The sequence below is a fragment of the Schistocerca serialis genome, chromosome 10 (genome assembly GCF_023864345.2).
Source record: "Schistocerca serialis cubense isolate TAMUIC-IGC-003099 chromosome 10, iqSchSeri2.2, whole genome shotgun sequence".
In the NCBI taxonomy this organism is placed as follows: Eukaryota; Metazoa; Arthropoda; class Insecta; order Orthoptera; family Acrididae; genus Schistocerca; species Schistocerca serialis.
Genome location: NC_064647.1, coordinates 194,386,399 through 194,457,935, shown reverse-complemented (window position 1 = coordinate 194,457,935; position 71,537 = coordinate 194,386,399). Strand labels below are relative to the sequence as shown.

Below are 71,537 nucleotides of genomic sequence, written 5' to 3'. Positions count from 1 at the left end.
CACATATAACCTCAGGGCATGTAAATGATAAGAACACTTATTGCTGCCATGGTCATTATTCAGCGAGAATTTGTGATGAACATTATTTAAGAGGTGATGTTTTAAGTTCATCTTGTAGTCTTTACATATAATGTCAATACGACTGAGAAGCATTCGTTCTTTGTGGTGTTTCATTTGGAGGGTGGAATCATAGTCGAAGTAGAATTCTTCTCTTATTGCTCTTTTGTGTCATCACAGAATCCAAAGAATAATGAAACACTAGAATTCCTTGGCAGGAAAAACTCTTCAAGCTTTTACTTCTGTTTTCCTTGACTTGTGAATGCTCTGTTCAGTTCTAGCCTTGAGTACAGCTGTTTGTGATGCTTGAAAATGTTTTCTGGCATATATCATGCTTTGGAATATATAAGAAAAAGGACCAGCTAGAACATCAAGCATTTTAAAAAGATAAGTACAGTGTGTGTTTCTTATACCTCTTGTTATGATTCTTACTGCATGTTTTTGATGCTTTAATATGCTAGAAAAGATTCTTGGGTTTGTTCCCCAAACAAGAACACCATGGCTTAATACTGAATGAACACGCACAAAATAGGATGTTTAAAGGCAGATGCTGCCACACATACAATTCAGAGTTTTAAGATTATAACATAATGAGGAATTCCTTTTTGTTGTTGTAACAGTGTGCTCTTTCTACTTCAGATTTTTCCTCAGTAATACCCAGAAACTTCGCTTTTGATATACATTCAGTTTCTTCCTTCACTATTTGTAATGCAGTCTCATTCTGATTTTGGACTAATGTGAAACTTATTATATTCATCAATAATCAGTAACAGCTAAATTTGCCTCTGTCTGTAGCTCTTCTGATACTCTGGGTGTGTTTATTAGGTTATTGTCATCTGCAACAATATTTATTTCGCCATGGCATATACATCAAAGGTAGGATTGGTCCTAAGATAAGTCCTTGTGGGACACCTATTTTTAGTTTTTTAGCACTAAATGAATACATTATTAACCATTTTAGATCTTTTGGATATTTATAAATAACTACTTTTTGCACTGTTGCTCAAGTACATTGACCGAATAAAATCGCATCACCAAAAAATAATTAATGAAGAGTAATGAAATTTTGGTAATACATTTGTCTAGATAACATATTAAGTGATTAACATTCAAGGTCACAGGTTAATGTAAGCACAAGGAAACCCATTGCAAATGTGAAATGCTGGCTCATTAATAACCAGGGTAACTGCCAGAATGTTGAATGCAAGCATGCAAACGTACATGTGTTGTGTTTTACAGATGACAAATGTCAGTTTGTGTGATGAAGTTACATGCCAGTTGCAATTGTTACATCAATACCAGGGCAGTTAATGCCGTTATTGGATGACGCTGAAGATGTCCTGCAATGACGTCTCATATGTGCTCGATTGGAGACATGTTTGGTGATGGTAACATGTCGACACACTGTAGTGCATTTTGGGTTACAATAGCGAGATGTGGTCGAACATTATTCTTCTGGAAAACAGCCTCTACACTGCCGCTCATGAATGTCAGAAAAGCACCGGTCTGACATGCAAATCTGCATTCAGGGTGGATGGGATAACCACGAGAATGCTCCTGTTGTCATAAGGAAGTGCGCAATAGACCATAACTCCAAGTGTAAATCCAGTGTGTCTGGGCCACAGACAGGTTGGTTGCAAACCCTCAACAGGCCTCATTCTAACCAACATGGCCATCCCTCACACTGAGATAGAGCAAGCTTTCATCAGAAAACATAACAGACCTCTACCCTAAAGTCCCATGAGCTCTTACTTGACACCACTGACGTCACAAAAGACGGTGGTTTGGTATCAGTGGAGTACATGGTGCAGAGTGTCTGACTCGGAGCTGTCTTTGAAGTAACGGATTTGTTACAGTTCGCTGTCTCACTTTGGTGATAATTGCTGCTGAAATTGCAGCTGCAGATGCAGTACGATGCAGCAGAGCCATACATCAAACTCGATGGTCTTCCCTCTCAGTAGTGCCATGTTGCCGTCCTGAGCCCAGTATTCCTGCGCCTGTACATTCTCGTGACCGTCGCTGCCAGCAGTCGTATACAGTGGCTACATTCGTGCAGAGTCTCTCTGCAGTATCACAGAAGAAACTTTCATCTTCTCGAAGCCCTGTTACACGACCTCGTACAAACTCAGTGAGGTGTTGATAATGGTATCTTTGTCGCCTTAAAGGCATTCTTGACTAACATCAGCTCACCAGTCACGAAGGTAACTAACACAACCATTACAGTGTAAATTTAAAGCAACCTTGGTTTTCAGCGCTACTTTTACGCTACTGGCGCAAAATTTGAATATACATCATCTTTCAGATAGAAACACACCTACTAACTTTCGTTTATGTCGCACAAGTCCTTCTTGGAGTTTCGATTTTTTTTTCATCAGTGTAGAATTGGAACCATTGGTTGGCAATACTTGTTACTCTTGGTGCTTCCAGTTTCTGGAGTTAAATGACTTGGTCAACTGTTGTTGCTGCTGTGGTCTTCAGTCCTGAGACTGGTTTGATGCAGCTCTCCATGCTACTCTATCCTGTGCAAGCTTCTTCATCTCCCAGTACCTACTGCTGGCCTACATCCTTCTGAATCTACTTAGTGTATTCATCTCGTGGTCTCCCTCTACGATTTTTACCCTCCACGCTGCCCTCCAATACTAAATTGGTGATCCCCTGATGCCTCAGAATATGTCCTACCAACCGATCCCTTCTTCTGGTCAAGTTGTGCCACAAACTCCTCTTCTCCCCAATTCTATTCAATATCTCCTCATTAGTTATGTGATCTACCCATCTAATCTTCAGCATTCTTCTGTAGCACCACATTTCGAAAGCTTTTATTCTCTTCTTGTCCAAACTATTTATCGTCCATGTTTCACTTCCATACATGGCTACACTCCATACAAATACTTTCAGAAATGACTTCCTGACACTTAAATCTATACTCGATGTTAACAAATTTCTCTTCTTCAGAAACGCTTTCCTTGCCATTGCCAGTCTACATTTTATATCCTCTCTACTTCGTCCATCATCAGTTATTTTGCTCCCCAAATAGCAAAACTCCTTTACTACTTTAAGTGTCTCATTTCCTAATCTAATTCTCTCAGCATCACCCGACTTGATTCGACTACAATCCATTATCCTCGTTTTGCTTTTGTTGATGTTCATCTTATACCCTCCTTTCAAAACACTATCCACTCCGTTCAACTGCTCTTCCAAGTCCTTTGCTGTCTCTGATCAACTGTATCAAAAACATTTGATAAATCTGAAAAGATATCTGCCTCTTTTTTTCCTTCATCAATGCATCTAAGATATTCTTTGTAAAGTCTATAATCTCATGTTATGTGCTTCTACCTACTCTAAATCCATACTGGAATTTACTGAGAATGTTGAACTTGTTAAAAAGAACATATCAAGCTTCCCTCACAACAGTCCAAATACTTTTCAGAAGTAGCACAATAGCGAAATCGGTCTGTAGTTCCCAGCATATCCAGAGTCGGTTTTCTTGAAGAGTGGCAACATTATTTTTATATCCAGAAAGTCTGGAAAAATTCCAGTTGTTAATGATTCATTGATTCTGTGAGATAGCACTGTTTGGAGACTATGTATACTCCGTTTCAGTACGAAAATGTGGGCATTGTCTACCTATTCTGACTTTTTCGTTTTTAATTTATTTGCTTCGGCTTCTAACACTGGCTCTGTTACTGGTAATAATTGCGTAGTATGCATTGATTATAATGGTTTGTATGAAAGTTATTTTCTTTCCTTTTACCTCATAATTTCAGGTGCGTACCTCAACTGTCACTTGGAATCGTCAACAATGCAATCCTCATTGCTGCCTCGACATGCACGAACCACAATCATTTGTGGACTGGAATATAAGACTAAAGACTGTCGAAGACTGTGACTGAGAGTGGGCCGTCTAGCTGCCACTGGCCACCCTACATCACGGTAGCAGAAGGCACTAATAGTACAGGGCCGCTGGAGACATGAATCAGTGGGCGCTCGTCATTAGATCCACTGTCCCCTATGTGACTGCTATGTGCATTTTCATTGCTAACTGTGAGAGGCTAGTGAGAGTGGTTTCGATGTTTGGTATCACATCCCTTCACACGAACCACCTCTCCATCACTGGTGAGCAAACGAAGATAGGTGACAGAGCTGGATGTAGTTGGCAATGAGGAGACCGATGCCAGAATGAAGACTGGTGCCGAGCTCCTGCCCATACCCCAGCATATGACCTGGTCTTGTCCAGGAATCCCAGACGAAAAATTGGGAAGAGTGCGCACATCCACAACCAGAGGCAGAGCACCAAATGGAGTTGGAGGCATCTCAATACTGCAGAGGGATCTGAGGCAGCATGTGGGACAGACACCAGAAAGAGTGCCCCATTTCCAGGTGATGGCGGCACTCAAGATGGCGGCTAGCGTGAAAAGGCTCGACTTCCATCAGCTCCAGGACTGGTTCCGATAGTCCAGGACACACAGGAGCTGGTGCAGCAAGGGCTGCTGAATCCAGGCAGGCGTGGAACCTGAAAGCACAAAGGCTGTGTCAGGATCACACAATTCATGTGGACGAATTTGATTCTGGTGGTGTCTCAGCAATCCACATGGTCCCTGAAGAAAAAAACATAGAACATCCAAGAAGTCATACAATGATGCCCTACTCATAGCAACTCCATTTGCAGTGCACACTGTAGGAGACCGAATCGTTAGTGTGATACTTTGCTGTCCAACCTGGCGTGTGCAGCAACTGAAGCAAGTTGCTGTGGTGTTGTCCATGTAAGAACTCCTCTGGTGATGGTCTGTTGCATGGCTGGGTGGGGTAGGAAGACAAGGAGAGCAACAGAGCTTGATCCTGTGGCTGGGAAGCATAGATTTTGTCCTTCTGTTGCTTAAATGTTCGTACAGAGCTATCAGCTTCGCCATTGGACTGCAAGTGGAACGATGCATTTGGTGTGTGGATAATGCCGGAGGCAGTGCAAGACTGTCCAAATTCAGTGTCACAAATTGAGGTCCGTTGTCAGTCACAGTTACTTCAGAAAAATGTTGTGGCAAAAGATAGACATCAAGGCCTGAATTGTGGAACGAGTCATAGTAGTGTGCATAGAAACCACAAAGGGAAATTTGCTGAAAGTATCAACGACGATGAGCCAACGTATATTGCAGTAAGGAGCCGTAAAATCCAAGTGCAAATGGTCCCAAGGTGACTGAGATTTGGGCCATTCCAAGACCTGCTGAGATGTGGCTGACTGATGTTCAATACAGTCTCGGCATTGAGGGGTCGCTATTCAATTTGCACATCCACACTGTGCCAAGTACAATGTTGTCGCGTCAAATGCTTGGTGCGAACCATGTCCCAGTCACCATGATGTAACAAATAAAGCATGTCAGGCGTACTTCAACACGTGATTGGTCGTTATCAGTGCAAAGGAAAATGGCACCTTGCTGAACTGCAAGGGCATGCTGACAGGAAAAATATCGGCTAACCACAGTGCTACGAATCTGTCTGGCTGAACATGGATAACCAGTGCGGGTGTAGTGCAATAGAATCCGTAGATCAGGATCTAAGCTGTGGCCTAGGCAATTTTCCAGTGATTAATCAGGAAGCTGAGCAAAACATGCATGCCTTGTGCATCGATGTAGCAACAAGAAGCAGAGGACTCATCGAATGTTGAATCTGGGCCAGCAGGGAGGGCACAAAGAACTTCTGCGTTGGCATGATTATAAATGGGCTGATACACAACCTCACATTGGCAATTTGACTAAAGAAGTGCCCATCATTGCAGCTTTTGCGCTGTATCAGTTGGGACTGACTGAGAAGTGCCAAACAAAGATTGAAGAGGTCTAAGGTCAGTCACCAAGTAACTTTTTCCGCCAAAGAAGTACTCATGAAACTTAGTTACAGCATTTACAATTGCGAGATTCTCCTTTTCAATTTGCGAATAATTACCTTGAGATTTGGTCAACAACTTCGTAGTAAAGGCAATCAGCCTATCAGCTGAACCAAATTTATGAGACAAAACTGCACCAGAGCCATAGGAAGAAGTATCCACAGCCAAGACGACCGGTTTGGCGGGATCGAAAGGAACAAGGCATCGATCACTAACCAAAGCATCTTTCAAATTCTGGAAAGCAGGCTGACATTCATGTAAACGAAAAAAAGGAACATTGTTCCTGCACAACCGATGCAAGGGAGCGATGATCTGTGCGACATTAGTAATAAACCAGATGTAGTATGTGAGCTTCCCTAAAACAGTCTGCAAAAACCAACATTGCATGGAGGCGGAAGGTCATAGATAACATGCAGATGTGATTGCGCTGGGTGAACACCCTGGCTACTAATGACATTGCCTATGTACTCAAGTTCTGTCTGAAAAGAGGCACATTTGTCTGTGTAACATATGAGACCAGCTGCAGACAACAATTTAAATAGAGTACGAAGATCATTAATGTGTTCTTAAGGATTCAGACCTGAGACAACAATGTCTTGTAAATAATTGGAGTTAAAAGGAATTTTTGCAGTCGGCTGATCCAGAAAGGACTGAAAAATGGCAAGTGTGGAGGCACTGCTAAATGGCAATCTCAAAAATTTGAAGAGACCCAGAAGATTATTAATGAAAAAGACCCATTGCAACTACATATCCAAAGGTATTTGCAAATAAGCATCACAAAAGTAATTTTTTGAAAAGTAATGCCCAGCACCCAATTTGTACATCAGTTCTTCCAAGCACAGAGGGATAACTGCCTATGATTGGTTGAGCACCCACAGTTTTTTGAGACTTGGTACGCAGCCAGAGTTTGCTGGATACCTTCTTTAAGATAACGAGAAGGGATGCCCACTGACAGGCTGTAATGGGTGTTACGATTTCACTGTCTTACAAAGCAGTAAGTTTCTAAGCCACCTGCAGGACGAGCCCAACCAAACTGCTACTGTGCATTTTCCTTCATTGTGACATGTGCAACAAAGTCATTGGCTCTGCCTAAAGCCTCAGAAAACAAATCCTGAAATTCTGTACATAACTTAGTAACATTTCTCCAAGGATCAAAATATGTGACAGGAAGTACATTGCCCTGAATACTTAATCCCAACAATTAAAAATATATACGTCAAAACTGTTAGCACTGTCTTGAGAGCAAAGTATTGTCAATGCCACTGTCCTTGTCATGTCTCGAAAGGTTGTAGGAAGGCTACAAGTTCCCACGGCAGTAAAGTATTGCCATTTTATGCCATCAGCATATGGTGTGAGGTACTCATCTGAGATTTCCCATGCAATTCGGAAGTGCTATGGCTTAGGAAAGTCACTAAAACTCCAGTGTCAAGTTGCAAACAAACGGATTGTCCACCAATGGTAAGAGACACAAAATGTTTGTTGTCCTCACGTAGTACTGCAGATGACTTAGGAGATTTCCTGAATGGCCGTTACACAATCGTTTTTCACTAATGACACGGCGGAAAATTGAAAACAGACTACTCACTGTTTGTCACAGATTTACAGGAGGGAGTGGCAGAAGAGGGGTCTTCGTTTTTGTAAGGACACAGACTGTACATGTCCCTGTTCGCCGCAAGAAAACCAAGTCGCTTCATGGGAGAGGCAAGATCGGTGATCATGTGGAGTATTATAGAGAGGGCATGACTGCACAACTTGTGCCAGATGTGACACGAGTTTACGGCCAGGCCACTGTTTGCTAGCAGGCTGTGAAGCCTATTTGTCTTGCCTATCTATAGAACAAAAATGCACTACCTCAAAATTATCTGCTGCGCTTTCGCAAAAATCTTGATAGTTAAGAATCTGCAGAACCTGTTGCAAGGAAGGGTCTGGGTATTTAAGAATCTGCTCTCGAATTTGATAGCTATACTGTGTGCGATGGCATCAGAAGTCATTGCATCATTGTAGTGTTCGTCACAGTTACATTTGAATCTACAATCTCTAGTAAGGCCTTGCATACCAGTCGCCCAATGATGGTACATCTGTCCTTTTTGCTTAAGCAATGTAAAAAAATTTTAACAGGTGGACCCCAGTTGTTCCCTATCCTCCTACTACTTTGTAAGTGCCTCTAATAATTCCTCATATTTTACGCGTTCTGGGCGCAGAGTGGGAAAGAGTTTGGCGCAAAATCAATATACAGTCACTCCTGATGTGGCCAATAAATAAGAATGTTTGTCGTTACTCTATATATGATGACCTGCGATGTGCACGAAGAAGTGTGTGAGGTATTCATTCCAGTCTTTCTTTGTTTCGCCAACTCACCAAATAGCGGCACAGGCACAAGCGGTGTGGTCGGTACATGGAGGTAAAAATAAGAGGAGTTGTCATGACGTCACAAACTTGAAGCAGACCCAATTGAAAATCCGCCATGTTAGCTACCCCAAAACATTCGCTTCTGGTGGTTCGATTCCGTGTAAACGTTAAGTGTTTTGATAAAAAATGCCGGCTTGCGTGGCTTACGGGTGTACTAATCGTTTTGATTGTAGTCTAAAGTTTAAACAAATCACATTCCATTCGTAAGTGGGCTTATTTAAGCGCTATTTTCTTATAAATACTTGAAATCTTGATGCACTGTAAAGTTTTACAGTTTTTATTTTTGTTATTTGACTTTAGATTTACTATCAATACAACGTGAAGAGCTCTCTGGAGGTGAGCAATACACTTGGTTTTCATTGTTTGGTTATTCCCAAGTAACCGAAATATCCTGGCAAGAAATATCCTGGAAATGGGGACTAATGTTTTAAAATCCAATAATTTAATATAAAAATAATGTAACTACATTTAGTTAATTAAATCTTCAGTAAAATGTGTGGAACACCTGTTACAGTGGTTAAATTATAAGTACTTAAAGGGTTACATAATTTGTTAAAACAAAGTTCCCTATCTAAGACCAGGCTTAGATCATTACATTAATCGCTGTGCTGTCGTGTTACCCTGTAAATTGCTGTTATTTGCCACACTGAATGTCATTTGGTAGGTACAATTTAAAAAAAAAAAGCAGATGTGTAAACTACAATGGGCCTGACAATCTTAAATTCAGTTCTTTTCCTTCGTAATTTAACGAATCTTTCACTTTGTTGACATGACAGCTGGCTTGCTTGTATCATCCCTGCATACATCTATGGGACACCAAAGGAAACGAGGTAAGTTTCTTGCAAACTGGAACATTTAAAATTTGCATTTCACTTGAAAATACAACGAATACAAATCAGTGCCTCTAAGCTATAAATAATTGCTTTTGGAGTTCTGGCTTTATCAATTATCGACACAAACACAATGAAAGTGAGTAGAAATGGATTACGAAAGCACGCTTTTCATAGCGCATACTTCTCTTCTCGGTTATTCGAAGTGTATAAACAAAAAGGAATTACAGTACTGAGGCCAATAGTATCATATTTTCGTATCGTATTACTGTATCGAATACGCATTTAGACCAGAAAAACGTTTGAAGTTGCATTCCTTATCCTTTGTTTTTCACTAAAACAGTGTAACATTTACCATATAAAACGAATATCGCGTGCACACGACAGAAATAACGAGCAAGAAGCAATTGTAAACAGTCGTCTGGTAATGTTTTGGGGGATAAAAGATGGCGGCAGGCCCCGCCCATGGGCTTCAAAACGGGAGGATGCTAAGTTCACCGGACTTGGATACGATGTGACGTCATTATGACGTATCACGCTACATCGAAAACGATAGAAACCGTATATCGACTATTCGACTTTTGTGAACTTTCGAGAGGTAGTGACAGGGTAGCGCTGTGCTCTGCGCCATTCGTTTAAATGTGCTTTGCGCTCCTTGCGTTTAAATCGTGTATTGTACTGTGTTTGTGTCCTGTGCGTTGTTTTTCGTTTGCTCGTCTTTAATTATGTGTTCAGCATTCGAGAGACTAATGAGAGAAAATCTGAAAGAGTTCAGCATCGATGACGACGGGCAATTGCGTGGTTATTGAGAATCTCAAGCAGAAATTGATGTACTTCTGACCCAGCTGAAGTGCGTCGGTTATTCGTACTCAGTGCGAAGAAGCACTCAGCAGCAAAATCTTTAGATGCGTCAAGACACTAACCTTTGGTTAAGATTACATTGAGAAATCCACTTCCCCTCATATTTCTTCTCCGGTCGACGATTTTTCTTCAACAATGCCTCATATTTTTCTTTTTAAGTTCGAAATTCAATCATTCTACACACCAGTCATTACTGGACACTAAGGTACCTGTCTCTGCGGTCCGAATGTAAAATTACTTGGAATTATGGTTGATAAGAGACTATCTTGGGGTGGACATATAAATTACTTAGCTAACAAACTTGCACGAGTTCTCTTTCAGCTATGCAAATTAAGAAAAAAAAAGTCAGCAAGAGTATGCTGCTACAATGTAATATGTACTGACAAGACCAATTGTATGAAACCATACTAAAATATTGATAATAAATAAATATTATTTTCGGTGTAAGCGTTCAACACAACAATCACACAATCAAATCTGGTCGGGACATAAGAAGACTTCACTTTTTTACGAAACGTATTGTCTGTGGTGTTTTCAAGGCCACGGTCAGGAATATTTCTATTAATATCCAGCTCTTTTATTTTGGGGAAATACATATACGCTGCCACAGAATCGCACGTGTCAAAACAAACCACTAGCTGACGACAGTTTAGAATCTCGAACGTTCGTAAAAGTCATAGGTGTGTTAATCGACTAAAGCGTATATACGTCATAATGACGTCACAACATATCCAGGTTGGGTGAACTTAGCATCCTCCTTCAAAACGACGTACAGCGTAAGTCTGTAGCGCCATCTCCCCTTATTCTACCTCCATGGGTCGGTAGCATTACCGTTGGTTCCGACGTCGTGCTCGAAGTGCTCTCTGTCATCATGAAGCGAATTATCGCGTCAAACAGTTGCGCCATTTGCTGAATGTGAAAATCAATAACCTGCGTTAGATCAGTGGCAGGCAGCGCAGCAGGCGATTTTGGCTTGGCACTCATTTTGAACTAAGGAAAGGAAAAAAAAAACACCCGAAAAGTAATACAAAACTGCCAAGAATTTTGCAGAGAAACTTTAAAAAAGAATAAACAACAACAGAGACCAGCTTTTACAAGTGCATCGTGTACTGTCAGGCTCCCACTACTGATGCATGAGAGAACTGTCGAAGGCTGACTAAGACTGAAGACTGTCGAAGACTGACTGAGGTTGGGCTGTGTAGCAGCCACTGGCCATCCTCTATTGTGGCAGCTGAAGGCGTGACCTAGCGGGCTTGCACCATTGGAACTTCTGGGTCCCCACTCGACCGCAATCGGCGTCTGTCGGAAATGGGTATTTCTGTACTCAACTGTGAGACGCCGGTGAGGGTGGTATCGACCTATGATACCACAGGCTGAAACCGACCGATGCCTGCGAAGCTCGCCTGAGAAGACAACACCTGCTGAATGAGTCTAGGGGATCAGAAGCTTGTAAACTGCAGTGGAGACCTTATAGCACAAATGTGTGCGCATCAGCAACTCCAGGGTGGCGACAGTTAAACGCAGCACCAGGCGTCATCATCACGAAAACGGCAGTGACAGTAGAACAATGCCTTCAGGGTATGCTGGAACCACAAATGTTTTGGTCAACTTTCTGGAAAATGTACTTCACTGTATAGTTACTCAAACAGCCACAGCAGCAGTGGAGTACCAGGGACCAGAGTCCGCCCTGTTTGTGATGCATTACACGAAATCGACAACACATATGCCTCTGAGAACACATCCACACCTCAGTCATTTCATTGCGCACATGTAGAATTGCACCAGATCACACTTCCTTGACACTGACCAACCCGAATGTACAGCTTGAGGATATGTCTGTGCTGCAGATGGCAGTTTTTCACACCAGCGAACATCTCACCCACACAAGAACTTTTTGCCAGATCGATTTCAAACGTTAAGAATTCTAGGTGCTCAGCACTAGAGAGAGAGAGTAGGGGGTGGGGGCAGAGTGTTAGTGATACGTTTTTGTGCTTGTGTGTTATAAGACTGGCGGTCCTTAGTGTTAGATGTGACCTCTGAGACGTGCATTTTTATCTTTGTCATCACTTATAAGTTCTATGCTTCTTAGTTATCTGTCTTTGTGTAACGTTCTTGTATTTATTTTGTACCTTTAAAGATTGCATGCAATTATTTATGTGCATAGACAAAGATGCCATATTGTCCTGTACCATAATCTTATGTGTCAGTGTGGATAAAGTAAAAATAGTAGTATTTAGTCTACAAAAGAGTGCATCGCAATATTAGTAGAAAAAGGAACATCTCGCATCAATGTCTTCAGTGATATTCTTATACTTTTATGTCAACACGTTTACTCTCTAATGGAATATTTGGTCCATGACAAGTATGAAATAAGGTAAATGGGGCTATTCACTAGCACAATATTAACACTAAAACTTTTCATATATTGAAGTCTTTGAATCCCTATCTGCAGTTCAGAATGGAGTTTTATATTCTCGTGAAAAAATTCATAACATGTTGCTGGTAGATTTTAAACAGGTAATTAAAAATTCCAAAATTTTCAGTACTAAGAGAAAAGATACCTCATTGATCACTGCTATAATTTATTAGAATATCTGAAGTTCAAAACACGTCTGAAAATGTGAAAAATTTATCTGTAACTTCTCACATTTGATATATTACATCACTGAGATAATATACTTGTCTGCATGGAGTTCTTCTTTAGGACAGTTATATAGCTGTGCATGTGCCAGGTATTGATTCGCTCAATGTTTGGGTACTGATGTTGAAAATTCTAAACCTTTGTGACTTATTCTTGTTTCCTGAATATGCAATGTCGCTATCAGCGGTTCATTTGGTGAAATTACGCACCTCATAGAACTATCTTGCCATGTTAATAGAGAAATTATTACTGTCGATAGATATTTTAGATATTTATATTTGTCTATGTCCATTCGCAAATAATTTCGCCAGCCGTCGGGTTTGCCATGTAACTCGCGAAGTAAATTTACCGTCGACTGAAGAGCCACGGTCTATTCAGTTCGTTCCGTCTTCCTCTGGCGCTTTATTAACATCTTTATGACTAGTTGCGAACACAGACCGCAGTAGAATTTCTTGCACAATCAGATACTTTCATGTGTTGAAATATCCTTTGAAAGAGGGTTGCCGCATTCTACTAAAAATTGTTTCGTAGAGCGACATAGGGCGGACCAGCAGTAGACTGAAATTATGTTGTGTAAACGCACGAGATTTTGCGGCCTTTGTTGCAGCACAGACATTTGCGCAGATATATGCGCACACAGATCCTCGCACCTGAACAGGCCTACATAAATACTTATCGATATCATGAGCGTCCATGGCAGCGCAAAGATATTGTGCTACATTTCGTACCTGTAGTATTATCTATACCGATTGTGTTTGGATCGACGTGTTTAAAATTCAGACACTGACAAACAAGGTAATAAATGTTTGTGGATTACTGCTCCGTAATTTAACATTAAATGTGAGCTACGAAATCGCACCAGAAATAATGTAAATGAATTTTGCAAATAAAATATTAGAAATCTGTCACTGCATGGATGACTTGTTGCTACCGAGCAAGTTAGCGTGCTAAACACCCAGAGGAGACTGACCTGTCATATGTGTAAAACTTGTGTAAATGCGCCAGCGATTATGACTACATATGGTTGTTTCCATGGAGGTATACCTCCATGGTTGTTTCACTGAAAATGATATCTATATCATCATTGCGGTCCGGTACTGATAGGACAGTAGTTGTCGCTTAAACGTAGCGTAAGCCTCTCACGAAACGAAGCTAATTAAAGAATTTTAAGAGTTCGAGGTGTTCGCCAATATAACATCGCATTTCTTACACAGTTTTATTTTGCTGGTTGTTTTGAATAGCGTCCGAAATGTGTTCTTCATGGGATTACCTGTCGAGATTTTTGTAGGCCATAGACAGACACAAAGGAAAAGCGAGAACTGATAAAAATTTGCGGGGCACAGTTGGTTAAGTTTATTGATATAAATAAAGTCTGGCCAATCCAGATCTAGTTAATTGAATTGTATTTAGTTTGTCGGTGTCTACCCCGTTTCGAACATGATAGAAGATGTGAAATAAAAGCACGTAAAATGCCTCGTTCAACTTTGGATTTTAAAATTAGGTTGTCTTTCAGTCTTGATTTTCGATAACTTCATTTACGTGGGTGTTCGTTATATGCATTCCAATGTAGGTTTCTACCTTGCAGAATGACTTCAGTTGGTCGGGGCCGTGGAAGAGTGGCGTATACCGCCCCACTGCGACGTCCTGGCCAGCCTGCTAATGCACCAGACTATGTTCAGACTATGAACGCACTAATGTCAGATGTGGACTATGCGGAAAACATGCTGGATTATGTGGAAAAGCAAGTGATTGCAGCATGCTCATCCGTCACTGCAACTGAGTATGTGTACTTTCATTTTGAAGTGAACATGTTTTGTTTATAGAATTTTTTTTTTCCTCTAACTATTACACAGAATGTGGCTTAATCTACATTTTTACCAAAAGCAAGTGTCGGTGCTATCCCTAACAGAATTCAGTGTTCCAAGTTTGAAATCACTTGTTACCATCAGTTCAGTGGTGAGGTGGCACTAAATTGCAAATCTTTGCCCACTCGATCGGCAAGGACAAAAAGCATATGTTCAGATTGTAGGCCCTAGTTGGAGATAGTATTTACAAATTTTGTTTGTTATCAGAAATTTTTATTCCTTACATGAAGGATCAGTGTGTCCATTTTGTTTTTTCTTTAATTTTAATCTTCACGCTCTCCTATCCCTTTGCATTTTAAATTTCTTATTGAACTGGATTAGCACAGATGGGATAAAACTTAATTTAATAGAAGAAAATTTTGAATAGTAAAAATGCTTTGTTATGGTGACACGATACAATTTAATTTATACATATGTTGCATATAACTAACGCAAATTACCCTTGCTTTAAACTTTGAAAACACACAGATCACTGGATGTTTTGTATGGTCAGATATCACAGTAATGTATATGAACAAAACTAATAAACTAGGTAGAAAGCCCTTAAAATCTTGGATGCTCATATTGCTGAAAACTTGAACTGGTAGAATGTTTTTTACAATCGGCCATTTCACCCTGAAAATTTTTGCCGGTTTTGGGCACATACAAACCAGTATGTTAACATATTTTACACATTTTTGACAACCCAAAAATTTCATTAATTTTCTTACGCAGTTGGGAATATTGACCATTGCCTCACACTAAATTTGTATATTCATTAAATTCTCAAAATTTGTTGAATTAAAGCAAAAAAATTGTATTATAGCTGGAACAAGTGGGACACACACTGCTTACATCTGTGCAGCTCATCAAAATGCAAAACTGATAGCTGGCACAAACTTCAGCAAGGTCACCATATCAGAATATGGAAGCACACTTTCCACATAAAAACATTGTGTGTTCAAAATTATGTGCAACCCACCAGATACTCGGTGCTTCACAAATGAATGTGGCTACTGCCCCAATGCCAAGCATTTTTAAAGACGCCCTCATTCCTGCACTTCAAGAGGAAATTATAGAAAACGTATCTTACAAACAGTGGACCGCTGTTGGTTGCTACATGTTTCCAACTGTAACCAAACCAACAGATGTATTTGTGCAGGATTTTTGTACACAGCTAATTCCTTTGTTGCAAAACAGCAATCTGCTTTTTTTCTGAAAAGAAAACTTCACTAATGCAGAATGAAGCTATTATTGTACATGATTTTGCTGAAAATTATTCTTTTGTGCCTCAAGATGGAGCCCAAGGATTCCATTGGAGTGATTCCATGGCCACAATGCATCCATTTGTTGTTTATAATAAGACAAAAAGTGGGAATAATGAAAAAAATATTCCCACCTACAAAGGGTTTGTTTTATATAAGATAGTTTACACATAACACAGAACACACACACATTTTCTAAAAGAGTTAATAAAGCTCGATTTGAAAAAAAAAAAGAAAATTGCTTCAGTGATGGTTCATAGCAGAATACAATTTCGCTAACTTATGTCATCATGCTGAAGATTTTGGAGGCACTGAGGCAGAATGACATTCTTACACTACTTCACATGGAAATGAGTGTGTGCTGGTGTTGGCAGCACAGTAAAAAGGTTTGCAACCAAAGCTAGTCTGCAAAATCCTATCAATAACGAAATATTAACACTCTTCCAATTGTGTGGGTGGGGTTAGTAGTCATGCCATCAATCAAATTTTCTGTTTGTCAAAGGATGAGCATGCAGCAGAAGAAAGGATATTGGCAAAAAGATCTTATGAAGCCATAGCAGTCAGAGGGACTGAGAAATGTCATGGGTTTATTCCTTTGAGCAAAGACAAGGTTAAAGCAAAGTTGTTTCTGATTTTGAAGACTGTGACGTTCATAAAATTCAGGTGGGTTCTGTTGCATATGACATGCCATCTGAACAGATTACATGTAGAGGATTTGTCGCCTGTGCTTATGACAACATATGGTGGACAGGTTGTGTGCTGTCAAAAGATGAAAAAGAAGCAGAAGTAAATATTTTACTTATGCTTCTTGTGGACCAACTCCTCCTTTTTCACATCCAAGAAGACCAGATGAATTGATTGTTCCAAAGAACTTCATAATTTGTAAAGTACACCCTATAATTGCCACTGGAATAATGTACAGACTATCAGATGAAGATATGCTAGAAGTCTCTCAGATTATTCCAGAATGAAATTTTTGCTCTGCAGCGGAGTGTGCGCTGATATGAAACGTCCTGGCAAATTAAAACTGTGTGTCAGACCGAGACTCAAACTTGGGACCTTTGCCTTTCGCGGGCAAGTACTCTACCATCTGAGCTACCCAAGCGCAACTTAGGACCCGCCCTCCCAGCATTAATTCCGCCAGTACCTTGTGTCCTACCTTCCAAACTTCATCTGCCAGGAAGTTTCATATCAGCGCATACTCCACTGCAGAGTGAAAATTTCATTCTGGAAACAGGATTGTTAGTTGTGGTTGGGTAGCTCAGATGGTAGAACACTTGCCCGCGAAAGACAAAGGTCCCCAGTTTGAGTCTCGGTCTGGCACACACTTTTAATCTGCGAGGAAGTCTCACAGATTATATTGCAAAAGAATGTGTTGTTACATCTGTAATCTGTCTGTCACTATTGTTTTAGAGGACAAGATAATGTCATATAATGGAATAATGCAATATATAATCTTAGTCTAATAAGATAGTAATTGGATCATTATAAGGTTTTTCTTTTTGAAGATGAATACAAAATTTCTCACTGGAAGTCACTGAAACAACTCACTGTTAAACAGTAACTGCTGCACCAATGTATAATTACTAATATTAATTAATATGAATGTATTTGTAAAATACAGGCACAGTTAAGTAAATTACTTGTAGTCTTTCTTGAGCATGTAGTGTTTTGTTGCATGTTCAAATATTTTCATAATTAACCTGGGAAGACCAATACAGACAGTAAATTCTAATAATGTAATATATTGTCATTAAATGAAAAATAACAATCATTCAACTGCCATGTAAGGTTTCCATTACAACTTAGTAATAAGTGTGCAGCCCTACCAACTATGTGCTGGATTCTGTGCTTACCAGTACGATAAAATTCATTTTAATGTTGTTGTGACTTGGCAAGACAGCCAAGTCACTATGAGGTGAAGCCGAAAGGCACGCACTTAAGCTCACGCAGGCTGGCGCGAGGTCTGGAACAGTTAAGGGAATTAATAGTAGCAAATAAAGTACGTAGTTGATGTAATACTTAACTTTAATCCATAATTGGAGAACATCGCTCTTTATGATACATAATTAATAATCTCAATATAAACTGGTAATGGCGCCTTGCTAGGTCGTAGCAAATGACGTAGCTGAAGGCTATGCTAACTATCGTCTCAGCAAATGAGAGCGTATTTGTCAGTGAACTTTCCTAGCAAAGTTGGCTGTACAACTGGGGAGAGTGCTAGGAAGTCTCTCTAGATCTGCCGTGTGGCGGCGCTCGGTCTGCAATCACTGACAGTGGCCACACGCGGGTCCGACGTATACTACCGGACTGTGGCCGATTTAAAGGCTACCACCTAGCAAGCGTGGTGTCTGGCAGTTGTATACACCACAAATGTTCCCACTGGAATACACACATTTACAAATAGTGTGTAAGTAACATATTTTTTTTTTTCAAAAGAAAAAAATTCCAGTTTTGAGATTCTAAGAATTTAAAAGAGATTGGTTTTGGAAAATTCAACTCTTTTATGATTGTAACAAAATAGTGTATATTTTTTAAACCTTATAAGAAACTGAATAAATTGGTACAAATTGCAGGCCTTGAATTCAAGAAGTTTTGGAGATAAGCCATTTTAGGATTCCAAAAAGTGATCAAAATTGCATAACTTTTGAAACTTCAAAAATTAGTATCTGAAACAAATTGCAAAAAAAAAGTTCTTCATGTAAACAACTCCTGCCATTGATTACAAAAATATATCAAAATTTGTGATGTAAAGAACCAGACTATTGGTTGATTTTCGCATGGACTGACCCATGCATCATTTATAACAACAAAACACAGTGCATACACAAGCTTCTGCCAAGAAGCAAAATGTGTCAAAGCCTGAGCAATACTTCATAACAACAAAATGCTTTCGATGCGGGGCCTTGTTTCGATGAGCATGACATCACACTTGTTTACATTTCCAACAGGTCATGGAAAATATTGCAAATGGTGGTTTAAGGAGTGGTACTTTCAAAGTAAATTTCTTTTTATGCAAGATGAATTAAGTTACATGTGAGAATGCACGATGAATTTCTTAAATCACAGAGCATTATACTCTCATTCAAAACTTAACACTGAGGACCAGTCACTTGGAAAAATTTCGGGTCCAGAAGGGCAGCCATTTATGCCATTATTTAAAATGTTACTGGAACATTTGTGTTTGATGTATCTCGGTTGTGTGTGTGTTTTTTTTTTTTTTGTTTTTGTTTTTTTATGACAAATTATCCAATAACGATGGGAAAAGGTATAATTATCCTAAAAAGAAAACACAAAGAAAAGTGTGAAATGAGTTCTTAAGCAATTTCACATGTAATTGGCTTTTCAAAGGAAAAGTCGAAGCGCTCAACAGAAAGTGTATTCAGTCAGGTAGCCCATGTTTTGCGCAGAGCAGTGAAATTTATGATTATGCTTGTTAGAAATATTCAGCTGCTGCAATTTAAGCTGTGTTCTTAGGTTCCTGATTAACCACACCCTCAAAAAAAAAAAAAAAAAAAAAAAATTTTTTTTTGATGGCCAATGTTATATATGAAAGCTTCTCTTGTAGCTATACTGTATGTACATTAATTTAAACTATTAACTTTTCCTATTGGTGTGTTTGCATTTCTCAACAATGATGTTGCTATTGGCTGAATGCATTACATGTCCTGTGGTCTGAATATATGCAGTAATTTTCTGGCAAGAGGTGACGTGAACTGTGATTGGTTGACCAAAGTGCACCGCAGTCTCAATTTCAGTTCTTTGGAAGCAATCATGCTGTGTTTGGTGGAATTCATGTTTATACTTTTGTAATATGAAAATATGAAGTGTAAATGTTCTCGCAGATCAAAGATCTTTCCAAAATGTGTTGTCTTTCTCTGGTCAACTTTCCTAAAGTGCCGAGAAGTTCTGTAGCCTTGTATAAAACCTGACCACTCAAAGGACTGATAAGTTTCACAACTCCAAGGGAATGTGTATCTACATCTATTCTCCGCTAGCCACCAAGCAGTGTGTGGCGGAGAGCACTATTCGCGCCAAAGTCATAATCCCCCACCCCGTCCCCCTCCCTCCTGTTCCACTCGCAGATCGCGTGAGGGGGAAAAACGACAGTCTGAATGCCTCAATATGAGCCCTAATTTCCCTTACCTTTGAATGGTGATCATTGCACAATTTGAAAGTTGGTGGTACTAATATAGGCTCTACATCCTCGGCGAAGATCGGATTTTGGAATTTAGTGAGCAGCCCCTTCTGTTTAGCGCGTCGTCTATCTGCAGATGTGTCCCACTTCAAACTTTCTATGAGATTTGTAATGCTCTCATGATGGCTAAATGTACCAGTCATGAATCTTGACACTCTTCTTTGGACCTTCTCAATCTCTTGAATCACACCCAAGTGGTAAGGGTCCCATAAAGATGAACAATACTCTAAGACTGGACGAACTAAAGTATTGTAAGCGATTTCCTTCATTGAAGGGCTGCATCACTTCAGGATTCTACCAATAAACCGCAATCTAGAGTTCGCCTTACCCATTACTTGTGTAATCTGATTGTTCCATTTGAGATCATTTTGAATAGTCTTACCCATATAGTTGACGGATGTTACCGCTTCTAAAGACTGGGCATTTATTTTGTACTGGTACATTAATGGGGATTTTCGCCTTGTTATATGCAGTAGGTTACACTTACTAATATTGTCACGGTTGTAGTGCATTTGACTGGAGAAAAAGTGTATTTTTAGCTAGGAAAAATTGGGAAATTTTTTTTCCTGTCCACGTATACACCCTGTGTGAAACTAGTAGTGCAGAGGCCAGGACCTCAGTCCTGTTCCAACTCCTCTCTCATGTTGTTCGTTGTACTCATCATTGTTTGGTTCCTGATATTGCTACATCTAGGCTCTTGATTTGGTTCACTCTCCGGACTTGTCATTCTGCCATGTTGTGTTTGTTGTCCATACATTGTTGTTGTGTTTCAGTGGAACTCAGCAACTTACCGTCAACACCATTAGCCGGTCAGCCAGTGTCTCCTGGTCGTGTCCGATTCCAGTACTATACTTTAGGTGTAAACTGAGTGGACGATACCTTTAAAAGACATGATGTGACAGCATTGTGTACATGTCCTCCAACTGCTTTGTGACATGTATACATGCAAGCAGCACATCCATATGAATACGCAAGTTGTAACTCGATGGTTGGCACATACAGAACATCTTACTGTGTGCCAGAGTGGGCATGAAAATAACCAGTTGCGTGTCAGTAGCCAAAGTTGCCACAGTGCTCGGAGGATATTGACTAGATGCCGTGGAATCAGCTTTGAGCTTTCTCAGCTTTCCTGAAATGACGTTCGCTTGTTAAATTGGGATTAAAACCTTTCACCACTGCCTGGTCTGTACCAGGACTGATGGGGGACACATTCGCTGCTACCAAGTCTTTATTTTTTGTGGAACCTGAAACTATCAAAGACAAGTTTGGCAAAGTGATCTTTCTGAGTAAGATGCGGTTGGATTCCTGTTGATCGAAACTACTTCTGCCACCCCGTCTGTAGCCCTTTGTGCCTGTGACCATCTTGGTGATATCCTGTTTTCCATTACTCCTAGCCAGTCCCCGGATATGGTTCATGGTGTCATTTTTCATAGGGACCTCAGCCTGCAAACTGATGAACTCCGGGCCATTCTGGAACAGTGGGTTGTTCACTTTGTTCTGCATGTGCAGAAAATCTGAAAGGACAATCACATTGTTACTGGCACATTTATTCTGACATTTGAGGAGGTTACCCTCTTGGAGTAAGTCAAAGTTATTGTTTTTTTAGGTATGATGTGAAGCTGTACCTCCAGCCACCCATGAGGTGCTTTCCAAGCCATACATCCAGCCACCCATGAGATGCTTTCGGTGTTTGCGTTTCTTCCTGTGCAGCGAACCCTGTATGTGATGAGTGTAGACACCTACCTCATGAGGGGAGCACCTGTGTTCCATGACCATGTATATTAGTTGTCATGACCATCACTCTCCATAGTCGCCAGATTGCCCAGTTTATAAGAAGAAAAAGGAGATACAGTAGTGTGAGGCCCTTCAGAAATATGACGGTCTTCACCCTGTGTGTAAGACATCTAACTTTGCCTGTGTTATGTCCTTCTCCTTGCTCTGTAACCCAGTCCCGTCCCTTTTTTCTTTTCCCATCCCCTGTGATGCCTGTGTCCTACCTTCTGGGTGTTGCTCTCCATACCCAGCTGGGGAAGTGCCACTGTCTTCTCAACACCTGCAGGGTACGAGGCACCCTACTGGACATGCCATGCCGTCCCCCCCCCCCCCCCCCTCCCCGGTCCCGGTCCCCAGCCCAGCATCTTGCAGACTCAAGGCCTCCTGCCACAAGTTGACTTCAGGACCCACATTCTGTGTACCCCAAGGTTGCTTCCTCTCTCTCCACTGATTCTCTCAATCCTTTCTCGCCTCACAAAGACCAGGTTACCCTGCTGGCCTTTTCATTTCACTGGTCATGTTTACACCCTCTTTGTCAGGTTGTATTGATGAAGTCGTGCTGCTGAAATTGCCATCCCCTACTTGAAGGCCCCTTTCGCTGCTGGCCAGTCCTGTGTTGGAGCACGGACATTGCCTCCGCCATCTGTAATGGCTGTCGAGTCTTGCAATGCCTTAAGCAGCACCTGTTCCTTACCGATCTTGTTACCTTTAAACAACTTTGTGCCCAAGGCAGTTACGCAATGAAACAGAGCAAGCAGGTTGGTTGGGAGCACTTCATCTCCACCCTAGGTTCTTCTGTCACTTCGCACGGGTGTGGGATATGCCCTGCACCCTCCAAGGTTGCCAATTGCCGTCTTCCATTGTAGGCCTTCCCATCTTGGGTGGCCTTTGTACAGAGATCTGTTAGTTCCCACAGAACACAGCCCATTTTGTGATGACTTGGTGTCAGGTTCCTTCCGGCCACTGTCTTCTTCCAGAAACAGTGGGCTTAAGCATCCCATTCATGTATTACCCCTTGTTAGGTGGAATCTTATGGTGAACCTTCTACTGTGTGAGAACTCCTTCTGGCCCTATCTCTTCCCACGAGTCAGCCTCTGTCCTTGATTGCATCCGTAACTGGTTGATTCAGCATCTCAAACCTCAACAAAGGCAGTATTTCCACTGGATGTTCAACTGGATTTGGCTCCAAGGTGTTTTTCCCTCACAGTGTAGGGACAGTATTGTGGTTCCTGTCCTTAAGCCCGTTAAGGATCTGTCGCCTCTCAGTAGCTACTGACCATTCAGCCTGACTGTTGTCCCCTTAAAGTTATTTGAACGAATGGTTACTTGTTGGCTCTGTTGGGTCCTCGAATCTTTTAGACCATTTGTCTCCTTACCAGTGCCACTTTTGGGAGGGACGGTCTCTGTTCGATCATCTACTTCGGTTGGAAACCACAGTTGGGTGGGTCTTTCCTCAGTGCCGCCATCTTGATGCTATTTTCTTCTATCTTTGTAAATCCTATGACAGGATTTGGCACCCTCACATCCTACTTACACCCTATGTACGGGATTTTTTGGGCTCGCTACATTTTTCACTCGCCACTTCCTGTCCCACTGGTCATTCCAAGTTCGGGTTGGCACCTTTCTCAGCTCACCACGGACCCAGGAGAATGGTGTTCCACAGGGCTCCGTATAAAGTGTCCTTCTGTTCCTCATATATGGTAATGGACTGGTGGCCTCTGTCAAACCACTGGTCACTCCTGCTCTGTATGTGTATGATTTCTGTATCTAATCCAGTTCCCAGTCGGTGGACTCTGTGGAGCTACCCCAGGCATGTTTCTGTGGGGTCTTTCTCATGGTTTTCAGTTCTATGCTGTAAATCACTGGTGATTATTTCTTTTGCCGTTCTATGGTCCACCATGATCTGGAGCTCTACCTTGACATCCAACATCTGACTGTGGTCCCCCATTTTTAGTTTCTTGGGTCTTCTTTTTGACAACAAGCTTACTTAGTTGCCTCATATCTGCATTCTGAAGATTGGCTGTTTCCGTAAACTCAATGTCCTGCACTTGCTTGCCCACACCTCTTGGGCCACAGATTGTTAGACTCTTCTCTGTCTTTATAGGACCTTAGTTCTGTCCCATCTGGAATATGGTTGTCAAGTTTATGGCTCAGCTGCCTCTTCCACACTGCTCTTCTTGGACCCGGTCAACCATTGTGGTATCTGTTTGGCCCCTAGTGTCTTTCGCAGTAGCCCTGTTGATAGTCTTCTGGTAGAGCCGTGCAGTGTGGGTATTTGCCCCACTTGAGATAAACATGAATAAAAGTGGATGACTGCATAATAGAAACACTTGAAATAACACTTTGTAACATTGTTTTATTGCAGCCAAGCTACCCCTTATAATATTGAACTTAATATCTCCTCAATTTGAGCAGCATGCTTGTAAATCCGTCCGAACAGACCTTGGGAGGCCCAGCGTTACCGACCGGCCGCTGTGTCATCCTCTGCCCAAAGGTGTCACTGGATGCAGATACGGAGGCCCATGTGGTTAGCACACCGCTCACCTGGCAGTATGTCAGTTTACGCGACTGGAGCCGCTACGACTCAGTCAAGTAGCCTCAGCTTGCCTCATAAGGACTGAGCGCACCCCGCTTGCCAACAGCAGTCGGCAGACCAGGTGGTCGCCCATTCAAGTGCTAGCCCAGCCCGACAGCACTTAACTTCGGTGATCTGATGGGAACCAGTGTTACCACTGCGGCAAGGTCGTTGGCATGCTTGTAAATACCGATACAAAAATAATACTTTCTTCTCCATGAATGGAGGAGAAGTAGGGTAACCAGAAAGAAAAATTATAGCCTAATCATAAAGAAAGAGTTCGGTGACAGAAGCTAAGGTATCTAGGTACCTCTATTGTGTTTTGTCAGCTACTCTGAGAATGTTATGTTATAGAAGCGTACTGTGTTCATCCCTGTGGGTTTTGACAATTTCACTATCATATTGTCATTGAATGCACCTTCCAGTATCTGAGTAAACTGGTAGGCTCCTCAAAGTTTTTTTGTAAAACACATTTTCATAGCTTTCCACTTGGTGTATTGAAATTGTTTTGACCAAGAAGAGCCAGAGTGAGTTTTTGGTTTTTCCCTGCACTTATACTAGAGAAAAGTCATTGAGTGATGCAGAAATCTGAATCTTCCTTATTTTTAAAGTCTCGGACTCTTGTCCATCTTACTCGGATACGTTTTAACTCAGTAGTAAGTCCATATATATCTGAGCTATTGTCATGGACTGACAAGTCTGATTCTGATAAATAATCAGTTGGCTGTTTGACCAGTTTTCTTTTTTGGCATTTATGTAGTGGAAGCTAGCATATGTTGTGTTTCTATAACACACTCCTTTCATTGTCACATCTTTCCTTCTCACTAACAAGCTTTTCTTTTTCCATGGGTTCTTCTTTTATTAGTTATTTACTGGTTGTCAATGTTAGAAGTACAGATTTAATTACGTTGATCAACATTTCCTAATAACCTTCATTTTAGGCAGTGGGATTATATCTTTAGGTCCCAGATCATAATAAAGTTCCTCCAAAACTGCTGGCTCTGTCACATTACTTTCAGTGTCAAGACCTTCACATTCAATTAGTATGCCATCTTCGTTGCATTCGTCTTCTGGTAGCTCCTGGTCAGTAACTTCTTATAGCAGAAAGTCAGCTTCTGTAAAGATTTTGCAGTCTGTTGATTTGAAACCTTGAGCAGCAGTTAGTGGTCCCAGCTTTTTCAAAGGCAATTTTAAAAGTTGCTGCAGTGCTGTAAATGTCAAAGATATTACCTGGGCTAGAAACATCCCATGAATCAGCAGCAGCAGCACAATAACCCTTGAATGCACAAAAAAAGACAATATAATGATTATGTATCGTGTTTTGTGGCTGCTGTGTGCTGGCAATGTGAATAGATGGACATCTTTAGACTTTGCCAAAGTAACTACAGCCTACAGTCTTCTATTCGAAACATGTTGTTGAGAACTGGTAAGATTAGGTGTGCTTCACAAAGTGTTTCAACCATTTGATGAACATTGGGGCATTCATATACCCATTATGTGAGGGCGCCATGTCACATACTGTTGGACCACCTGGAAGCAATTGGCAGTTCTGTCTTTCTATTGCATAGTTAAAATAAGGTGGAATGTAGTGTCCATGTGCATCCGTGCCCATCTTCAGGTGCAACAGTTTGGCCATTTTCCTTTTTCCTTTGGGAATAACATGCAAAGAAAGTTTGTTCGGGTCTATCTGGACACCAGTTTCATCCCTATTTGCACTACAAATGTTGCAGAAATGGAAAGTGCTATTGACAAGTGACCAGTTGTGTATGTCAGGATGTGGCTGAGGTGGAAGTGGGGTCTAAAAAAGAACAAGTGTTAATTTTTCAACTCCGGTCGGCAAACTGCCTCCCGTTTATTGAGAAAACATTTACTGATTGACCTAGCAGGGGTACATTATGTGAGTTTAGCGGCCCTAAGGCGCAAACAGATTGAGCTGGGGCTCGAAAAGTGCACAGAGGCAACCACCCAATGCGTCTGATCTCGTTGGGGGCCTGTTAGTAAAAGAGGGCGATCCACACGCCTCGTCGGCGCAGCTCGGCGCTGACACGTGGTCTCCTGGACCTTTCTGATTGGCTGCTGTAGGAGCTCTGCCTAGGCAAGCGACACTCCCCTAAGCGTCACCCCGTCAGCAGAAAGGTTGTTTGTTCGTCGAGCACGTGAACAAGCCTTGGGATAGCGGCACATACTGGAAAAATCTGATGTGTCGCCAACCCAGGGCCTGTGCATGGCTTTGTGAAGATCCATTGCCATCCATAGCTCACGCATTTAAAAAAAAATTCCCTTTTCTTTTATTGAAAATAAAGGACTCCCGTACTCAATCTGTCAGCACCTGTACATCTCCTTCCCCTTCTGTGAGATCGAGGTTTTATGGTGAAAATTAGTTGTTGCTCGTTGATAAAAGAAAACAATTTGCTCCCTTGGTCGAATGTGTTAATATTTGCAAAAATGGGGGTGGGATGAATCTAAGTTTTACAAAAACATTTTGTTTACTGGAGTGGTTTTACAACAACATAAAAAGAAAGTCCCTTAAAAAAAAAAAAAAAAAAAAAAAAAAAAAAGCCGATATTTTACAGGAAGATAGTTGTGAGTTTGGTGATAAAAATCATAAAACATTTAGAGACATTGATCTTATCACACATAATTCAATACGATAATTTCCCATCATCATTACTGTATCAGAATGCAAATATTAGCACAAAAAGTTAAAAGTACGTCAAAAGTTTCATAACATTGGAATGAAGTATTACAGATTCTGTTAAAGATATATACTTGCAACGCTACACTCGGTGTAGCAGAAGTGTAGATACTGGCCGAACTGAATCAGCACTAATCTTTTGAAGGGTACAGGCGCCTCTAGAAATGTGTAATTGTTTGTGTTGTTTGGCAAACGTTAAACTCGTTGCTACATAGTGGAATCAGTTTCAGAATATAAACTAAAATATGAAGGTAGTAATTGTAACAGATTAGATAAAACATTGAAATTCTCAAATTGAGAGGTAGTTTCTATGTCCAATAGCTTCAAAATAATAATTAAAGACTTATTGAAACACTAACAACCTAGAAAATTGCTTCATATACAGATAATAGAAAGTTAAAACATGTTCATAATGTAACATAAAAGGCATTTGCTTCTGTGTAGGGACACTGATTGCAGTTGGTTAAACACAATAGAGTTAAAGTTCTAACTGTTGATGGTATATCTTCCACATATAATATAGACAGTCATTGAAAAATAAACAGAGTGAGAATCTTTGGGTCAGATGTGGCACTGTGATGGGGTGGCCCATGTGCCACTGATGAAGAGCGAGGCAGCACAGGGTGCCGCGCAGCGTTGGATACACTGTCGTTCCCTCAGGTGGGGACGGCGGGAAGGAGGGACAGGGTGGCAGCTGCTTATTGTGTAGGCAGGTACTGAAACCCCCCCCCCCCCCCCCCCAGGGATTGTATCAGTAAAGTTTGCAGGGGTGGGCTTCAGTAGCAAATAAACTAAGGTTTCCCTCATTCAGTGGTCGTCTCTAGTATCTTTACCCAAAATATTAATAGTCAGGGGCTCATGTTAGGCAATAAACAGATTCTAATAATACTTAAAAAGTTTATTTTTGTGGAAACATACGTTTTTTAAATGGAACAATGGCTATTGACTTTAAAAAAACTAAAAGTGTGGTAAATTAGAATGTCACTGGCATTTATTGCAGGATTCTAGTGTGAGTAGCTTACGAGATACCACATTTTGAAATTTTTCTACACTGACGCTTCTTAGTGCCATTCAGCCTGCATAGTTGATAGGTACAATGTTATGTTTGCTTACAGTGTGCTTGTGTGTTCCTTGAGTGCATTGCAACTTTCTAGTCAGTGTGTGACAGTCCAAGCACTAAGCCTTGAGTGGATGATGGGATTTACCAACACAGAAAAAGCCAACATACTCGTGGTATATTGTATGGAGAGTTCTTGTGTGGTGTATGTGGCATCCCAATAGATGGCAATTATTTATCAACCTCTTCAACCAAGTGGTAGTGTAACACCTAGACAACATAACAGAAGGAAACAAGTGTCTACAGAAGAGGGGAAAATTAATGTTATTGCTTCTGTTGCGGTTGATCTGGACTTAAGGTCCCATACAATCGCACGAGGAAGTGGCATGAGTCAGGCAAGTGTCCTACGCATCCTCCATCGACATAGGCTCCATCCCTATCACATCTCTCTTTTATCAAGAGCTACATGGAAACGGTTATGAGAATTGTGTTAACTCCCGTACATGGGCATGAAGACAGGATACTCCAGATGGTATCATGTAGTTTGTTTAGTGGTGAAGCTGCATGTACCAATCATGTGCAGGTAAGCCAACGAAACATGCACTATTGGTCTGTTGACAACCTCCATTGGCTTAGTCAGGTGGAACATCAGTGTCCATGAAATTTAAATATGTGGTGTGGGATACTGAACCATCAGCTCATAGACTGTTTCTCATAGATGGAAACACTGAATGCATACAAGTATCACAGCCCCTTAACAGACCATCTTCCATCTATGCTAGAAGACATTCCTCTGCGGACTAGAAGGAATGTGTGGTACCAATGTGATGGCTGTCTCCAACCCACAGTGCATGAAGTACTACAGCATGTCTGCATGAATTGTTTCCTAATCGTTGGATTGGACGCAGAGGACCTGTACCTTCGCCGGACCATTCTTGGGATATGATGCCTGTAGACTTTCTTGTGAGGAGAGCTGAAAGACATTGTCTACAAGAACATACCAACTACATCCAATGAAATGCAATGAAGTATTACTGCAGCCTGCTCAGACATATCCAGTGAAAGGCTAGCAAGTATGCGGCAGTCATTCCGTACCAGACCGGAAGCATTTATTGGTGCTGCCGGTGGTCATTTTGAACAGAACCTGTGATAGTCAGTTATCTGGCCAGATTCCACATAACTAGTGTACACACTTGTGATGGTCTTTTAGTGTGTGCTACTACAGATTTTGTAAAAGTTTCAGTGTGGAAACTTTTCAAAATATGATATTTGGTGAACAAATTGCACAAGAATCCTGCAACAAACATTTCTGACATTCTAGCTTACCCTACTTTTAGTTTGTTAATGTTGATAGGCATTGTTCCATTTAAGAAAGTGTAAGTTTGTACAAAAATACACTTTCTAAGTATTATTAAAATGTGATGATGATTGTTAACAATATGTGACTATTAATTCATTCTGTGAAAACCACACTTTGATAGCATGTTTCATTTCCAAAATATTTGCAGTGCAAGTTTTAGGTGTTTCACCCTATGTATTTGGTTGTATGTTTTCAAGGTAGAACCCCAAAATATCAAAGTATTGATTAAAGTGAACAGTATTAAAACCCTTGGCACTAGCAATGGTGGTTTTTCGTGGAACTCACAGATACAGCCTATTCCTCTTCATAAATTCGTGGTTAAACTTTGTACCAGCATGTTGAGATTGAACACAAAATCAGTAATTATTTTGTTTTCTCTACATATTTACTTAAAAAAACCCCTTAGATTTCAGAGTGAGGCCAAAGAAATCTGCAGTTCAGAGCAACTCAGTGACTCACCATGCCTTCTCTTGATCTGTGTAAAGCTTGCTCAAAAACCTCCCAGGTTTGAAGCCTACCTCTTCCTTCAATTGGCCCCTTAGTGTACTCTTGTGAAAGCCAATTTGAATGGCTGCCTTACAAATAGGGGTCTGCTGCAATTAATTTGTGTGATTCATTGAGCTCTAAATTCTGTTTTTCTTTTTTTAGAGTCTAGACCATAAAATAAAACAGAAATGTATAAAAAATTAAAATTAATATAATATAAAAAAACGGAATTGAAATAATTATGGAATTTAAATTTCTTCACAACTTAAAACTTCGTGGGTAGGTGTTCACTACTGGTTACCTTTTAAAAGAGAATAAGTTGCACAAAACACATTCTAAGTGTAAATGTTAATAAAAAATTACAGTTTTGGTTTGGGTGGGGCAAATTGCTGGACTTTAAGAGCTGGGGCATTTATCCTAAAACACCTGTAGGGATTTGCCCTATTTTGACATTTTCTGAAAAATAAGCCATGTTGATTTTGGGGGTCAAGTGGAACAATGAGTTCCACACACAAGTGAAGCTTGAATGCGGCATGTAATTTGTTGTTTCTTCTTTAGCAATGCTGCATTGTACGGTGTTCAAGTAATGCATATGATAAGTTACATACAAGTAATAAAAAACAAACTTACCTCATTTTCTCATCTCTGGAGTGACATGTTAAGTGATGAACTTTCATGGAAGAATAAGACTATGTTGTCATCTGGTGGTCAGCTCCTGAATCAGTGGTGGTCACTGCAAAAGCTAGGTGCACATCTTTACCCACGTTGGGCTTCACTTCCACCTAGTCCACATTGAATCACAGATTATTGTGTTCCATAAGTCTCACAATGAAGAAGAGCCTTCAGGGAGGAGGAGCAAGGCAAATTATACATTAATTGACTGTTCTGTAAGTATAGTGACAACCAGTTAAGACGTGTGTGTGTGTGTGTGTGTGTGTGTGTGTGTGTGTGTGTTTGTGTGTTTGTGTGTTTGTGTGTTTGTGTGTGTGTGGTGAGGGGATTTAGAAGCAATTTCCATAATCATAAACTTGGGTAAATTAGCACTCGTCATAATTGGCACTTACGATACTTATAGAAGTATATCTGCGTAGGTACTCCCTAAACTATTATACAGTGCGTGGAGGAGAGTACGTTGTACTACTGCTAGTCATTCTCTTTCGTATTCCACTAACATCTGGAGTGAGGGAAAAATGACTATCTTTGTTTCCATAGGAGCCCTTATTCTTCTTATCTTGTCTTCTTGCTGCTGCTGCTGCTGCTACTACTACTACTACTACTACTACTTCTACTTCTACTAATACTACTACTAACAACAACAACAATAATAATAATAATAATTATTATAATAATTATAATAATTTCCTTTCCTGTTCTATTTGCAAATAAAGTGAGAAAAAAACAACTGTTTATGTGTCTGAGTATGAGTCATAATTTCTCATATCTTATCTATGTGAACCTTGTGCGAAATGTATGTTGGTGCCAGTAGAATCGTTTTACAGTCAGCTTCAAATTCCTGTTCTCTATATTTTCTCAGTTGTGTTTTCGAAAAGAATATTGCCTTCCCTACAGTGATTCCCATTTGAGTTCCTGAAGCATCTGTGTAAGACTTGTGTTGTTCAAATCTACTGGTAACAAATTTAGAAGACTGCCTCTGAAGTGCTTCGATGCCTTTCTTTAATCTGACCTGGTACGGATCCCAAACACTCGAGCAGTACTCAAAAGTAGGTCACACCAGTATCTTGTATGTGGGCTTCTTTACAGATGAACAACACTTTCCCAAAATTCTCTCAATAAATTGAAGTCGACCATTCGCCTGTCCTACCACAATCCCCATAAGCCCATACTGTTTCGTATTGCTTTGCAGTGTTACATCCAGATATTTAAACAACATGACTGTGTTAAGCAGGACATACTACTGCTGTATCAGAACATTATGGGTTTGTTTTTCCCACTCATCCACATTAACTTACATTTTTCTACATTTTGAGTTAGCTGTCATTCATCTTGGACATCTTGTATACTCCTATGGTCACTCAACTTCAACACATTACTGTACACCACAGTATCATCAGCAAACAACTACAAATTGCTGCCCACCATGTCTGCCAGATCACTGTGTGTGTAGAAAATAACAGCAGTCCTATCACACTTTCCTGGGGTTCTTGTTGATACCCTTGTCTCAGATGAACACTTATAGTTGAGGACAACATACTGAGTTCTAGTACTTAAGAAGTCTTTGAACCACTCACATGTCTGGGAACCTACTCCACATACTCGTACCTCTGTTAACAGTCAGCACTGGGGTACCATGTCAAATGCTTGCCAGACATCCAGAAATAATGAGTTTGCCTCTGCCCTTCATCCATAGTCAATTCGTGGTGTCAAGAAAATTTAGTATATTCGAGCTGAGAATATGTTAAAGGATTCTGCAGCAAACTGATGTTAGGAATATTGGCCTGAAATTTTGTAGTTCCATTCTTTTATCCTTCTTATATACCGGAGTTGCCTGCACTTTTTTTCCAATCACTTGGGACTTTGCAGCAGATGGGATATTCACAATGAATGTAAGCTAAGTAAGGGGCCAATGCTGTAGAGTACTATTCGTAAAACTGGATTGGGATTCCATTCAAACCTGGTGACTTACGTGTTTTAAACTCTTTCAGTTGTTTCTCTAAGCCAGGAATACTTATTACTGTGGCGTCCACATGAGAGTCTGTTCAGTGGTCAAACGATGAGCTGTTTGTATGATTCTCCTGTGTACACGATATCTCAAACATGGAATTTAGAACTTAGGGTTTCATTCTGCTATCTTCACTGCCACACCAGATTTGTCAATGACTGACTGAATGGAGGTGTAAGACCTCCTTAATTATTTTACATAGGACCAGAATTTTCTCGTGTTCTCAGCCAGATCGTTCAGTCAGGTATGACACGTGTTGTATGCTTTGTGCATAGACCTTTTCACAGACACGACACTCTACTAATGTTTGCCTTTAGTCATTTGCAGATTCTCTTTTGAACCGAGAGTGCAACACCTTTTGCTTCCTCAGCATTTTCCGAATTTCAGTATTAAACCATGGTACCCACCATTTTATGTCCTTAATCCTCTTACTAGGCACACAGTTCTCCAGATCATGACTTACAGTCTGTTTAAACTTTGCCTATAATTCTTGTGACTCTATTTTACTGAAACTAAATGATATCAGTTCACTGTCTAAGTGAAATGCTGACAACTGCTTCTCTGCTCTTTCTAGCAGAACAGTCCTAGCCTTCTTGACTGATTTAAACTTTCAGAACAATAGTTCTATAAGCACATAACTAATCCCCGCCTCTATACTGACACTGTTTATGAAGTCCGGCCTATTTGTAGCTACAAGATTTAAGATATTTCCATGCGGACTAGCTGCTGAAGACACATTTTCAAAAAATGTGTTCATAAGTAGTTCCCAATACTGTCTCTTGTGTACACCCCACCACCTACAGTGAATCCATCTATCTCCCAGTCTATATTCAGTATGTTATCACCTTTAATTGGTTCTGCATGATCTAGGTATTTATGTTCTACTGACCATAGACTTTCTGTTAATGACTCTACAGCTATCACAGCTGGGTGGTCAGTAAAATTATCCAACAGTTAATTCGGTTTCCCTAGCCTGTTATATGAGGGTAATTCCAAAAGTAAGGTCTCCTAATTTTTAATAAGTACATAGACCTGTTTATTTCTACAATGGTTTACATCAGTTTACAGCTTGAACATTTAGCTACTTTTCGACATAATCACTGTGGTGTCACCGCCAGACACCACACTTGCTAGGTGGTAGCCTTTATATCGGCCGCGGTCCATTAGTATACGCCGGACCCGCGTGTCGCCACTGTCAGTGATAGCAGACCGAGCGCCACCACACGGCAGGTCTAGAGAGACTTACTAGCACTCGCCCCAGTTGTACAGCCGACTTTGCTAGCGAAGCTACACTGACCGATACGCTCTCATTTGCCGAGACGATAGTTAGCATAGCCTTCAGCTACGTCATTTGCTACGACCTAGCAAGGCGCCATAGCAGTTGATAATTAATATTATGAAGCATGTACCCTAACGAGAGATGTTCTACAATTGTGGATTAAAGTTAAGTATTACATCATCTACGTACTTTATTTGCAATTTTCAAGATAATGTCCTGTTCCAGACCTCACGCCAGTCAGCGTGTAATTAAACGCGTGCATTTCGGCCTCCTCTAGAAACAGTGTTGGCTCTTCTGCCAACACTACAATCACCATTTCTGTTGATGCGTTTTTGCGGATTCTGTAGCAGTTATTGTATGCCCATGTCATACCAGCTCGCACCATGCTGTTCAGAAAGTTATGAACCTCATCTTTCACCTTGTTGTCGGAGTTGAATCGCTGGGGCCACAGTTAACGCTGACAGGTACTGTGAGACTCTGAAAAAAACTCAAACAGGCAATTCAGAACCAGAGAAGAGGAATGTTGAGCAAGGACGTGCACATTCTCCATGACAATACTCGCCCACACATCGCTTGCAAACCATTGCTTTCCTGCAATAGTTTCAGTGGAACATAATCACCCACCCACCCTATAGTCCTGACTTGGCGCTCAGTTCCCTAGGTTAAAAGAACATTTGGCCGGAAAGCGATTCATCTCCGACGGCGAGGTGAAAGAAGAGGTTCATAACTTTCTGAACAGCATGGCGGCAAGCTGGTATGACATGGGCATACAAAAATTGCCACAGTGTCTACAAAAATGCATTGACAGAAATGGTGATTATGTTGAAAAATAGCTAAATTTTCAAGCTTTAAACTGATGTAAACCATTGTAGAAATAAACAGGTCTATGTACTTATAAAAATTATAGGAGACCTTACTTTTGGGATTACCCTCGTATGTGGCCGTATAACTTCACTGCCACGCTCAACTTTGACCTAAATACGTTTGTCAGCTGCCATGAATGCTCCACATCCTGTGTAAATTTCTCAGAGCATTCTACTTCTGGGTTCAACCAGCTCTGTCACAAGCCTAATATGAGGGTGAGAACTTTCTTGGAGGGCAGTAAATTCGGGAACTTTATTAAGAATACTTAGACAATTTACTGCTAAAATTATGACAGTTAAAGTGTGTGTACTCTGAATGTGGTCGGACTTTACTTCCTGGGTATCGACTGGCGAGCACTTATCAAGAGTACCTCAGACTACCGTGTAGCCTAAATACCGACGTGTGCACTCCACAAGTACTCTGTTACCCAAGTAGCTGCTTCCTTTGTGTAGTACGCCACTGAAATATCAAAGGAAGTCTTACAAATCCCTACCCGATAATGCAGGTCTAGAAATCTGGAGCCAAGACTGTCACTAGCCAAGACTGTCACAGAGTTGACAACCTTTGGCAGAGACCCTCCACTTGGCTCCAAACCAAAGGACCCTGATCAACTCCGGGAGCAATGTTGCGAATTGCATGTTCTGATTGTGCGCAAGGCCAGCATCCTTCACCACAACCACCACTACCCCAGCCGCCACTCCGCCGCCTCACCGCCGCCACTCCGCTGCCACCAGCCACCTGTATGAACTGAGGATAGCCTCACAACCCGTGTGACAGTGTCATAAATACCAACGTGAGCCCCAGCTTGCAGACGACTGCACCCTGTGCGCCTGAGAGCTGCCTCCACATCTCAAATAAGCACCCTCAGCAGACATACTGAGTGCACATCAGCTGTCTTTCTAGGCCTGAATACTATTTTTATTTTCCAAAGAGGTTCCGTAACACACCTAACATTGGAGCTCCTGATAACTAGTAACACCCCTCCCACAAATGCCTGCTCGGATTTTTCTGAAGGAATGGCCACCTGATCACTCACAGGACACACAGATAGGGTGAGATGCACAGTCTCCACGTACACCCTGTGGCTCGAGTGATGCACCCTTTTGTGAGTGAGGGCAGATCCACATCATCAGGTACCCTAGGATGTGCCTCGGCAGCATAGCCCTTGGGCAAAACAAATGACACCTGATGTCTCCTATGTGACGCACTAGATTATCCGTGACCGCTACACCTGACGCAGCAGGCTAAAGGTGGGTGACTGTAGCCAAGTTCCAAGTCTCTAAACTTAATAAAGTGTTAAAAAAAAAAAAAAAAAAAAAAATCTTTCTCCCTCCACAAATTCCCATTTGAGTTTACGTAGCATTTCTGTAATAATCATGCGTAGCTCAAACCTAGTTTACCGGCATGCCTCTGAATTGCTTTGATTCTTCATATAATCTGACTTGGTGGGTATCCCATCCATTCGAGCAGCACTCCAGAATGAGTCGTACAAATGCTGTGTGTACGGTTTCCTTTATAGATCAGTTAACTTTCCTAGGATTTTTCCAGGGAACTGATTTTGACAATTTGCCTTTCGAAGAATTCTCTCAATAAGCTGAAGTCAGCCATTCCCCTTCCCTACATCAGACCTTATGTAGATGTACCACTTCATGTTGCTTTGAAGTGTTGCTCCGCGATATGCGATTGACACGATTATGTCAAGCAGTGCAACCCTAATACTGCATTTGAACATTATAGGATTGTTTCTTATACTTATCCTTGTGAATTTGATTTTATCCACATTTATATCAAGCTGACATTCACCAGTTCTATCGAAGTCGTCCTGTAGCCCTCTATAGTCATTTTTCATACACTGTAGTGTCATCAGCAAATGGCCGCAAATTGCTAGTCACCCTATGCGTCAGACTGTTTATGTATATAGGAAACAAGACCAGTTGTATCACACTTCCCTGAGGCACAGCATGACGAATCCTTTGAGTCAGGCTGCTGACAATACCTTGGCATCCAAAGAACATCATTGTCCAGAAAATGCTGGGTTCTACTATTAAAAAAGACACACACTTGCTGCAATGTGCCACAGTATCAAGACAGTTCCCAGAAATCAACAGTTGGAAGCTAGCATGGAGACAGACGTTCAGGTAACAAACTCCCACTATGAACTGCATGTAGTTACTACACAGTGAAAGTTGTGCTGTATTACACATATTACAAACTGTTTGCTGTTATGGATACTCGTTGTTAGACTCAATGTTTTTTGAAGTGGTGACATGTGGCATGTGGATGTGCAGTATCTACTCGTATTCTGTGGTGCAAATGGATTCATATGCTTACTGACAACTACTATGCAGTCTCGAGGCTCATGTAAACTGAAGCTGCCACAATGCCCTAAGAAAAGGCAAACTACTGTGCGGAAATGGATATGGAGAATTGTGTGTGCTATGAAATGAAATGTTTAGTTGCTACCATTTAGAATGGAAAGTAACTTTCCAAAACCAAACTGCAGATAAGACTCAAGAAAAAATTGTAGATGTTTGGTGAATTGTCTTTGCCAACAAAAAGATTCCTTAGTTCTATGTGCACTATTTTTCATTTTGTGGTGCAAGGTCCTTGGTAAGAGTGAACTGTCTGGCTACTACTCATTGCTAATCAGTTGTGTGTGATGGTAACAATGTTTTAGAGACTTTGTTAGGTACAGGAATGATATCATTGTGTACTGTGATATAGAAATGGGTAATCCTCTCCTGCTGTGGACAGAATTTAAGCTGACTTTTCAGTGTGTTTAGTAAGGTACACTTCAAAGGGCACACTGAGTCCTACATTGGGTTACAGTCTCATTGGGTTGCCTGGTCCAGATCGGTTTCCCAATGATCATTTACACACACTCAAGCTGGCCTCTATCAGAAACTGGGTATTTTGTGTTCACTACCCATCTGTTTTTTAGATGCACATTGAAATACTTTAGGTGCACAATATCCCTTAGTGCTTTTTTTCTTTCTGTTTTTCCAGCTAATTGTTTTCCTTGTTTCAGAGAGGTTGTGGACACGATATACAACATTAGCATACGAGACCGTAACTTTGGAAGAGTTGGCGGAGCTGTTCTGGCCAGGCTGACTGGGACGGAACTGGAAGGCTTCAGAAAGGCTGTGCTGAACAGGTTGCAGTCTGACTATGAAGGTATAAATGTTACTTCATTTTGGAACTCATTGTGTGGTTGCTTGTATGGTCCATTTAGTTACTTTCACTCCCATTAATTCACAAGTCTGATTCTGAACGACGGAGAAAAATTGTGATTAAGATGCAAATTTTTACGCAGGAAAAGTTTACAAAATTTTTATGTACCATAATCTGTAAATAAAAACAATATAAAAAGGATATATTGCTGCTCACCATATAGAAGAGGTGTCTATTGGCAGACTGCACATCGAAAAGAGACTGCTAAATATTGTTAACTATTGAACAAAATTCTCAATCGGTCGTAGACAAAACAAAACATACACCCATTCCCAGATGCAGCATGTGCGCGCGCACGCGCACACACACACACACACACACACACACACACACACACACACACACACACACACACACGGTCACTGTCATCCCTGGACACTAAAGCACAACTGTGTCTGAGATGAACAGTGATCTATGCTGGGGTGGACAGTGGGGGTACAGATGAGGTATGTGATGGGGGAAGGAGGGATGCTGCCTGTCAGAGTGAACACGGACATGGTGGCACCAAGATGGGGGGCCTCCTAGATGCAGCATTGGGAACCTGTGCTCCAGGTGGGATGGGGAGAGGTTGGGGAAGGGGGAGTAGAGAAGAGAAAAGGACTATGCAGGTGCACTAGTAGGATAGAAGGTTGTAGGGAATAGGGCTGTGGCTAAAAGGCAGCTGGATCACACAGTTGCCGACCATGCCACCCAATACTGTGTGCTTAACTTGGACAACTGCTTCAAAGCCTGTGCCTTCTGGATTCTTCCTGGCATATCAGCTTTTTTGAAAAATGCAAGTGAGAACTCTGCCTGGAACATATTGTTTGTTCTTGTACCAGCCCTGGCTCAATCTTCACTAGTTCCTGTCCACCATCTGCCTATCCTCTTCCCTGCCCCCACTCCATCCGTACACCTACATGCCTTGTATTCCATGCATCACACGTTTCCAGTTATCTAATCTCTTCCCCCTTCTCCCAGCATAGCTTGCCGATGCTGCACCTAGCAGCCATATCCTGTCCCACCACATTCCTGCATACTCACACTGGCAGAACTAGCATCTTCCCCTATGTCTATCCTGCCACCCTTCATGCAAAACGCCTTTTCTGTGCCCCACTATCCACCCCAGAAAATATTGTCACTCTTATCAGATGCAGTTGCTGACCTGTACAGTGTCCTCAATATCTTGCAGGTGTCAGTTGTGATCAGGACAGTGTTCTGTGTAGTTGCGAGTGAATTATGTCGGAGCTAAGTGAATTCGAACAAAGGCAAATTGTTGGTGCTCGTGTGGTGTAACCGAGGTAGCCTAATTGTTTGGTGTTTCCTGAGGCACCGTGTCGTACATATAGAACATGTGCAGGGAAACTGGAAGATCATCATCCACTAAATCACAACAAGGAAGAAAGTGTGTGTTGACTGATTGGGACAGGTGCTCATTGAAGAGGATTGTTATGAAAAATAAGAGGACAACAGCTGCAAAAGTTGCTACAGGTTTGAGTGTCACGCTCATGAACAGATTTCAGTGTCACGCTCACGAACCCTTGTCACCACCAAACAACATGAAGGGAGCTCCGTAAGCAGGGAATTGCAGTTAGAGCCGGAATTCCAAAACCACTCATCATTGATGAAAATACTAACAGGAAAAAATGATGCCGAAGCCATAGAACTGTACTAAGGAGCAATGGATGACTGTCGTTTGGTGGCAAGAGTCTTATTTCACACTGTTTCCAGCTTCTGGCCAAGTATATGTTCTAAGAGTCATACCTGGCTGGGATTTGGTGACAATTTGGGCAGTCATACCACATCATTCTATGGGCTCAGTGGTTACTCTCCAGGACTGCATTACTACTGAAGATTACGTGACAACAGGGCTGATGTTCACAGAGCTTGCACAGTCCAGGAGTGGTTTTGTGAGCACAAGGGTGAGTTGTCGCGTCACCCCGGGCCACCACAGCCACCAGATTTCAGTATTACTGATCCTTTGATGTTGGCCTTGGAGAGAAGGATGGGTGTTTGTTATCCACCTCCACCATCATTATGTGAAATTGCCACAGTTTGCAGCCTTCCAAGAAGGGTCGTCTAGCAGATGCGCAAAACTATAGACCTATATCTCTGACATCGATCTGTTGTAGAATTTTAGAACATGTTTTTTGCTCGCGTATCATGGATTCCGGAAACAGCGATCATGTGAGACCCAACTCACGTTATTTGTTCATGAGACCCAGAAAATATTAGATACAGGCTCCCAGGTAGATGCCATTTTCCTTGACTTTTGGAAGGTGTTCGATACAGTTCCGCACTGTCGCCTGATAAACAAAGTAAGAGCCCACGGAATATCAGACCAGCTGTGTGGCTGGATTGAAGAGTTTTTAGCAAACAGAACACAGTATGTTCTCAATGGAGAGACGTCTACAGACATTAAAGTAACCTCTGGCATGCCACAGGGGAGTGTTATGGGACCATTGCTTTTCACAATATATATAAATGACCTAGTAGATAGTGTTGGAAGTTCCATGCGGCTTTTCGCGGATGATGCTATAGTATACAGAGAAGTTGCAGCATTAGAATATTGCAGCGAAATTCAGGAAGATCTGCAGTGGATAGGCACTTGGTGCAGGGAGTGGCAACTGATACTTAACATAGACAAATGTAATGTATTGCGAATACATAGAAAGAAGGATCCTTTATTGTGTGATTATATGATAGCGGAACAAACGCTGGTAGCAGTTACTTCTGTAAAATATCTGGGAGTATGCGTACGGAACGATTTGAAGTGGAATGATCATATAAAATTAATTGTTGGTAAGGCGGGTACCAGGTTGAGATTCATTGAGAGAGTCCTTAGAAAATGTAGTCCATCAACAAAGGAGGTGGCTTACAAAACACTCGTTCAACCTATACTTGAGTATTGCTCATCAGTGTGGGATCCGTACCAGGTCGGGATGACGGAGGAGATAGAGAAGGTCCAAAGAAGAGCGGTGCGTTTTGTCACAGGGTTATTTGGTAAGCGTGGTAGCGTTACGGAGATGTTTAGTAAACTCAAGTGGCAGATTCTGCAAGAGAGGCGCTCTGCTTCGCAGTGTAGCTTGCTGTCGAGGTTTCGAAATGCTGTGTTTCTGGATGAGGTATTGAATATATTGCTTTCCCCTACTTATACCTCCCATGGAGATCATGAATGTAAAATTAGAGAGATTCGAGCACGCACGGAGGCTTTCCGGCAGTCGTTCTTCCTGCGAACCATATGCGACTGGAACAAGAAAGGGAGTTAATGACAGTGGCATGTAATGTGCCCTCCGCCACACACCGTTGGGTGGCTTGCGGAGTATGGATGTAGATGTAGAAGAATGGTATAAGAGTCCGTTGAAAATGACACAGGACCTGTATTTATCTGTTCTGAGATGACTGGAAGCTGTTTTGAATGCCAATGATTTTCCTAGGCATGTTAACATGTTGAGCTTTTGGTGTTTCCATATGTTTGTCAACCTTTTTTTTCCCTACATCTGGTAAAGGACTTAGTCCAATAGCTAATAATATCTGGTAGTCTTCCCCCTCCCCCACCCCCTCGAGGTGGCTGTCTGCTTATCGGCACTTTCTTTCTGGGGTCTGTATCAAATTTTCCATTGATTGGTGGTTTGTATCAAATTTCCATTGTTTGGGGTTTTTAAGTATGAGTGTATACTTCTTGTGATCGCCAATCTGAAGACTGGTTTGATGCAGCTCTGCATGCTGCTCCATCCTGTGCGAGCCTCTCCATTTCCCAACAACAACTGCAGCCTACATCCATTTTGAAGAAAAATCAGGATAATCACTCTTATGTTTGCAAGAGAGCATTGCTCTTTGTGAGGAACACCATAATTAGGTTATTTCCCATGTGTTTTTCATGGCACATGCTGTCAAGTCAACCTTGCATATATAAATGAAACCAATTTGTTCAGTGTAAATCCACCAGGAAGTGATACAGAAGTGATTTCAAAGCATGAGTAAAAGTAAACATGGTCCTGAAATTCTTGATTATCACAGGGAATGAACTTTTTGTGGCACCGACATTGTTTACATATGTCTTTCACACTGCCAGGAAGTCGTTATTGGCTTCAGATAATGTGCCAGTTTTAAGTTTACTGGAAGTTTCTAATGTCTTGAGTGATATTACTAAAATGTAAATTTTGATTTCACGTAAAACAATTGTGATTTCAAGTTGATGTAATGAATACCCCACAAAATGATGACTGAAGAAACATCACCTTTATTTAACTCCTGTATGAGGACGGAGTTCAAAATTGTCAGCATGATAATTAGTAGCATTTAATAATGTATTGTGATATACAGTGTGTCACAGATACTGTTAAATTTCTGCAATGCTGTGTGAGGCTCAATGCACCATGAACTCTATTGTGCTCCATTAAAATGGCACTTGTGTAGCTATGTAGTCTGTAACACATGTGGTTGAAGGTCAGTTGGTAGAAAACAATTTTTGTGTAATATATGTTGTTTATGTTACATAAATGGAAAAGCAGGCATTATTTAATTTGTCAATAAGTTATTTTCTTGATAACAATTAAATGCGTAATGTTATGTACTAATTCTGCTAGATGTTCACAAAAAACGATGTCCTTGCATATACCAATTCCCAGAGGTGTGCTAAATCATTCAAAAGAATATATAAATACACAGACTCATTGCCATAATTATGAACAGCAGCAAAGATATCAAAATTTGGATAGAATTCGGATTGTAAGACCAAAGTCAGCTTAGTAGAGGAGGCCATTGTATGAACAAGCTACATTATTATAACAAGATGGGCTTTAACAGTAGTAGGTATGGGAAAGATATTGGCGAGAGGAAAAGCCGTACAATCATAATATTGTGCAAAGCCTGACTGTTTGTGTCATTACTGAGCAACCAGTGAGAAAAATGTCACTGCAGTTCAGTGGCTACTGAACTGGACAGGGGTCGGTGCAACTATGCCGGTACAGTACTAAATATGGGCCAAAAGAGAAAGACCTCTGTGAGTGTGGAGTTGTTCTTCTAAGCAAGTGCCAAAACTTGCATGGAGGAAAAGTTACCACTGTCATTTCCCAATGAGCTAGAGACTTGAAACTTTGAACATAGCTCAGAACTGAATGACAGCTCAATATTAACACACATCTTTATCTGATGCGTGGCAGAGGATAATTTGTGCACTAATGCCATGTTGGTCTGCAAGAACAACAATTGGAGGTAAGCCTCTGTGTGCTTGAATCATTATAATTTTTTACTTTCTTGGTCTTTTTGGGAGATATAAATAGGAGGAAGTTATGTGTTGGTTGACTCATGAAGAGAAAAGGAAATAAACCTGAAATTTACCTTATGTCTCTGTTGTAATGTCATAAAAATGTTTGAAATCAATTGAAAAATTTCACACATGCTGTACTAAAAAGCAGAAAATAATTATTGAAATAGAAATAAATTTTAATATACTACATTTTTAAATCAGACTAGAAAGAATAAAATAATTTCTCCTTCCCCAGACGGATTCCTAATCCTGTACAGAATATTTTTGATTGTGAAATTTTAAAAACTATGAAAATACTTGTCAGGCTTAAAACGGTGTATTGTGTGTGCCCCATGTTTTTTGTTTCAAGCATTTTCATTGCTGTTAAAGATTAACAATCACAGATTTTCTGAGCTATTTGTATGGGGCTAGGAGAAATTGTTGTATACTTTTTAATCAGATTTAAAAATATAAGGGGTGGTCAAAAAGTTTCTGCTGGAGGGCGTTGCTGCAACATAGCATGATTGTGATGCGGGTGTATAAGAATAGACGTGTAGGGAAGGGATTATTGTGGCATTTGTGTCTTTCCGATGTGAGTGCGGTAAATGTGGAAATGTAAACTATGGCTAAGTTATTACCAAAAGTGTCCAAACACGACCAGTGTGCTGTTGTTATTTTGTTGGCTGCTGATGGACAAACACTGGTAAGAATCTGTTGGAGATAGAAGAATGTGTATAGGATAGCATGTGCCTCGAAAACAACTGTTGTGGAATGGCGAACCAAGTTCTGTGCTGGTTGTGATTTGACTCAAGATGTTGATCAAGCTAGGAGGCTAGCATGATTCATTCTGGATCAACTCAAGTGGGACACTCAACCACCCACCCTATAGTCCTGATCTTTCCCCATGTAGTTATCGTGCCTTCAGTCTCCTAAAAATGGCCTCAGAGGCTTACCAATTTCTGTCAGATGAGGATGTGCAGCATGCAATTAACAATTTCTTCACACATCAGGACACAGTGTGTAAAACACATATCTTCAACCAGGTGCATCGATGGGTCAGTGTTTGAGGTGATTTTTCCTGATCGACATACCAGTCCTAGACTGTCTGACTTCCGAACAGAAATTTTTTGATTGCCCCTTATGAAAACTGATTTTTATTTAAATAATTATTGTCTCTCGAGTTGTAAATTTGTTATAGTATTTCACAATGCACACTGTTCTCATTGTGTGTGGCTGATTAGTGCTGGGGCCTTGTGATAGCAAGTCAGTTAAGGCAGGAAATCCAGTAACATAAATGACAATCTGAATGGATCATTGTTACTACTTTCAGTGGTGGGTTAATGATCTGTCTGTTTCACTTGCTTCTGTCTCTCTTAATGTTTGCACATGCTTCGTTTCGGTATTCTTTACATTTTTAGGAAAAAAAAAAAAATTAGAACACACTCAGCAAAGCTGTCATCAAACTAAATATCACTGGAACACCACAATGCTTTGCCAGGCAAAATCCTAATGAAGGTGGTATGTTATTACATTCTTCAGTTTTTTGAACTGGTTGACCCAGCCAGTTGTAAGGTACCTACAGTTTAACTTGGACTAGCACTGTGCAACACTCTATTTATCACAGTAACAAATATTGCCAGTCATGAGACAAGTCATAAGTAATGGATAAAAATCGTAGGAGTGACTTGGGATCAAACTCTGGACCTTCGGATCTGTAATCTGGCACTGCAGAACTGAGCCACCATACCACACATACTCATTTAAGTTTCCACTTGATCAAAATAAGCATTTAAGTTATGTGACAGCATATTATTTTTGACTTGACATGTATGGGGACATAGCAACAATATGTATCACCTCAGTGACCAATACAGTCTAATATTCTGTTTTAAGCTGATAAGAGTTCTTTGTGTGTGTTGTTTTCTCTAAGAGCATCTTCTTGACAGTGTTAAACTGCTGCTGGGTGTGAATCAAAAGATGATCCCTTGGTGTGCCAGTTCCTGGGCCATTCCCATCAAAGTGGTCTGATTTTGGAAAAAGGCCACCTTGTACAACTTGCACTCTCTTAAGCAAAGTATGGATAATTTGAAGCAATGTCAGCTGAAAAATACTCGAAAAAATTTGAAGTTCAGTTTCTTGTAACTCCGAAAGAAACTGAGGGATAAACCTGCGTGTAATAAGTTGCCAGTTCAATGACCAAGAATATAAAATTTTATTCTGCTACTGTTCTCCAATAGTTAACAGATTGAGGACAAAATTGATGATTTTTAGAAAAATGTCAAAAATGGATTTTTTGGCCCACTTTTACAGAAAAGTCTTCTCCAAATGCTTTTGTATCATTTTCATTAGACAGACTGTCCTAAAACATCTAAAAACTAGATTTGGTTCTGCAATGTGAACATATAAAGCCTTGCAGAATAAAATTTCCACTTTGCAGTGGAGTGTCCACTGATACGAAACTTCCTGGCAGGTTAAAACTGTGTGCCGGACTGAGACTCGAATTCGTTACCTTGCATTTTGAGAGTATGCCCTGAGTTTGAGTCTCGGTCCGGAACACAGTTTTAACCTGACAGAAAGCTTCATATAAAGCCTTGAAAAACACATGGTGGAGGTGCATTGAAAGTGGACCCATATTTTGATGGTACTCGAATTGAATCCGACATTTTATCATATGCCCCACAATTGTTCAGTACTCTGTGTGGAAGATAATATCAATAGTCCTGATAACTAGAAAGTGAGCTTGAGTCAGGAAAACCCACATATAAGTCTCTCTTTTCTTTTTTGTAGACATCTCTACAGCATCCAGATCTGCAAAATTATTTTTGTAAAGAATGAAATGTAATAAGGGATCCAATGAAAAGAACAGTTTTCACTTTTTTAATGGCTCTAATAATCTGACATAAAAAAATTTGAAAAGAGGATTTTTTTGGGTTCTGTCTTATCAAAATTTCCTCTCAAACATTCAATGACATAATTTGGTGGGCAGTATAGTTTTCCTAATAACGTTCTACAGGAAATTAATGAAAAATTCAAGTAACTAAGTAAACATAAGCTTAGAAAAGAGACCTCTTCTAGTGTTGGTCTGGCACTTCTAGAAATGTGTCATCAGGCTTCGTATCCTGTATAAAGAAACCTTTATCAGGCTTGGGAACGTGTAGAAAAGAAACACACCTATGGCTGCTGTTGTGCTGCTATTGGATATGGTCCCTATGGCAAAGGGGTGCCCGTTTTCTCACTTTAAAAGGAATCAGTAACGGTCCCCCCCTCTCCCCCTACCACTACCCCTCCCCCCCTCCCTATCCGTCCCCATACCTCTCCCACCACCCCTCCCCCCCCCTCTCCCCGTCTCCAATCTCCTCCCTTTCCCCACTCCCCATCCCCCTCTCCATGAACCACGCCAATATAGTTACAGAGTCTTTCACCAGTGTGCCACATAAACTGCAGATTATGCTAATATAAAATATGCTTTAACTCAAACTGGATTTAAACTAGCATATCACTAGCATTACACAGTAAAAGGACATACTAATAATTCTCTACAACATGAACCCACTCCGAAAATGTCAGGAACACTGCCTTTTTTGAAGTTTTTAGAGTTATTCGGATGATTTCTCATTTCCTAGTCATAGACTTTTGTTATTGCCTTCCCCACATCACACAATTGTAGAACATTAAAAAAAGATGTCAGATTTAAATTGAGTACCAGGAGAATTTAATTAAAAAACAGTGACTTTTAAAAAATTTTCAGTGTATACAGTCTATTTTCATATATTATCAGTTTAAACCATATGTGGTATTTCAAATAGCATTTGACTGTTCAAAAATAAATCTACACATAATACACATACTACTGATGGTGAATCAGTGTACACAAAAATTCATAACAGTTTTATATCAATTGAGCTGTCACATGAAGCTTTGAGATCAGGCATGAAGTACTGATCAGCTACTGTGGTAGAAATAACTCACAGAAGTAATAAGTTTCATAAAAGCACTTTATAGAGATGCTCTTTTTCAATTTAGTACAATACCTGAAATTAAAAGAAACCTATTGTAACACTTATTGTAACAGTTGATAGTTCGCTGTTGTTGGCAGCAGTCGAAAACAAGATTTCAGAATCATGAAGACTACCGACTTGTATCGATATGTATCAAACAGATCTATGGGGCCGAACGATTGCTTAATGGTGACAGACTGACATAATGTTATGAATGAAGTTCCACCATGGGGTAATTCGCCATTGCATTAATACAATTATCAGTATTGAGAAATTATTCACCCCACTAATGTACATGCCTGTTTTCGTTTTCTTCTTGTCGCAGCTCTGCGAAATGTTTATAATAGTTTTTCTTGCTTTACCCTTTGTCAACGGAGTTATAAGACGTGGATGAACCAGGTGTAGCTTCTTCATTCATCATTTTTCTGCTTACACATCAACACAGATCAACTGCAAACAAGTGACTGTTCACAGTCTAATGGCTACTTAACTGCGAAGCCACACTGTGCTGGATTGCAGTCAGTAGTTCCAAGCAGTGCAAAGTACATGGTCAAAGGAACTGAGAAAACCACTTTCTTTCAAATACTTTTGCGTATTTGCCAGTTCTTTCACTTTTAAGTACTTGAATAAAGGTAGAAAACCCATTAATGACATAAACAAATAAAATCTGCAACTGTGGAGACCATCAAATAGAAGATCACTCTCTTGGAAATCACAGTTGGTGACACTGTTTGTCCAACGACATATGGATAAAGAATAAAGAATGAACAGAACAAAATTGAAGTATGGCTTTAAACACAATCATGTTAGCAATTTATTTATATTAGTTTTTTCACCTTGAGGATGTAAAAGTCTCAGTGTCGAAATCATGTACAAGCACAACACAGTATTAAAAGCCTTATGAGCTTCTGTTTCCATGGGTTGCTCCTGATCCCAAAAACAGTACAAATGCTATTTTTACATGGTGCAAGAAAGTGATCAGCGTTTCCAGCAAGGGAAAAGTGTGTTGGAAAGTCACGCTGAGAGCATGAAGCGCCAGAGTTTCAGTGCATATTTTCAGAAGTCACTGCTTCAACAACAGTTTTCAACACAATCAGTCATACATCACTCTGAGGTACTTTTATTAATACTTTGAAGGAGGGAATTGTGAATTTTGTCTCAATTTTGAGAAAATGTATAAACATATTTTAACCTGAAAGTACAATTTATTAATTGGTAAATGTGTATTATTTACTAGCTAATACAGATTATTTTTGGTTTTTTAATAAAGAGTTCCAGTATCAAATAAGGCAGTGTATTCCGAGCCACAGACCATTCTGTAGAACACCGTACAGTTCAATCCTGTTTACTATCAGATGATGATACATGAGCGAAAATTTTATTGGTTTTGGGCACTGTCAAGAGTTATTTGTCAGTTTGGATCCCAGCAGATTTTGTCACATTATTCTCTTTGTTATTTATGCATAGTCAAAGTGCAAAGAAAATGCAGCTGCAAAAATCAGAAGTTTTTTTACAACACTGTATACGGGTTGGCACAGTACATGACCTCATTGACAAATCTGAAATGATTGTTCTAAAATTTGATGAGAGTGTGAATACTGTATCTCAGAAGATCCAGATGGATTTGTGTGTATGATTTTGGGACCAGACAAATCATATATAACAATATGTTTCTCTGCTTCCACTTTTTCTGAAACACATAATGGCAAATGATTTACTTGTAAGTGTAAAAAAACTGATTTGGAAAACCTAAAAGAAATGTTATGCAGTTACCAGTGGATGTGCCAAACATTAATTTAGAACTTTTAAATATATTTGTCAGATACTGCTTGAATTAGGCAAATCCAATCCTTGTTGTTATAAAGTCGAGTGGTAGATCCTGAATTAGCACTCTCGGGAATGAGGAATATAAGAAGTTTGTTTTCTTGAATAACACACTCAATTAACAGGCATGGAAAACATTATACATGAATGCAGAGCAGTCCCTCAAATATCAGAATAGGTGTGATGGGAAAACTGCATAACTATGTAAAAAAATTCACAGGCAAGGGTTAGTTGTGCAAAAGCTGCTGCTGTATACGGCATCACTGATTTGTGCATAATTACAACTTTAACAGCCCTGATAACACTACCATTCACATACGGCAGATGAAGTGTCTGATACTACAGTGGCCCCCATGGCAGAAGCGAAGTGCCATCAAGAAAAAGTGCAGGACAGTTATTGTCACTGTGGTTGTGGGTGTGGTGCCAGTACCGGAAAATGATCCTGTCTGCTTGGTGCTTCAGCTGGAAATGCCTCTTGGAAGTTGTAGGTGGGCTTGGTGCAATCAAGAGAGAAGATTGTGGTTTTGCCATTTGCCACAGTGTCTAGTATCCACGTAACTCCCCTCAAAATGCCAGATGGATCAGTATAAGGAGGCTGTAATGGTGGTTTCATGCTGTCCATACAAAATCATTATGTGCAACCAATCGTCCAAATCATTTAGCACATAATTTGGTGGTATGCCGTGTCTGGAGACTTGTGAGGGATGCAAGTTATATGGTTCCACAAATGATGTATAAAGTCTAGATGATCATGAGGTGAGGATTGCAGAGAATTGGCATCAATAAATTCTCCCAGGAGACAAAATGCTTGTCCGGAGCCGCGCGACTGCTACGGTCGCAGGTTCGAATCCTGCCTCAGGCATGGATGTGTGTGATGTCCTTAGGTTAGTTAGGTTTAAGTAGTACTAAGTTCTAGGGGACTGATGACCATAGATGTTAAGTCCCATAGTGCTCAGAGCCATTTGAACAAAATGCTTTGCCATTAACCGGTTTTTCCTCTGAGGAATCCGTGTCTGGCTTGTAAGTATTCTGCAGACCAAGGAGAACTATCGGAAGAGCATTCGTCCAGGTGGTATCGTGACACATAAGCGAGGCTTTGAGGGAATGGTGCCATTGCTCAATCATGCCGTTGCTTGCCAGATGATAGCTGGTGGCTTTATGGTGTACATATCCACAGAACCTTGCAAGAACTCCCCACTTGTTCTAAACCTCCAGAAATGTCTCAGTTTAGCTGGTGAGTCTGTAGATAATGTACAAGGGGTGTACAGTATAACTGGCCATGTTTTACCCACCTGAGTTTTGTGATAATTAAGCCAGTCTGTCCTTCAACTGACTTCGTGAGCCACAGTTTAGGAATTCTTCCTATCTGTTATGTGGAGATGCTCTCAAAGTTTTATATCCCTTTGCAGAGTGTAGCAGTGCTGTTGGACTCTGAAAGTGCAATACAACTGGGTACGTTCTACATAATGAAGAAGGAAGAAGTTTTTGTGCAAATAATTTTTACACAAGATGCCATTATAGTGCATTTATTTAAGAGACGATGTAAAATGAACTTGTTCACACTGATTGTAAGCTAGCTGTTAATGGTACAACTTATTGTGAAAACAGTTATTGTTGCAAAAGTGATTTTTATACACTTACTGAAATATTGTTAGTCTGATATTTGTGCGTGTTGGAGATAGCTGCAGATAGTGCGTTCAAAAATTTCGCTTACATACTTCTAGGATTGTAGGACTTGTAGATGGGAATGAGTACATAATATTTTGAATATGAACCCACATCCAGAAACATACTGTTTCTGTGCTATAGCCGTTTGAAAACATGTTTGCTAGGTAGGTATGCAGTAGTGTAGTCACAGTGGGGAATGGTTACGTCAGATTGGCTGATGTCATTTGACATCTGTTCTACCTGTCTGGCTAGTCTGAGCCCCATTCACATGTCTGTGAGTGTTAGAGCAAAGGACTGTGTACATGTTTCCAGAATACACTGACAAGAAACTCACATTAATGGAAGATCTACTTGTCACTTTTATCGAGATTGTTCTCTGTGATGTCTGACTCCCATTGCATACCCTTTCACCAGAATCCTACAACAGCTTTGTGGAAGGATACCTTCACTGTCAGCAGGCGGACTATGATCCTCCGAGGAGACACTGCATACCCAAAGTGGAGGGGGCCGTACTACACCACATTGAAGAGAACTTGTCAAAGTGCTTGCTATTAATGAGCAAAATTGTAAAACAGGTGATGTGCTGGGTCACACGGAATCAATTATTTGTTTCCAAATGGTTGTAGCACAGAAATAGTAAGTTTCCAGAATAAGTTCCATTCAAAATCTACTCTCTCCCCTCTACAAGTACTAGAAGTTTGTAACAGGAATTTCCAAACATCTTGTACATGCAATGCAAAATATTCGTTTACCTGTAGTGCCTGTAAAATGCAGTCAACATTAATTTATTCTCACTGGGTAAATAAAAACTGTAGCTGTTCCTTTTTTATTTTCAAATAACTGTTTCTAATTTTTATACAAAAATTGGTTTCCAGTCCAGCATAATGTTGCAATTGGTCAGAAAGTAAAGTTGTGGAACTCAAAAGTAAATTAATAGTAGTAATAATATAACAGATAAAAGACAATCTTAAATAATCCCATAACTTTCTTCAAATTAGATCGGGAGAAGATGTTGGCAGCAGACGGTGGAGTCAAGTTGATGAACTTTGTGTGCCTGCTGGGTGACCTGTACCACAAGGTCGTGCTGAGGAATGGGCTGCCGCTGCGAGTCCTGGCCGCCCCACTGGCGACCTGCCTCGGCATGGTGCTTGGGCGCAGCGCTTCCAAGATTGAGATCTTCACTCAGCAGGTAGAGATTTGCTGCAGATTACTGGCTTTAGCAGAAAATTGCTTGACAGTGGTGAAATTGAAACCTTTTGTTAATTGGGTAAATGGAAGGGGTGGGGGGTTGGGGGGGGGGGGGGAAGAGGACACCTCGATTGTGAGACTTTTATGTGGTTGTGCATTAAAAATATGAGGATTAGCTTCAAGATTTTATAAATGGTACTGGCATTTAACATTACTATTGTTTTAAAATTTGTCTTTTGCTATTGTTAAAACAATGGCAGCTCAGGAATTGACTAAGTAGTTCAGTGAGTGTTTCAAAAAACAGTGGTGGAAGATGGGGAGAGATTGTGTGGAGGTTTTAATTGGGCATCCCTGCCCCCCAACAATTCTTGTGAAGGTCTAACTTGGTAATAGCGCCTCAAATCACTTCATGGCATTTTATGTAACCAGTTTCCCTCATAACTGTCCATTGGTATGCTGAATTTTCTCCTTGTTTTGAGTCTGTCATTGTTGAATTTCATGAAGATTGACCAAAATTAGTTATTGTTCCAAAAAACGGGACATGGTGCGAGATAAAAGTATCCTTAGGCACTTTGAAGGCAGCAGCATGTTCGTTTTTGTGTGAACGTTTAGTTGTGAGGTAAGTTTGATCTAGGTGGATTCTGCTCAATTTAATCACAGCCCTGAAACAGGTTTTTGGCAATTGATGTAAGGAAATACTTAAAAATTCAACCAAGAAAATACAAAAAATTTGTGTACAGTGTGGTAACACGAGATAAGACTTTGACATATGTTGACAAGCCGGAAATTAAGCAGCAGTCCACGGTTTGGGTGTTGTGGGATGAACCAATGAACCAAAACAGACTAAAGTTGTCACTTCGCGAAGCACTTCTGAGAAAGTTGTTAGCTACACTGGAGTTGTCACGACTGTTGCTGTAGAAGATCGAAGAACAGTTAATGATGAGTGATGTACAAGAAGCCACTGATGAAATAGTGTCGTAGAATGGAAGTGTTACAGAAGTGCTAAGCACATTTATGCAAATGTTTTCACCAAGTTTCTTACAGGACCTATATAAATTCATTGAAGGAAGCCGTGTTCCCTACATTGATGTTTGTTGTTGGAAATAAAGTTCTTTATTCTATGTAAGTAACACGATCAGTGAATTTCACCACTTGGTTAATATCCAGTGTGACTAAAAATATATCTAAAATTTTTGTTTTCATGTTGAATGCCTATTTTTAATTATATTTTCTCATTGCACAAAGGTGAAACATTATAAAGGAATACACTTGTAATCGTAATTCTCTGATTTTCTTTGTGTGTGTGTGTGTGTGTGTGTGTGTGTGTGTGTGTGTGACAACGTTTTCAGTAAATTTGACACTTATCACAGGAAATGCTGGTAGCAGAGGTATATTGGTACAATTCGGCTGGTATTGATTAATTTAAGCTTGGTGCCAATTTCAGCAAACACGTACTTGTTTGCTGTAAGCAATGTAAAATATTATTTTGTGATTTGTACCGACAAGATTTCAGTTTCAACTTCACAGAATAATTTAATGCTTAAATGATCACTACCTCTGTATGTCCATCTGCTTTCCTTCCCTCGTAGTGTTAATGTCGAATGTGCAGTGTATCTGTGCTGTACGTGCATCTCGTATGTGTACTTGTCAATAGCTGTTTCACTTTACAATAAACTCTTTTGAAGTGCATTAGCCATCAGCCAACATTTTCATGGCTTCCCACCAACAGTGTAAACTTGCACACGAAATTTATTGAGCATAAGGACACTTTTCATATGTTGTGCAGTGGAGGTTTTACTCTACTGGTAAGAAGCATTGTCTTTGCTCTACTGTTATTGAATTAAAAGGATGTTTAAAATACCCTCAGACTTAAAGAAGAGTGTATAATTTCTAATTCTGGAGAAGGCATGTGCTGACAGGTGTGAATATTACTGAACCATAAATATTGGCACAGCTTATTTACAGAAGAATAGTATGAGATGGCTTCAGGGAAGATCGGTCTGGGCTACAGAAAAATGTAGGGACATGCGACTTGATACTAACACTACAACTTACCTTAGAAGATGGGTTGAGGAAAGGGAAACATACGTTTATATCATTTGCAGACTCGCAGCATTTGACGATGTTGACTGAACTATACTCTGTGAAATTTTGAAGGTAGCAGGGATAAAATACGGGGAGCAAACAATTAAATGCAGCTTGTACAGAAAGTAAACTGTGGTTATAAGAGTTGAACATGAAAGGGAAGCAGTGGTTAACAAGGGAGTCGGACGGGGGTTGTAGCCTGTCCCCATTGTTATTCAATCCTTACATTAAGCAGTAAATAAAATCAAGGAAAACTCAGGGAGAACAAATAAAAACTTGAGGTTTGCTGATGATATTGTACGAGGGCATGCTAAAAAGTAATGCCTCTCCAATTTCTTTATGTGAAAAGTTGTAAAGTTTTTTAAATAAAATAAATTTTATTAACATGGTACATCTTTATTCTTCATGTCTACATGTTCAGCATAGTCACCCTGGCAACAAATGCATTTCTCCCACTGAGAGACTAGTTTGTTGATGTCTTCACTCTAGAATGGATGACTCTCTTGACAGATCCACAACCTCACCTTTGCTTGCACCACTTCATCACTATGAAAGTGAGGTCCTTGAAGGTGTTCTCTAAGTATTGGAAACATTTCAAGATCAGTTAGGGGTAACTCAGGACTGTATGGGGGATGATTGACGATAGCGAACCCAAGATGTCGGATTGTTTCAGATGTCGTAGTGCTTGTGTTTGGTCTGGTATTGTTATGCTGAAAGAGAGGATGCTCCGTGGGTGAATGAATTCTTCGAATTCGTGCTTTCAGTTTTCTCCAGTTAGAAACTTGTTTACAGCAAACTGTTTCTTATGCACCAAATAATTGAGTTACACACTGCCATGTTACATGCTACAATTCAGAATGGATAGTGTTTTGAAAAGCTATTATAGAATGATTGTCGAGAAAAACAAAACAAGGATAATAGAATGTAGTGAGTGTTATTTTTCATTGGGACCTCACCATTCAAACTGATGAGGAACTCCTGGGCAATCTCGAACAACAGGGCATTCATTTTGTTTGGTGTGTTCAGAAAGGCCACAAGGATAGTTGCATCGATACCGGCAGCTTCGTTCTGGCATTTGATGGGGACACCATTCCAGAGGTGGTCAGGATTAGGGTTGATTCATGTAACATGAAGCCATATGTCCTGGCACATTTTTTCTGCTGTAGACTGGACACTCCATGTGGTGAACGTGGATGCCCCCTCTATGAGAGCTCCTGTGCTCCGCAGACTGTCTGCGCTAGTTATTATGACCATCACTCACCACCCACCCAGTTCTCTGTGACCCCTCCAGCTGCACTTTCATGTGAAATGTCTTTTTGCTCAGCCATGGACAGACTCATCTTGCGATCAAGAGGACATCCGCTGCATGGCGTTTTTCCTTCCGCCCGTTCAGACAGGAATATATCATCCTCTGCTGGCTTCCTATCAGCAGTACCAGGTTGACCCATGGTTTTTTAGTCCGTAACACATCACCCCTCCCCCCTCCCTCACTTTTTTGTAGTTGCCGCTGCCTCCCACATGGTGGTCCATATTTTGATGGACAGCCCCCGCCTTTTGAGCCCTACACAGTAAACATGTCTTCCTACTCTCCATGTTTGTTATGGTAACTCTCACATGGTTACATCAGTCCTTGGTTTTCTTCATGAAAGTGATTCTTTCAGGTTTAAGTACCTGGATTTCCTTCCAGAATTGGATTCCCTCGATTAGCACTTGGAGTGGTTTGGAAGGCCTTTGGCTATGTCTCAGTGCTGGCCATGTTCTCTTCCATCCCCCCTTTTCCTATGTTTCTTGTGGTCTTTTGTATTATTTTGTCTTCCATTTTCTTGCTGCTTCTTCCTATGGTGGTGTTCCCGTTGTGCTGGGATCGTGGTACGATGTGGAAATCAGGGTGCATTGGTGGGGGTGCTGGTGCCCCATCGCGAGTATCACCTTTGAAGAGCTCCCTGCTCTCGGCCTTTCCCTGCTTCACCCCCTCCCTTTCCCTTTCATTACTCTTCCTGCCTCATAGTGTTCCTTCTGTCTGTTTGCCCATTTTACTTTCCTGTTGACTGGACTGATCTGTTTGTGTTGCTCCTCCCTCAGTTTCTGTCACTTTATGTCATGGGACCAATGATCTCGCTGTTTAGTCCCCTCCTCTGCACCCCCTCCCCCCTCCGTGCAACCAACCAACAATGAAGAAACCGTCTGATGAGTGGCTGAGGACGAACATTCCAGGCATACCACTGGTCAGAATTGACACAAAAAGGCTGAGGGGGTGGGAGGTGGCATAAAGCGTGTCAGTGAAACCACCCTATTCCCTGGGGTGTTAATTCCCACACTTTTCACAGCATAAAACAACTGTTCGCACTATGATAAGTGACAGGAAGATGTTCTGCACAACCCTTGACCTGCTGACACATTCAGGTGTTTCAGCCCTTCTCTAAGGATGCTGTGGAGCTGCATCTCAATTGAATCTGATTGCTCCTATTTGGAACACAGTCTGATTACAATTTTGGCTCTCGTGTACAGGTTGGAACCATTAGGTACTGTGCAGTGAAATTTGAATGTGACCTGAAGCAGCTAATCGTGCTTGTGCTTTTTCAGTGCTCCTATTTTTTGTCCTATTGTTGCATAATTATGGGGGTATGTGTCACCGACACACGATTGAATAAAACAATGAAGGGTCCCCTAAGACCAGTTTAGGAAAAGCCTATTCGGCACCTGCCCATCTGTACTGAGAATTTTAAAAATGCACCTGTACAGACAGAACTCATGATGAGAGTACCAGGCAACTGCAGGCAGGATACACTGCTGCTCTTCCGCTGCCACAATGCTGCTCTTCCTCCTGATAGATAATAGGCCATTCAGAATCAGTGTGTGGCATAGGGGTTACCAGTCTGTGAGTGTCTAAGACCTGGTCACGGGTTCTGTCTGTACAGTTGTATGTCCTCAGTAAAGGTGGGCTGGTGCCACTGAGGGTTTTGCTGAACTGGGGGTCTTAGAGGAACTCTCTTCCATTTCATACAAGCACGTGTCAATGTCGCATGTACCCCGTGACCACATCACAGGACGACACAAAATAGGAGTGCTGAAAAAAAGCATGAGTGCCCTTGGCTGCTTGTGCTTCCAACCTGCACACGAGAGCAAAAATTGTGGTCATGCTGAGCTCCAAACGAGTGCAGTCACATTCAAAGGAAATGCAGTCCCACAATGTCCCAAGAGAAGGGTTGAAATGTCCGAGGTGTCAGCGGTGTCAGAGTTCATGAAGAACATTTTCGTGTTGCTAATCATACTGCGAACTGTCGTTTTTGACCACCAGATATGTGGGAGTAAGTGCTCCAGAAAAAGGGGTGGTTTTATTGAAGCCCATTAATGCATCTTTTCGTGACAGTTCTGGAATGTTTTCATCAGCCATTCATAAGAAAACCGTGTGGTTTCAACACTGGGCATCAGGATTCTAACCTCTTCTTAGAAGTGTCAAAAGAAGTGATGAAATGTAGATAAGAGGGGCCATGACATCCTTCCGATCATGTAACATGTCCACGGTGGCATTAGGCAGAATTGTGGTGCAATATGGTGCCTATGTGACACCATTAACTCGTCTCACACAGTACATGAACTATTGAGCTGTAGCCCCTCCCCCTCCCCACAAGTGTCGATGTCTTGCTATTTGAGGTGTTGTCGAGCCTGAGGATGACATTGCACGTTGTCTTGTTTTTGCACTATTACAGAGGAATGCCATATGCACCTATGAGCCAAATTCAAAACTTATGAGCCCAATGTGTGTGAATTATGGAGTTCCAAGAAACTGATCCTTTAATTCTGTTGCTCAGTGAATTAACATGTGTGATAAAATTAGTGTGTCCATGGACGAATTCCATGCAGGAAATCCATCGTTTTGTTTGCTACAGTTACCTCGAGACATACGCTTCGTAGTTTTATCAACAAAAGTTGTCAACTTTGTCATCAGTTTGGGACGAGGTTCCAGTACTTGCGCAGTTTGCATTTTTCTGTTGCACTAGATACTGTGTCTTTTGGAAATGCAGTTACCAACTATTGGTTTACAAAACTGCATTCTGATGCGTGACAGGAACTCACTATGTCAGTACTGCAACTTAAATGTAGAAGAGTTGCCCAGCTGCACAGAGATGCAGTCAAGGTCATGTACATTTTCTGTTTAACGTTTTGTTGTGAACAACTTTTTTCCCATTAGGAAACTGATAGAGAAATGCAGAAAGGTTTCTGATTTGAGTTCTGACACTGAAGAGGTACTGTGTCTCAGTGTCTTATGCCAAATATTTCATGTTTGTGAAAGAAAAGGAATATTGCGCTCCACAGATGTAATGAAGTATGAGTGTAACTAATGGGGAGACTTTGCAGACTGCTCAGACATGTTCAATTTTATTCCTACTTGCAGGATTTGAAGGTCAGTGCCTGGATATCATTTAAGTAATGCAGTACTACAACAGTCAAGGAAATAACTTTGAAAATGTGAAGATTCAGTTACTGTTAATTATATAAAATTTCAATCCAGCTAAAAAGAGCAGCCTGTTGCTGTGTGTGTAGTGACTTGGCAAGACAGCCAAGCCACTAGGAGATAGCCGAAAGGCACGCGTTTAAGCTCACACAGGCTGGCGTGAGGTCTGGAACAGTTAAGGGAATTTATAGTAGCAGAGAACGTAAGTAACTATTGGAATACTTAACTTTAATTCATAATTGGTGAACATCGGTCTGACGGTACATGCATCACAAGATAAATAGCAAATGATAATGGCGCCTTGCTAGGCCGTAGCAAATGACGTAGTTGAAGGCTATGCTAACTGTCGTCTCGGCAAATGAGAGCGTAATTTGTCAGTGAACCATCGCTAGCAAAGTCGGCTGTACAACTGGGGAGAGTGCTAGGGAGTCTCTCTAGACCTGCCGTGTGGCGGCGCTCGGTCTGCAATCACTGACAGAGGCGACACACGGGTCCGACGTATACTACCGGACCGCGGCTGATTTAAAGGCTACACCTAGCAAGTGTGGTGTCTGGCGGTGACACCACAGTGTGCATAGTGTTCTAGTCTTGTAATCATTAGAGCCCTGGTTTGATTCTTGTTAGACAAATATATTTTTATTTACAGTTACTGGAAGTCTGTATTTATTGTCAAATGGACATGTTGTGTAGCAGATACATATGTGGTGTCTCGTATACTTTGATAGTTTTCAAACCTTAATGCAAATTATTTTGCAACTGCACCCTCATGGTACATACTGTTGTTGTCCAGCAGTGTTCTGGAGCCCATTGGAACAGTGGTCTACTTGCTGCCTGTGTATGTAAAATATCAAAGTGTGTGTTAATACTGCCGTTGCTCAGCTACTTTGGGCCACCCAGCCATTGCACATTTGTTAATACTATGTACCATTCCCCATGTTTGTATGTATTTGTAATTTGTAGAAATGAAAGTACATTTTCTTTTTTAGATTCGGAATTTCTGTACACAAATTTTAAATTACGAAGAATACTCGCATTTTTGTTTGATTAGTAATTGAAACTAAAAAATGTACTCATTATTAAAAATTGTAACTGAGTATTTGTTAATTAATATTTCAGTTTGATAGTAAATAAAAATTCAAATAATTTTTTTAAAAACATTGCCTAGTGAGAATAAAACCGGTGACTTTCTACGCATCGAGCTGTAGGTAGGTCTGCATAAAAGCAGCTCAGAGCTTTTTTTATGGTTAGCAACACTTAGCTCTTCACATCTTCAAGTCAGTTATTTGGAATCTTTTTTGAGAGGTACATGTACTGGTTTAGTGACTTGTTGTCTGGGCATTGACCTTCCAATGCTGTAAGAAAATTTTAAATTGAATTTTTGTATGAGGTATGTCTTGTTCCAATTTCCTTACTGCGCTGACTGCCTATGGGCACTGGGTCTGAGTAATCCCACTACAGATTGTGGCCAGGATGTATTGAGAAACGTAGTTGCGATCTGTTAGCCACCACTGAAGGCTTTCCGAACCTTTGTATAACTCTTTCTTGGTATAGGAGCAGCTGTGCCACATTGCTGCCATTCAAGTGTTACAGTTAGGAGTAAACATATGAGGGCAATCCCAAAAGTAAGGTCTCCTATATTCTTGGATTTTCTACAATAGTTTTCATTTTAAAGGTTGAAGGTTACACAAAACCAATTTTTGTAGAAACTGAGGCAATTTCACAATGCCCGTATCATACCAGCTTGATACAGTGCTCTTTGGGAATCATCGAACCTCACCTTTCACTTTGTCATCAGAGCCCATCTGCCATCCAGGTAAATGTTCCTTCAAGTTAGAGAAGAGGAGGCAGATGTTCAGTCCATAGTCTGGACTGTGCGGTAGGTGGTTGACGGCGTTCCAACCAAAGTTTTGCAGGAGATTGATGGTTTTGAAGGGGATGATTGGGCACACATTGTTGTGAACAATGCTTACATCCATGCTAAGAATTCTTCTTCTCCAGTTCTCTATTGTCCTCCTGAGGTTTTCAGTGTTTCACAATACCTGTCAGCTTTTATTGTTGTACATGTAGTCAAGTCTATCAACAGTACCCCATTCCAGACCCAAAACACAGTTGCCGTACCTTTACCAGCCGACTGCGTTTGAATTTTCACAGCTTGTGTGAGGAGGGATTCCTCCATTCATGTGACTGTTGTTTTGTCTCAGGTGTAAAGTGGAGTGCACAAGTTTTGTCACCCATGACAATAGGTTGTTCTTTGTGTCTGCATAGCCACCCACAACAGTGCGGCTATCAAAAATAGGGCACCTTTTTTTTGGGGTTGCACCCATATAACTATTAACTTTTTAGTGTTGTGGAAGAAATTTTGTTACCTTTCAAAGTGTTAATAACAGGCTTCATGCTTTGGCTATTTTCATGATTTTTACCTTTTTCTATGTGTAAGGGTCGGTGGTAAAATTATGTCTCAGAAGAAATGCAGATTTGACACCCCCCCCCCCCCTCTTCCCCCCATACACTACACAGTGGGTTACAGTAAATGAAACGTTCACCTTAAAGGTGTGTCGGAATTAACAAACATGGTGGATTTTAGCAAGAAATGTTTTTGATCACTTTCCCTTGCACAGCTGGAGGCAGTTGCTTACCTCACATCTTCTAAAAGATGTATCCCATAACTGTCATCCTGCTTGGTTTCTTCTCCTTCGGTCATGAGCTCTAACATTTATGCCATAAACAATGTATAATGATGTGACAAATGGGTAGGTTTATATGATAAAGATAATAAGAATCATAAAATGTTAGGATGCCTACTAATTTTGTATGTTTTATTAATTGCAAAACTAGTAAAACAAATTCTTGAGCTGGCCCATCATTAATATTCATAACAAGATTCCTGGTCATTAAACTTTAGTTCCTGAGCACTACAAAAGTCACAAAAATGCTGTACATGATTGTTGAATTAACATGAGATCCATAAATATGTTTTCTGAGGCAACCATAACAGCTACTTCTGTCTTGATGCGGAGTTGCACCTCACACACCAGTTCTCGTGTTGCCACCTCAAAAAGTAATCATAGACTGCCTTGAATTAACACAACATTGCACAAGCACTTCATCCAAGGCAATTTCTCAACAAACTGTTCTGCCTTTACGTGAGATCAGATTTCATACACAGATTCATGTATTACCTCCTCGGAAACCGATTGTAGACTGGTAGTGAGCTATCTTAGCAGTTTGGCACCTGCCCTCTCAGGGTGCACTTGTGATTGCTCTATCCTTCCCATCAATAAGCACTGACAGTAACTAAAATTTGTAGTGATCATTTTCTGATGAATTCGGTGATACTGAAATCATTATTAACAAGTTCTCAGTGCAAGTAATGCATCAGCATAGTTGGAACAGTATATTAACATTTCTCTGCGCCCACCGTGGTAGGATAATCTCCACTCTCTCTCTGCTCCAGTATGATATAGCTCTTACTCGCCCTGCCATCAATCTATGTGATCATCTGGCGCATCCTTCGATGAGTCTGTTTTGTGACCCTATCTATTAGCAAGCCCCCTTAAAAAAAATCTTCCTGTGTGTGCATTAAAACATAGCAAAAAAAAAAAAAAAAAAAAAAAAAAAAAAAAAAAAAAAAAAAAAAAAAATGTGGGAAGGGATGTGGCATAAATGCCACTATCCCTTCAACAGCAAAATTAATTTTCAATCTTCATGAAAGGATATTAGTTGACGGAGGACTGTCACTAATTTGGACGATTTCCAGAAATAGATTGATCATCGTACTTTATTGGAATTTCATGACTGTGGCAAATATCTCAAAAATCAGAAGTTAGCAGACGTCTTAAAACGACAAGATCATTTTCAAAGAGGGCTGGTACTACAGTGGAGAATTCCGAAATCTTATACAGAAAATGCAGTGATGGAAGAAGCATTCTGATTTAAAGATGGTAGCAGCTTCCACTTTCATTACAACCTGATAGATAATAGTGAGCCTTAGTGAAAGAAATGTTAGTAAGAAATTGCATATGCAGAAATAAGATGTGCAGAATGTACGTGAAGAAGCAGTAGATGATGTGACAGTGGAAGACAGACTTAAGTGCATATGTCATCCTGAAAATCTAAAGAAAACAATTTTCTGAAGGGAGGCATCTGAGAATGGTTTTCTGAAGGAAGGTATCTGCGAAAAGTTTGTTGAAAGCATTGTTGTTGCTTTAAATGACTCAGATTGTCTTCAGAAGAGCACAATTAAACAAAAAAAAGGCATTAAATATTATGCTTATTGTTCTTTCTCCTTCCTAAAGCTGTAAATGCTGTTCCCTCAGTCAGCTCCTGTTCCTGTCGTCTTCACATTCCTCTCTCCCCCAAAAAATTTACCAATGCAAAGCAGAACAGCCACCAAGTGTACACTGCTAACTTGCTAAGCTAAGGAATCCTTAAAAGTTACATCATCAAACTGGAAATACCATTATAATTTGACAGATGCCAGTAACTTCTAAAACATAGGAGAACGCATTAACAATATTTTGAGGAGGAAAGTTGCTACTCACCATAGCGGAGATGCTGAGTCACAGATAGACACAACAAAATGACTCTCACAATTAAAGCTTTTAGCCATGGGCCTTCATCAACAATAGATATACACCCCCCCCCCCCCCCCTCCCCGCACAGACACACAACTGCAGTCTCAGGCAACCAGTGTGGTTTTCAGTTGCCTGAAACTATAGTCTTGTGTGCGCGCGTGTGGCCGTTGTTGAAGAAGGCCCATGGCTGAAAGCTTTAATTGTGAGAGATTTTTTGTTGTGCCTATCTGCGACTCAGCATCTCTGCTATTTGGTGAGTAGTTACTTTCCTTCTCATAATATTGTTACAATCCATCCTCGATGTTTCGTTGTTGGAGACTGATTTAATATGCAGAAGCTGCTGTTTCATTGCAGTATTTTCCAAACATTTCCTCTGTGTATAGTTTTGCAGCCATAATAAATTATCTAGAATAAGTTGTTGTTCACTTCTGAGTATAAAGTCTTTATTGCAGTGTGGTATCTGCTGATTTTGGGTATCATATTATTTTCAAACGAGTGCCTTGTAAGACACTGATCATACACATCAGTCTGTATTGCCTGATGGTGTAGTTTGCCAGGTTCACTCTTCTGAATGCAGTCTGGTTCCTATGCAAATTATAGCTAACCTTTTGCTCTCTGTATTTTATCCCTACTATCTTCAAAATTCCAGAGTGCAAATTCCAGTAAACATTGCCATGCTTTTTTTCACCAAAATTTAAGTTGTATTATCAGCACTGTTTCACATGTTCCTGCATTTTTCCAGAACTCAAATGTATCCTCCCCCAGTTCAGCTTGAAGACAAATCTTAAGATATTCTGTGAATAATGAGATCACTGCTGTGATTGCAGATGGTGATGAATGGAGAGAAACTGCAGCTACATGCATCAGATGATGTAGCTCAGCTAATGATCCGCGCACGGGAACTGCTGATGGGACAGCCCCCACTAGAAAACAGCAGTGCCTGGTACATACTTCTCTGCATCGACCTGGAGGCTCGCAAATATACGGCTCTCCCGGACCACTTGCTGTCACTCTACGAGTCCAATATAGCATCTAAGCAAATTCTCTCACTTCTCAAGAAGCTTAAATCTGATTCGTAGTATACATTTATTTTGTTGAACAAAATTTGTGTGCTGTGAATATAGTATTTAATGTACACCACAGGGAAACACTGAGGATCCTATAGCAGTGTGTGCTATACACCCTGTAGGATTAGAGGTAATAGTACTTCTTTGGATTGTCAAAGAAGGCTGTTCTTGTTGTGACTGAAATATTGTTGGCAGCTGCAATGAGTTGCTGAGTATTGTATTATTTTTATAATGTATTTATTCTATATCTCAAGTACTGAATGATATTTGAAAAACGAAGTATTGTAGCCTTCACTGTATGATATTTGCATTCTGTTTGTTGCCAAGAATATTGTCAGATACTTGTATCAGTCTGTAATTTTCAGTGGAAGCTGACTCCAATAAGAGGTAGAAACATACGACAGATTGAAATAATTAATGAGTATGTTGTCAGCAGACAGACACCATGACCATGCAATTCATAGAGAAAGTTCTAAACTTTTATTTCTGGGATATGCCCCTGAGAGACTGAGCTATCAGAAAACTTTACGTGAAACAAACACACACACAAACAACAACAACCACCACCACCAACAATATCGAATGTATGTAAGATGAAAGTGAAATCTTTAAGCACATAAGATTACAACAGAATTTCTCACAGGCATTGTTACTTGAATATTGGTGACAATGGTTTTCACTGCATTAATCTTGATCAATATCAACAAAAAAATAAGCATGTCAGTCGTGCAGATGAACAATTTAATAACTAGGTTGGTATTACAAAAGACCAATTAGAGAAATTAACAGTATGCATCATGGATGTGGAAATGAATCTATTATGTTGTTTCTTGGTACTGAATACATTGCAATGCTTTCACCTTACACTTAGTGCAAAATTCTTACCGAGGTGGTGGACTTCAGCCGTTTCCTCCAATATTTGTTGTCTCTCGCTTGACAAACTTCTACAGAGCAACACTCTTTTTGTGTTTATGATACAAGTAGTCACATCCTATTATCTGTGCATGCAGAATGGTATGTCATTATTTTGGGCAGTGGCAAATGATCATTTGAAGCATGAAGATTGTGTTGATGAATACAAATATTCTAAATGGTTTTCAGGATTTCATGCACGTCCCCCTGCCCTCAGTAAAGTGCATTTTTTGGTTTGTGTATCCTCTTTCTCCAAACATCTGTGGTCCAAATATATTTGCTACCATGGTGACTTTGTAGCTGAGCCACACACTTCACAGTGGTTTGCAGAGTACGGACATGGATATCAACCTTTACTTATTTACTGTGTAGGTGGTCACTAAAAATGTGCAAAAACAGTGTGTATTTACGCATACAAAGAATGACTCGTACTTCTAGCATTTTACCCAAGTGTGCAAGTGTGTGTGTGTGGGGGGGGGGGGGTGAGGAGGGGGGGGGGGCGGCGAGATTCCTCAGCAGTATTTTCCGTAACTGGTGCATTGGTTGTGGCATTACCATTACCATCCACCAGGATCTCCAACTTATTTTTCTATTTACGGGATCAGGTGAACGTTTAAATCCATAAAGGAAATGATATATAGGAGATAAACTGATATGTTGCATCACAGACATGACTGTGCTAATGTCAGTGCAGAGATGCATTGCACAAAATGCAATGAAAGCCACAGTGGATTTCATAAAAACTTAGCTTGAACAGTAGAAAACCTGAAAAATAATCAATTACAACAAACATTACAATAAAACAATTGATAATTATGATAAGCGTTTTCTGAGGACTAACCTGATTCAGAGCATATGCCTATAAGGAAATTTTTGCTTCAAATTACCATTTCTGTCACCACCCAGAATACTGACCTATCCTTATGGGATACTTTGTTGGAGCCTCCTTGTAAGTGACAACAATGCTGTGTATTCTGAACATGTGGTAACTCTTAAGGTTTGTAGACACATCTGGTCATGTGTATGCCACACACAAATGAATACCACGTGTTTGTGAACTGGCAGCTAGAAGTGTGTCAGAAAGTGTTCCTGGTCTTTCTCTGAGGAGGAAGGAATTTATTGAAATTTAACAGTAGGAATATTACTTCTCCATGTTATTAATTAACTTGTCAGTCAGTGATTGATGTAACAGTCAGCTTGTGTTGTTAAACACCCGTCACTGGTAAATCTGGGGACTAATTTGAAGTATACCTCTATGATATACTTCTGAATTATTATTGTGTGTTTAATAAAACTATTTACATTAACAAATAAATTAATAGCTACCCCCTTACCTTTTGAAGACCATTACAGCAGAATTGTGCCATATTTAGTGAATTTTCTGACTGCAGTTTTATCACAAGAGTAAACTACTTCACAACAACTCGTGAAATGACCCGCATATCTTTATATCTGAAGTGAGATGATCTATCCAGTTAATGGACTTAAAACATAAAACAGATGAAATACAAGTTATATAATAGTATGGCTGGTTCCTATTAACAGAACCACAGCTGCCCGTTTTAAATGCAGCATTTAAATTATAAAGGCATATAACCAACATCAAACTTTTACACTAATACATACATGATAACATCATTAAATTAACAGTGAGCAATGAGTTAATATAACTAATTAATGAGTGATTGTTCTTGTCAGGTGCCTTGGTTACTGAGGTGTTAAACATAATTACCAAGTTGTTGGGCAACATGTGTGAAACATATTGTATTCTGAAAACATATTGTGATGGTGGTGTTCTGATGCTTCTATGAGATTGTAAGAGGGGGACAGTGATTTGTTCAGATGTTATAATACTGTTGTTTTGTTGATGACTTCTTGTAATGTTGAATGTTGTGTTTATTGAAAGAGGAGAAGTAATTATTGTTAGAATAATTTGAATAATTGCTGTGGCATTTTGTGGTTTCTTTTGGGGGTTAATAAGATGGACCATTGAATTACTTCACTCAATTGCTTTGCAGAAAACATTGCATTGTTCCAGAAATATTTTCCCACCTCTGCAAAGTGAGTGGAAAAATTAAAGCAGCTATCCAGTTACTCAAAATAATTTATTTATTTTTCAGAGGTCCTGCCACTAAAGATTCACGACTTAACTACATCAAAATAGCCATTTTCCTGCTCATTCTTGAGTGTCATAAATAGTGTGATCATTCTTTTGTAACTGATTGGTGTCTAATTGTATATGACTTTGTCCTGTTGACTGTGTTAGTTATTCAAGACATTTTTGGCCTCCATTGTTTTTATGGCATACTTTTAAGTGTTCTTTGTACTATTATTAAACTTTTACAACTATTTTTCATATCTTAAATCTATTCTTATCAATATTTTTTAAAATTATGATGTTTTGATTATCCTCAAGACAACTTAAATTTCCAGTTTGAATGTAGATTACAATACACACTAAATTATTTCACTATATATGCTGGAGAAGGGCAATCATGAAATAAATTTTGCTTGATGTGTAGAATGTCTACATAGAAGTTTCTCACAAACAAAGAAATAAAGCAAAGGAATGTGATAGTTTAAAATCCTGAAGGAGAAGGGTACCATGAAATCTTAAAAACAAAAAAAAAGCCACTCCCTGTATAATGCAGTGTTGAGCCATAGTAGGCACATAAATAAGTTGATCATATTTCCAAATTTATGTTGTTGAATTGGGAATGGGTAATAATTAAAAGCACATAAGATTCACTGTATTTCGCTCAGAAAAATTCACTTGTGCTTATGGCAGTAGCAATATTTGTCATTAATTACTGCTGAGGTTAGCTTCAGTCTATGGCTGTAATGTTTCAAAGTTGGTTACCTATATTTTCATCAAGGTATGTACCACAGTGGTGTATAGTAATAAAATAAAGGCAGTGTGTGCTTACAACTGAGTGCAGCTATAATTATGTCTTGGCACTAGGAAAACTGTGTAAAACAAAGAGAGCCTACGAAACATAAATTATGTGAATGACTGATGTGAATTTTGTAAAATAAGACAAATATTTTTCAGTCTTTGCTATCCAGTAGTTACACAAATCATGCAAGATGAACAATGGAGCCAATAAACATATTTTCCAAGTAATTGTTTCTCTTTTTGCATTCTGTCCTTGTATGCAAAAATAATTTTCTAACATCCTATATTTTTCTAAATAAATTTCTCAAACCATCAGGTTTTCTTCACTGGCATTCTTTGTTGACACCTCTTTAAGAGGCACTTCAATTAGTAATTGTTTGTTCAGTGTGTTCAGCTGCCACTGAATGTTTGCGCTCATGATATATCCAAGTGTCCCAGACATGCAGAGGACCTATGGGGGTGGGGGTGGGGAGTGTGTTTACTATTTATCCAGTGAATATGACAAATTATTTTTTAGGTTGGCTTAATCTGATTGCATTTTCCAGTGATGATTAAAACTTAGCTGATGTCCGGAACCAATTAACACACGGACTTACATGTCTATGATATTGAAATGTAGACAAGGAGTTTATGTACTGAATGAAAGTTATCGTGTCTGTTTCAAAATTTTTCATTTATAACTGCTTAACTAGAAAAAAAAGAAAACAAAGATGAACAATACATAATCACATTGCAAACATGGTACTTAATGAAAACAATCTCTATATTATCACTTGAATATTCATTCAGATTTCGGTGTGAACTGGGACTGCAGATGTGTATCTGCAAACGAACAAAAAATTAATCAAGTAACAATTTTTGAGGTGATGACTGAAACTTTGTGACTGTATCTCATATGCATCAGTATGCTGTGTTGCCAAAACCCCAAGAGTACAAAAGAGTCTTTGTACTTGGTCTGATAACAGCAGAAAATTTAGGAGACTGCTAGCATTACCAAGGCACTATTTCCAGTGTCATATTAATGAGCGACTCCCTGTTGACCGCAAACAGTGGTCTTGCACTGCAGAAAGTTAAATCAGTCTATTGACTCTGAATGAGCAGTTTACTAAAGACGTGTCCTTTTATGCAGCTAGAAATGTTGTGCATGGGTTCTGAGAAAAGAGAAGTATAACATTGTGCAAATTAGTGACCTACCAAAGATGTTGAATTAATAGTGTACACCTTGAGTCAGTCTTAGTTAATTCCTTCTTCACAACATACAATTAAGATCGAACTCAGATAAAACAGGCCAACAAAAAATTAAAAAAAAAAAACCTTTTTTTACTTTGATAGCTGATTTTTACAGATTTTTATGAGCTGAATGCAAATCTTGCCTTAGTTTTTTTTGTATAACCCATAGTTTTTGAGCAATATGCTTTTTGTTATATAGTACAGGGTTATTACAAATGATTGAAGCGATTTCATAAATTCACTGTAGCTCCATTCATTGACATATGGTCACGACACACTACAGATACATAGAAAAACTCATAAAGTTTTGTTCGGCTGAAGCCGCACTTCAGGTTTCTGCCGCCAGAGCGCTCGAGAGCGCAGTGAGACAAAATGGCGACAGGAGACGAGAAAGCATATGTCGTGCTTGAAATGCACTCACATCAGTCAGTCATAACAGTGCAATGACACTTCAGGACGAAATTCAACAAAGATCCACCAACTGCTATTTCCATTCGGCGATGGTATGCGCAGTTTAAAGCTTCTGGATGCCTCTGTAAGGGGAAATCAACGGGTCGGCCTGCAGTGAGCGAAGAAACGGTTGAGCGCGTGCGGGCAAGTTTCACGCGTATCCCGCGGAAGTCGATGAATATAGCAAGCAGGGAGCTAAACGTACCACAGCCGACGGTTTGGAAAATCTTACGGAAAAGGCTAAAGCAGAAGCCTTGCCGTTTACAATTGCTACAAGCCCTGACACCCGATGACAAAGTCAAACGCTTTGAATTTTCGGCGCGGTTGCAACAGCTCATGGAAGAGGATGCGTTCAGTGCGAAACTTGTTTTCAGTGATGAAGCAACATTTTTTCTTAATGGTGAAGTGAACAGACACAATGTGCGAATCTGGGCGGTAGAGAATCCTCACGCATTCATGCAGCAAATTCGCAATTCACCAAAAGTTAACATGTTTTGTGCAATCTCACAGTTTAAAGTTTACGGCCCCTTTTTCTTCTGTGTAAAAAAACGTTACAGGACACGTGTATCTGGACATGCTGGAAAATTGGCTCATGCCACAACTGGAGACTGACAGCGCCAACTTCATCTTTCAACGGGATGGTGCTCCACCGCACTTCCATCATGATGTTCGGCATTTCTTAAACAGGAGATTGGAAAACCGATGGATCGGTCGTGGTGGAGATCATGATCAGCAATTCATGTCATGGCCTCCATGCTCTCCCGACTTAACCCCATGCGATTTCTTTCTGTGGGGTTATGTGAAAGATTCAGTGTTTAAACCTCCTCTACCAAGAAACGTGCCAGAACTGCGAGCTCGCATCAACGATGCTTTCGAACTCATTGATGGGGACGTGCTGCGCCGAGTGTGGGAGGAACTTGATTATCGGCTTGATGTCTGCCGAATCACTAAAGGCGCACATATCGAACATTTGTGAATGCCTAAAAAAACTTTTTGAATTTTTGTATGTGTGTGCAAAGCATTGTGAAAATATCTCAAATAATAAAGTTATTGTAGAGCTGTGAAATCGCTTCAATCATTTGTAATAACCCTGCATAAAAATCCTATGCTATACCGTAAATGGGGAAATTAATGAAACGCTTTGTTACAACATAAGCATGGTTTGTATTTACAGTAAGCCACTTAAAATAATCATATGTGTTAATAGAGGTTTCACTTGTCAGCTGGAACTGGTTTGTATATTCTTTCTCTTTTTTCTTTGAAGCTTCATTTGTAACTTTTTCTATGATGAGTCGCTTGCTGAACTTCTGGGTGAAGTTACCAACAGTAGTCCCCCATCACATTGGTGTTCCAGTGGCCTTGGTAGCATTTTTCAATCACTTTAATGTCCTGGTGAAAACGCTCTCCTTGCTCCTCACTAACATCTCCCATATTGTCCGGGAAGTAATCAAGGTGACTGTTCAAAAAGTGAACTTTCAGGCTCATTAGACATCCTAAAAGTTTTAACTTCTTTAACATTGTAGCTATAATAGAAACATATTGTGGGTCTTTTTCATGTCCTAAGAACTTTGTAATGACTTGCTTGAATGACAGCCATGCTTCTTTCTCATTTAAGGTCATTGTGGATTCAAAGTTAACATCAAACATCAATTTTCTAATGTCAGGTCCAACAAAGATGTCTTCTTTTAGATGCATACATGTTATCATTGTGTAATAAAACAGCCTTTAAACTAGTTTTGGATGAATCAATAAACAGCCTTCAGTCTGGTATTTAATACCAAACTCATTCATCAGACCAGGAATGTCTGAGCAGTACACTAAATCACCTTGTTGAAAAAGCTTGGAAAATTGCTGCCCTCTCTTTCTATAAATGTATATGCTGGTTCCAAGTGCCACTTTTCTTTTGATCTAGAGCCAAGAAATTCAGCTTTTCCTTTCGTTAAGCTCAGATCCCTAACCAAATCATTAAGCCTGGTCTGAGT

The 71,537-nt window shown here is 40.3% G+C and overlaps 1 protein-coding gene and 1 pseudogene across 3 annotated transcripts; one reads left to right on the top strand and one right to left on the bottom strand.

Annotated features, from left to right (window-relative positions):
• The first annotated feature begins 13,408 nt into the window (after positions 1 to 13,408).
• On the top strand, positions 13,409 to 65,449 carry LOC126425025 (uncharacterized). Of its 3 annotated transcripts, none has more exons than XM_050087936.1 (5): positions 13,409 to 13,465; positions 14,256 to 14,450; positions 37,775 to 37,920; positions 51,696 to 51,886; positions 63,828 to 65,449. In XM_050087936.1, exons 2-5 carry the CDS (start codon positions 14,257 to 14,259, stop codon positions 64,077 to 64,079), a joined length of 783 nt encoding a protein of 260 aa, XP_049943893.1. In that variant the 5' UTR covers positions 13,409 to 13,465; position 14,256; the 3' UTR covers positions 64,080 to 65,449. The 3 variants fall into 3 exon arrangements, with proteins under 3 accessions (XP_049943893.1, XP_049943892.1, XP_049943891.1); XM_050087935.1 differs by lacking the exon at positions 13,409 to 13,465 and adding an exon at positions 13,750 to 14,171; XM_050087934.1 differs by lacking the exon at positions 13,409 to 13,465 and adding an exon at positions 13,751 to 14,171 and having other exon boundaries at positions 14,241 to 14,450.
• On the bottom strand, positions 24,384 to 24,501 carry LOC126425596 (5S ribosomal RNA; annotated as a pseudogene).
• Positions 65,450 to 71,537: the final 6,088 nt, after the last annotated feature.

What these genes read in the sequence shown, in the direction of transcription:
- LOC126425025 (XM_050087934.1), top strand. Translation starts at nt 14,140, where the DNA reads ATGCCTCGTTCAACTTTGGATTTTAAAATTAG. An exon ending in TCATCCGTCACTGCAACTGA is followed by an intron (nt 14,451 to 37,774) that starts GTATGTGTACTT and finishes TCCTTGTTTCAG; the next exon opens with AGAGGTTGTGGACACGATAT. An exon ending in TTGAGATCTTCACTCAGCAG is followed by an intron (nt 51,887 to 63,827) that starts GTAGAGATTTGC and finishes CTGTGATTGCAG; the next exon opens with ATGGTGATGAATGGAGAGAA.